This window comes from Durio zibethinus, chromosome 11 (assembly GCF_047325235.1).
Source record: "Durio zibethinus cultivar Kanyao isolate XHJ-2024 chromosome 11, ASM4732523v1, whole genome shotgun sequence".
NCBI lineage: Eukaryota > Viridiplantae > Streptophyta > Magnoliopsida > Malvales > Malvaceae > Durio > Durio zibethinus.
Genome location: NC_143172.1, coordinates 15,633,683 through 15,705,771, shown reverse-complemented (window position 1 = coordinate 15,705,771; position 72,089 = coordinate 15,633,683). Strand labels below are relative to the sequence as shown.

At 31.9% G+C, this 72,089-nt stretch overlaps 4 protein-coding genes and 1 pseudogene across 18 annotated transcripts in view; 2 read left to right on the top strand and 3 right to left on the bottom strand.

Annotated features, from left to right (window-relative positions):
- Positions 1–8,305: 8,305 nt before the first annotated feature.
- LOC111290198 (uncharacterized) lies at positions 8,306–11,952 on the top strand (annotated as a pseudogene).
- Positions 11,953–14,902: 2,950 nt separating this feature from the next.
- On the bottom strand, positions 14,903–40,865 carry LOC111289250 (CRM-domain containing factor CFM3, chloroplastic/mitochondrial-like). Of its 4 annotated transcripts, XM_022880122.2 has the most exons (10): positions 39,901–40,816; positions 38,779–39,244; positions 38,558–38,688; positions 32,671–33,015; positions 32,093–32,249; positions 31,723–32,015; positions 31,576–31,635; positions 15,909–15,998; positions 15,481–15,733; positions 14,903–15,272 (listed from the first exon to the last, which is right to left on the bottom strand). In XM_022880122.2, the coding sequence occupies exons 1-9, from the start codon at positions 40,675–40,677 to the stop codon at positions 15,545–15,547; spliced, it is 2,508 nt and encodes an 835-aa protein (XP_022735857.2). In that variant the 5' UTR covers positions 40,678–40,816; the 3' UTR covers positions 14,903–15,272; positions 15,481–15,544. The 4 variants fall into 4 exon arrangements, with proteins under 4 accessions (XP_022735857.2, XP_089624214.1, XP_089624215.1 ...); XM_089768088.1 differs by lacking the exons at positions 14,903–15,272; positions 15,481–15,733 and adding an exon at positions 17,550–17,587 and having other exon boundaries at positions 39,901–40,860; XM_089768089.1 differs by lacking the exons at positions 14,903–15,272; positions 15,481–15,733; positions 15,909–15,998 and adding an exon at positions 17,627–17,688 and having other exon boundaries at positions 39,901–40,860.
- A 739-nt stretch (positions 40,866–41,604) lies between these two features.
- Positions 41,605–52,772, bottom strand: LOC111289347 (synaptotagmin-5-like). Of its 6 annotated transcripts, none has more exons than XM_089768084.1 (14): positions 52,252–52,772; positions 51,224–51,298; positions 51,028–51,135; positions 49,608–49,640; positions 49,402–49,491; positions 47,795–47,920; positions 46,943–47,086; positions 46,144–46,560; positions 45,557–45,703; positions 44,712–44,930; positions 44,340–44,612; positions 43,744–43,878; positions 43,040–43,342; positions 41,605–42,441 (listed from the first exon to the last, which is right to left on the bottom strand). In XM_089768084.1, exons 1-14 carry the CDS (start codon positions 52,441–52,443, stop codon positions 42,220–42,222), a joined length of 2,484 nt encoding a protein of 827 aa, XP_089624210.1. In that variant the 5' UTR covers positions 52,444–52,772; the 3' UTR covers positions 41,605–42,219. The 6 variants fall into 6 exon arrangements, with proteins under 6 accessions (XP_089624210.1, XP_022736055.2, XP_022736056.2 ...); XM_022880320.2 differs by having other exon boundaries at positions 44,712–44,933; positions 45,569–45,703; XM_022880321.2 differs by having other exon boundaries at positions 45,569–45,703.
- Positions 52,773–65,413: 12,641 nt separating this feature from the next.
- LOC111291446 (VQ motif-containing protein 20) lies at positions 65,414–66,790 on the top strand. The gene has a single exon (XM_022883207.2). It carries the CDS (start codon positions 65,789–65,791, stop codon positions 66,455–66,457), a length of 669 nt encoding a protein of 222 aa, XP_022738942.2. The 5' UTR covers positions 65,414–65,788; the 3' UTR covers positions 66,458–66,790.
- A 1,573-nt stretch (positions 66,791–68,363) lies between these two features.
- LOC111289266 (uncharacterized) overlaps positions 68,364–72,089 on the bottom strand; it is an 8,898-nt gene continuing 5,172 nt past the window's right edge. For all 7 annotated transcript variants that reach the window (XM_022880161.2, XM_022880162.2, XM_022880163.2 and 4 more), the window contains exons 8-11: positions 71,614–72,089; positions 71,153–71,265; positions 69,049–69,292; positions 68,364–68,888 (exon numbers count right to left, since the gene is read on the bottom strand). The exon at positions 71,614–72,089 is cut by the window's right edge and continues 98 nt beyond it. In XM_022880161.2, coding sequence (XP_022735896.1) covers positions 68,661–68,888; positions 69,049–69,292; positions 71,153–71,265; positions 71,614–72,089 — 1,061 coding nt within the window. In that variant the 3' untranslated portion in view covers positions 68,364–68,660. The remainder of the gene's footprint in view (positions 68,889–69,048; positions 69,293–71,152; positions 71,266–71,613) is intronic.

Genomic DNA, 72,089 nt, shown 5'->3' with positions numbered 1-72,089 from the left:
GAGAGGTATTTTTAGTTTACAAAAATTATTTGGGTTATCTTGTAAGCAAGAGATAATGTATCCTCTTGATATTGTAAGGGTAGAGATTGTTATTTAAGCCTTAAGAAAAAGATAAAATTTTAGTCCAAGATAGGTTCGTATCTTGTAAGAGTTTTTTTTCAATTAGTGGATTGAAGCCTTAGTGTAGACAACCAAGAGAGAGGATGCAGGTGCTTTATAGAGAAAGATCGAATCTCTATAAATTTTTGTATTTGATTTTTTTATCCCTATCTCTTTATTTTGATTATAGTTTATATTTGCTTATAGTTCATCAATTTATTGTTATTTTCATCATGTTTTGATATTGGTTTTAATTTTCATTCAATTATATTAAAATCTAGTTTTAGGAAAGGATTTGGAGATATCCAATTCACTATTCTCTTGTATCATTATCTCAACTAAAAAGCTAATAATTGGTATAAGAGTTTTGATCATCTTTTTGTAGGTTTAACCACATTGAGTAAAGATCTTATAGCTCAATTTAGGTTTCAAAATGATGAAAAAGTCCTTAAAGCTCTTATGTTTGATAAATTTAAATTTTGTGAATGGCGAAGGAGGATGAAGATGTTCATAATGGCTCAAGATTTTAGAGTTTAGAATGTGATAAAGAAAGGGCTTGAAATTCCTTCAAATGATGCAAACTACATGAGATAAGTGATGGACGATGCCAAGGCTAAGTGCTTACTATATGGAGCTCTTGACTCCCACAATTTTAACTTGGTCTTAAATTGCTCTACTTTAAATAAGATATGGAGGAAGTTGGATGAGCTATATGAAAGATAAATTTTCAACCAATATGCATCATGTCTTATGGCTCTTAAAGAGCCTAAGGCAACCTTTAACTTAATTTATTCAAATTCATATATTTTTGATGAATTGTAAGATGCCTTTGATGAGTTAGTTATGGAATTTGAGTCAATGAAAATGAAATATAGCAAAATGATTTCAAAGTTGAATGTAGAGATAAGTTTTTGATGAATGCAAATATTATTTTAGAAAAAAAAATGAAAAAGGTGAAAATAGATTTACAAACCTCTCAAAATAGGTATGAAATTTTAGAAAAAAAATTTGATTTGAAAAAGAAATTTGATGTTTTGATGTTTTGATGAATGAAAAACAAGAGTTTTTAGATAAGAGTTTAAGTAAAATTATTAAATATAATTTTTGTAATTTTCATGGTCATACTATACATACTTGTCTTATAAAGAAAAAAGTTTTATTTAGAATTAGACAAGTGTGGGTTCCAAAAAGAACTAAGGACTTAGTCATTAACTCTTAAAGACCTTAAGCAATTTAGGTATAAAAAATCAAATGAAAAATGTCTCTTGTAGGTGTGCTAAATAAAGGAGTTACATTGTTATTTTGAAGATTAAATACTCTAGACACACAATGGAGATATTTAACTTCTAACCTTTTATTTCAAGTGAATATAAAATTGGTTGTCTATTCTTATTGGACATTGAGTGCTTAATGGATATTGGTATATGCTTTGTTGATATATCTTGAATATACCAATTGTATTTGATATATGTGAACTTAAGTTGAGTAAAAATTTTTTTTTCTTGAATGTTTGATTTTAATATGTTCCTCATGCTTGTTGATATTGTGTTTAATATTTATTTGCTTGAGATACATTTTTAAGAGAAATCATGAATGTTTTAATAAATTTGTGGGATTACATGTGAGTGTTCTTATATTGAGATTTCATGAATGATCTTGATATTTGGATATTATTTGTGAAATTATTTTTGGTGCTTAATGTGATTAATTGTGTGCTAAATTGTTTTTATATTCAGGCACAAACTTAGGGGAAGCACTCAAAGCTCAATGATTCTGAAATTTTATGTTTTACTTTAAAAATGATTTTTGCTAGAGTCAACCTTTAAAATATGAAATATTATTTTAGCAAGTTTTTAAATGAAAATGAATTTGAATATTTTGAATTCAATGATTTAAACTTATTCAAATAAAGATAACTTGATAACTTGCAATGGTTTAAAATTTTCATAATTGCTACATGCAAGTTTCAAAAGATTGTAGAGCTTAAAATATCAAATCTCATTTTTGAACATTTATGAGCATAAAAATAATTTGGACTTTTTCAAAGTGTGATATACAACTTTTCTAAATGGTTTGAAGAGCTTAAATGTGTTTATATATATTTGCCCATTTTAATAGCCTTTTTCAAAGAAATATAGGATTAAGAGTTAACTTTTTAATTTTCTTGTTTTTAATGTCAAATGACCACTTGAACAACTTTGTTTTGTCATTTGAAACTTGTTGGAAAAGTTCAAGATGGTTAAAAATGAGCTTGACTAGTTTTGAGATTTATTAAGGTATTTTTCAAGCAAAAATGAGTTTTAAAGTGTAAAAATCAAATCCTAGACGTATTAAGCTTTGAATGGATTATCCTATTGTATCTTGCATAAATATATTTGTTTGAACGATTTTAGCACAATAAAAATGATTTTTGTGATTTTTATGCATATTAATATGTAATTGTTGAACATGCTTATATAACTATGATGGTTGAAATTGCTCCACTTGTGGGTAATGCTTGGATCTTGTGAAATATTATTTAAACTTGATTATTTTTATTTTCAATTGTTTTAACTCTTGATTTGTGATTTTAGAAATTGGTGATCATCTTATGCTTAAATCATAAATATTGATATTTGATTGTTCATCTTTTGATTTCTTATGAAATAGTTTTGAAATATGTTTTAATTATTTATGCTTATAAATTCAAGATTTATTTCTTCTCTTGTGTTGGTGAATCAATGAACATCTTATGCTTAAGTGATATATATGATTCATTGTTCATATATGTTTTTTGTCAAGATATGTGCTCATATAATCATTAATTCAACTTGACCTTAATGTTTATGATTTGAAAATACTTAAATGTTTTATCTCTTGATTTTTAAAATTTTTTTAATATATTTGCTCTTGTGCTAAATTGATTCATTAATTTTGTGAAACATTTTGGAACTTGTGCTTAATTCACTTATCTTTTAGTTTGGGATTAAGTATTGATGAACTAATTGTATTTAATGATATATATTTTTAGTTCATCTATTGTTCTTATCAAGTGTGTGCTTATATGAATATGATTAAGCTTTACTTGACATGTTTTCAATATGACTTAAGTGAGTGATTTTCTTATGATACTTATTTTTCCCTTAAGTCATTGTCCATTATAGCTTATAATTTGTGTAGACATATTTATGCTTTTGAGCTAAAAATTTCTTGAATATGTTTTTGATGATAAATGTTTTCCTTGAGTTTTTAGTTTTCATATGGTCTAAAATTTATTTGACATATTCTTTAGAGATTTCTTGAAAATATGTGATTATTGAATATGTCCTCTTTGTGTTCATAAATGATCTAGAAAGATTGATATTTTGCACATTACTTAAGAACTTTTGCTTTAGTACCACCATTATGCTATATGATGTTTATTATGATGAATAATCTATAGCTTTAGTTAATATTGAATAATTTGCTAGCAAATTGGCAACTTGTGCTTAGTAAGCAAAATTTTTTTTTGCCTATAATGACTTAAAATATTGAATTCATCTTCTAGCAATTAGTATAATTTTTATCAATTGGTATTTTTGATGCTATTAATGAACATTTTTTTTATCAAGAACATTTTCTAAGTCTATGCTAGAAAAACTTGAAATGAGCATGAATGAGCCTACATTTTTGGAATTTCAAGTATAGCAAGCAAAGCATGTCATCCTCATTAATCAAGCCTAGTTTTTCTCAAATGAAATGGATTGAAAAATTTAAAGCCAAATGAGCATAACAACAAAGCTTGACATGGATAGAGGTAATGTATTGACTTTATATTATGATGTATAAGTTTGAATACATATATATGATTACTTTGATATGTGCAAAAATGAGATATTATGTTTGAATTTGTGAACACTTTGCACAAATTAATCACCAAGCTACTTGATAGAATTTGTCTTAACTTTGTTAAATGTTTAGATTGATTAATATTCATGCCTAGTTCTTGATTGCTTTGATTAATAGTTTTTATTTCATGAATATTTGTTTGAATCCTTGGACATGGATATAAGTTAAATATATTAATTTTTTGATCTTTCAATTGCCTTGACTCATGGATTATGAACATATAATTTTAAAATTATATATATATGTTCATTGATTGAGTCTATTGAGATAACATGTACCATATTATGTCTAAAGGTTTGCATTTTTTTTGGTATAATGCCATATGTGATTTGAAATATTTTATCATATGCTTGTATGATTTTGATTGAAATATATATTTAGATACTTGCATATGTTTAGATTAAGTTCATTGCTATGTATTGAAATAAATAGGAATATATTTGAATAATTATACTATTATTATTTCTTTGCTATAGCTTTTGTGTTTATCATGTTTAAAAAATGCTTGAATAATCTTTGTTATGATATGATGATAAATAAACTTTATTATTCATTAGTATTCATATTTTATTAAATACATATGAGCTTTTGGTTCTTGTTTGGAAATGATAGCTTATGAAAGATTACTATTATCATTTATGCATGTATTAGATGAATCTTTCATATACTTGAAGTATGTGTGTCCTATGAAAGTTGCTGAATAAAATTGCTAACAATTATCATCAAAATCTTGGGTAATAGATAATGGTGAGTTATGAAAACTAAAATAGATATGAGTAAAAGTTTCAATTTGTAAGAGTAAACAAATTAGTTTTTCAAATTTCAAAGTATTAAAGATTTTGACTTAAATGTAATATTGTCAAGGCTTGTTAGGTTAATTAGCCTTAATGTTTTTTCTCACAGCTTGTGTTTCGTAACATTGAAAATGTTATATTTTTCACATGAATATGATATTAGTTTATACTATAATCATTGTGTATATAATTGTTTAAAAAAAATGCATTGTTGACATTTATCATATATTATTATACTGAGATTTATAGTATGAAAATTGTGGACTTTGTCGAATCTCATGTATAAAGATCTACATTGGAAGATGTTTTTTGTGGCCAGTTGGTTTTTTTATTTTGAAATTTCTTCTAATTATGCTTGAAAGATTAAAATGTCATAATAAATTATTATTAATTGTTAAGAAAATTTACTTGGTAGTGTGGCATGCTAAGTGTTTATATTGATTGAAAGCATGATTATGGAACATGACTTAAACATTTTTTAAGGTACATAAAATGATAGTGGGCATTCTAAGCTTTAACTTTTAGTGATCCACAGAGGTATATTTAGATTAGTATCTCATTTTTAGTGATCACATGTATAAGTAGACACAAGAAAATCAATAGAAATATAATGATTATGAAACTTTTTATGTTGTTATGAATTGTCTCTAAGTTACTACAAGTAATTACCTGCGCAAATGTGTTGATTATATGTTTTTAATTTAGAGATAATTGTGAAATATTTTTATAAAGTAAAAGTATACATAAACCTAAGGAATATATCTACCCAAAGGGAATAAATTTTCGAAAGTCTTTATATTTTTTATTTTTTGAGGTTTGATTACACAAAGGTATAATGTTTTCTTTAAAAGAATATCCAAGATTAAATTTATGATATAACACCTTAGTTGTTTCGATAAGACTAGTAAAGATATTGAATTGATTAAAGTCTTATCTGATTGGCCATTGTACTCAACTTTAATATGTTGAGATAAATGTCATCATAAGTTAATGTTTGCCTTGAGTGATAATATCTTGGATGTATTGTACAACATAGTAAATGAATAAATTTTAGTCATTTTAATTTATCACATCTGGAGATATACATTTGTTGTATAATGTCTTATGATAATAAAAAAGGTTAAATTCCATACAAGAAAGTTTTAGACCTATTATGATATCTCAATTTATCTTAAGCAAAATTGAGAGTTGTTGAAATATAATTTCATTTGATAAATATTTATTCTGATTGTTTAACTTTCAATTAAGATATTGATTTGATTATCTTAGTTATCATTATCAAACCTAATAGTTATCAATTTTTAAAAGGTATATTGTTGTCATTTGTTGACAATGTGTTTAAAGAAAATTTAATATTTTCTTTTGAGGAACTCACACATGAGTGAGAGAACATTGTTTTACACTTATCAAATGCGTGAGAGTTTTGAGGAATGAAGTTTTATGCAGATAAGTAAACTATTTATTTTATTTTTATTAGTTCAATTCCTTCATTGATAATCATTCTCGAATTTTATTTTTTTTAGAGAGAATTTTATAATTTTCTCTTATTTCACTTCCTTTGTTTTGAACTATATATAAACTAATTTTGAGAGTAATTTGAAAGAATGATAATATAAAGATTTTGATTTTGATTTTGATTATTATTATCATTATTATTTTATTAAAACTAAATACTCAATTTAGGATTTCATCTTTACATGATTTTTAATTAAGGATCAAATTTTTTATTTGATCCAAATCCAGATAAAAAATTTTAGAGATTATTCAATTAAAAATTACTTTAACTAAAAGAAGTAAGTGAACTACACTTGTTGTTAAATAGCATGATACATTATGTTTTTTAGCTTACATGTCATCTTTGTTGAAATGGCAAGCCAAATATGTCAATTGTTGGTGATGTGGCATGGTTATTGTTAAATTATGCAATTTTGATTAGTGAAAAACAAAAATTTTGACTTTATTTCTTCCTCTTTTATTTTCTATCTTTAAATTCTTTTCACTCACTTTAACTTATCCTTTAAGTAGATAATCACCCTTACTCAATCTTCTTCAAATTGGACCTAAGGTCAATCTGGTGCAAAAAGGCTTCGTTTAGAATCTTGCTACCTAAAAGTCTCACCTTGTAATTTATTGATTGATTGACAGTCACGTATCATTGTTTATCCATGCCAAAGTCTCTAAGTTCAAGATACAAGGGAGCTTTTAACTTTATTGCCACTTACATGCTACCACTACCATTGACTACCATTAATAATGGCTCTTCTTCCTCTTTTCTCCTTTTCCTAGAACAAAAAGCCCTTAAAGGAAACTTAATTTCTCAAATGAAACCTTAAACTGAGTTTCCTTTTCTCATTCCATTTTTTTATTTTTGGTATCCTATTGTTGTTAGAATTCTTGATTTTATTTAAGAAAATATGATTGTTGATTGGATTATAAATTTTTTCTTGTGTGCAAGTTTCATATGAAAATGTTGGATTTTTGGGTAAGGTTCTTAAAAAGTATCAATTTTGCAATTTTTGAATCTAGAGCATAAAGGATTTTCTAAGACTTTCTGAAGTTTTTTTGGTTTGAATCAATTTCTTCAATTTTGAATATGGGTTTACGAGTTTTGGGAATTTTCATATTGATTTTTAGGATTTTTGTTGGTGGATTTTGATTTTGATAATGTTTTTTTTTTTTTTTTTATTTTGAATTTGGGTTTGAATTGATTTCTTCTATTTTGAATATGGGTTTCAATCAGTTTTGAATTGATTTTTTCTTCTAATTTTATTTTTGTATTAAAATAAATTTTTCATTTTTTTAAATAAGAGAAAATTTCATTGAAAATCCACCTAATCAATTTCTCTCACCATTTGTCATCGTTAACTTAGTTAACGGCTCATGTATAGTACACACACAATTTTGTCACAAAAAGTTCTTATTTGTTACAACCTAAAAACGTTTGGTTTTAATGTAACTCAAATAAAAGGTTTATTCCTAATTCGAACATCACCCTAAAAGTTTAGTCCTAAATTGAGCATTTAGTTTTCTTTTAACGAGGTGAAAATCAGTGAGAGTTATTCTTCATGTGTTTTAAAGTAGTAAGAACTCATAAATGCCTTAAAGTTATTGTTTTGGAGATATAATGTGTAAAGGTCAATGGGAGTTAATAGGCTATTAGTTTAGGCATGTTTTAAAATTTAAAGATTAGTAATACAATTAATTTCAAATTTATTAAAAATGATCTCATGTTAAAACATTGAGAATTTTATGTTGTATGATCATATGAATATGAAAATTTGTTCATAATATGTTTGTAATTTGTAAATGGTTTATTAAGGTAATATCATTGAAGTCTGAGAACAATGCCAGTTATCACATTCGGCATGAGGACAAATAATACATATTTTTGTTATGACTCCATTTATTTAAGTGTTCTTTGTTTATTATTCAAAGTTTGATTGAACATGTTTGTGATTCATTGGATTAGTGAGAGTCATTGTGATTTGATTACATGATGACATATTTTCTTTGTGTGAGGATTCTGATATTACCAAACTCATAACATGGATATCTACAGGTATAGAAGATAGAACTTTTTAAGGTATTGGGTTGACTATGGCAATGATGTATTGCAAATTTGCTTTTGAAACCATTATTGTTTTAGGTTTCTTTATTTTGTTAAATGCATCACATGTAATTGTTAATTACCTATAAGATATAGTTTGAGTTGAAAATGTTCTTGAAATATCATCAAGTTAAGTGGACACAATTGTTTTATATATATATATATATATATGTCATAGTTGTTATTTGTATATATGTTTATCATTGCATATGCACATTATATTAACATGTCATATTATAAAATTTTAAGGTTTGATATCTGTTTTAAGTACGACTTTAATATCATTTGGGTATGTCTCATAAATGATACCAACAAGGAACCTCGAAGATAAAGAGGAGACATACAGACACATTTGGATGCTATGGAGATTTTTCAGCAAGTTTAGAAAAATTGGTAAGAGGACTGACAATGAAAATAACACAATATAACCACATTTAGGTGTTATTTTCTTGCTATACAACCACACTGAGATCCATTATCAATGAAGTCTCTTGTACTTGTAACCATTGATTGGTTTTATGTCAATAAAAGGCAAAAAGGCTTTTATGATTCAGAATTAGATAGTTTTATTGGATAAGATTATTAAGATGTTGTATCCAAGGGTAATTGTTTTTTAAAACTGCGATTACATCAAAATAAAGTAAATCAGTCTTGAGTCTTTTTTTTTTTAAATTATATTTTCTTAAAATCAAACAATCCAAGTAATATTGTCCAAGTAAGAAAATGTTAAAATTTTCAAGTGGGCTACTATTAATTAATAATTTTATAATTTAACAAAACAGGTTGTTAAATTTAGTTCTAATACATAACAAATATGAAAGGCAAATAATTAATTATGATAACTTACGTGTGGGTTTTGCACATCTTATTGGATCAGTATGGTTTGACGGTTGTGTAGGCTTTTGATCTAATAAACTTTTAATAATATGTGGCTAAGGATTCTAGGGTTTTAATAATATTTGGCTAAGATCTCTCTTCACTTTTAAGTAACGGTATCTACTCATTGAGAGGTGCCTGTAAGAGAAGAGGAATCGTTATTGCTTTCGCTTATAAATTATGTCTGCACAAACAGGTAAATATAATCAAATTTGGTGTTTTAATATTCACATATGATTTTTTGGGTTTAAGGTTATATTTACACATTCATCTTCACAGCCCCTCTCCATCAACAAACCCATATGCCTACGGCCTCCAGCCAGTTGCAGCACTCATTGTAGACAACTGGAATTCCTCATATGCTTCTGCAGCCACAATGCTATCACAGGCAAGACTTTCTTCAGTGCCAACTTTCCATCATCAGTATGCCCCACAAATGGGTCCTAATGGGGGTTTCCAGCACCTTAGTGCCCCTCAGCATCTTTCACAGCCGATGTTCTACGTAAGTCCAAAGAAACAGTTTGGAAGTCAGTCTTGGGTGTCTCCATAGGGACACATTCTTCAATAATTCCTCTTACTATTGAATTGATCAGTTAGGTAATAAACTTCCTTCTGGTCTAGGACCTTCTTTTCCACAAGGTAAGCCACCACATCCAAATCAGCTGCCACCTCAATCAATGTATCAAAATCAGTGTGTGCATATCGTAGTTGTTTGATATGTATCGGTTTGGTCACTTGGTGAACCATTCTTATGGGACTGGTTATAAAAGTAAGTTCATTTTTATTCATGCTTAGTGGCATAACTAAGTGGATGGTTCTAACTCTACCTTGTGTGTAAACTAGATTCAATTACTTATTATCAGGCACAAGGCAAGCTGTCTATATAGATCTCCTTTCAGCTAGGTGAATGATTGACTAGTTTATGCTTTAAAGTTGAGATGAGGTAAAATAGTGGATTCTTTTTCTTGTATATCTGAAAATTTTTGACAAATATCTGCCTTGTCATTGGCACCTTTGCTAACCGATGGTTGAGCTAATTTATTTTGTGCCTCATTAAAAATGATGGAAATTTGATTTTGTTTTCCTTTTCCCTTATAATTCTCGTATGTGAAGATGGAAACACAATTGCAAGTTAGAAGTGCATGCAATTGTGATTGCAATAGCTCTTAGTGCAATTTTATGCAATTCAATGTAGAGAAAGGTGATTGCATGAGGTACCTTTATGCATTTTACACAAGTCAATAAGGAGAAAATATTTGTAGCTATCAATGAGCAGTTTATGCTGTCTTTAAATAAATTGAAAGGATAGACAATTGTTTAGGTACTATTCATTCAGCTAGCTATATAAGTTAGAGTTCTGGCTCAAGCTAGAAGAATGGTAATCCATTGAATGGAGTGAACAAAGATTATGAGCTGGTACCTGATTTTGAATTTAATAAAAGATAAAGTTTTAATGACTTTGAATTAAATTATCCTAATCATGAAATCGAGATGGCTCTCTGTTGTCAAGTTTACTCAGTAGTTGGTGTTGCAATTGTGTGAAGTAGTTAAATTATTTTCTTATGTTTTGTTCTGTTTTTTTTTTTTTTTTTTTTTTCCTTTCAAAAGCAAAAAGAAGTTAAAAAAAAGTGTTTTTAGATGAAAAAAAAAAGTATCTTTGAAGAAGTAAAGGTTAACAACTTTCATGATAATTATGCATGAGTTTACTTTTTATGGAGCTAATATATTTGAATTTGTGTTACATTTTAAAGTTACTTATTTTTAATCGACTGACTTATTTTTTTACTATTCACTTTTATTTTGTAGTGACTTTTGAGGAATCAAAGAACAAATAATAAAGAACTTAAAGAGAAAACGCAATAACCAAATGGAGTTTTAGACTTCTAAACTTGATTTTCTATTTTTAGTTGAAACAAAATTCCATCTCTCATGGAATAGTATCCCGTGGGAAATGTCTATTGCTTAATAGACTTTGCCAATTGACAACATTTTTGGTATGTGTTATGCTTAGTCTTTCAGGCAGGAGGTTTGCAATTAGGATCTGAGCTTGGCAACCAAGTTGGAGTTTCCATGCAGGCAGATAGAGGATCTTCTTGGATGTCTATCCTACCCGATGATTCAACCCTAACACAGCTTCTAGGACCCTTATAGTTGGTTTCCATTCATATGGTCCAGGAAATCAGCCCCTTCGTCCTGCATCAGTGATTATTCAAATTTTGAGTTTCATATAAGCAAGATTATTTATCAATAGCTCAAATTGTTCTATTAACAGTTTGATTTTCCATTGGCTCTTTATAGTTGACTCCTGAGATGGAGAAGGCACTACTTCAGCAGGTCATGAGCCTCACTCCAGAATAGATTAATTTCTTGCCTCCAGAGCTAAGGAATCAAGTGCTTTGGCTCCAGCAGATGCTGCGCCAATGAGAAGTCTCTACTTCAGCAGTGATGAGCTGCACTGCAGAACAGATTAATCTTTTTCCTCCATAACAATGGAATAGAAGCCTATGCTTGGTTCCCCTGGCATAGCATGCGAGGATGAAAGATACAAATTCCAGCTGATGAAAATTGATTTGCTGTTGTAATACAGCTACCAATTCAGCATTTGCTATAGAGACTTAGACAGATGCATTTCATCCTAATCTCCCTTTTTGAGCCTTGTTAGTTTATTTGTATTTTGGCAGCTTCTGAAAGTTAATTGTTAAGGGCGGATTTCCGGGATCTTGCAAACATAAATTTCTTTAATACATTCTCTTTTTCTTTTACTGTTTCTTTAGCTTTAGCAAATTAAAATTGAAAACAACAAACACATTTTGGATTTAAAAGGTTGAGCTCAACTCATTTGACAAGGAAGAAGTTTTGGATCAGTAGGCCTCGAGTGCCCTACTTAGCTTTTGGCCAGAATAAAACTTTTTAAAAAAAATGGGAAAATGCCATAGTTCGTGGCTCATCCAAGGATTAATCATCGTCCAGTTCCAATAAATAAAATTGTGAATGATAACTTGTTTAAAGCAATGTTAAACTGCTCAAAGTAGCTAAAATAAATCAGCGAGCAGAGTACACTATACTTTTCTCCTACCTTCTCTCTCGAGCAAATATTAAATAGACATGGTGCATTGAAGCCAACCTTACAAATACAGGGAAATTTTGACAAAATAAAAATATTGGTTAAATTATGACAATAGTTTCTATACTCTACCAAAATTTTAAATTTAATCATTCTACTATAATTGATACAAATGTAGTTTTTATATTATTTTTATTTAATAATTTTAATTTAATCAATAACTCCATCAAAATTAAAAATATTGATGTGCTCGTTGAATTGATGGCTCAATAACTCTTTTAAAATTAAAAATATTGATGTGCTCATTGAATTGATAGCATAAGTATTGACATTGCTAATATGATGTTGACTTTGATGACATATTAACTTAGATGGATGAAATCAATTGTCAGATTATGCATATGATCCATATACTCATATAAAATTTAAATTTTAGTTCTAATATAATCAACAAAAATCTCTTCCTCTTATATTTGATAATGTTGGTCCAATTAAAAAAATGATTTTTAAAAAATTTTAAAATATTAAAATATTAAAAATTTTAAAAATAAATCCTTATTTTATTAAAAATAAAAAATATTTTTAAAAAATAAAATGTTGCAAAATTTAAATTTAATTTTTTTAAAAAAATTGGAAAAATTCTAAAATTGAAATTTATTTTTAATAAAATTGAAATATGATTTTTCAAAAATTTCAAGAAATATTGGAAAAAGTTAAATTTAATATTTTAAAAAATCAAGAAAATTCTAAATAATTGGAAACTTTGATTTTTTTTTTTCAAAAAAATAATTTTTGAGTTTTAAAAAAAATAAAGAAATGTGATTTCTTTGAAAAAAATAAAATTTTGTAAGAATTAAATTCAATATTTTTAAAATTTTTTAAAAAATTCTAAAAAAAATAGATTTTATAATTTTTTGGGATTTTTAATTTTTTAGGATTTTTAATTTTTAGATTTTTTTTTTTAAAAGCTAATGACATGTTAACAAAATTAACGGAAAGTAATTGATTGTATTAGTAATTACTAATATTATTGAATTTAACTTATACAAATATGAGATTTGATGAATTATATTAGATAGATTAAAATTCAAATTTCATTTAAATATTATTTACATAATTTGATAATTAATTTCTTCTATCCAAGTTAATGTCAGCAAAAATAATGTTGTGTTTGTAAAGTCAATATTTAAGTTATTAAATTAATGGCTACAACAAAAATTTGACTGAATTAATTATTGAATTAAAATTATCAAATCAAAATCATAAGAGAATTATATTTGCATCAATTAGATAAGAGGGACTAAATATCAAATTTTGATAGAATATAAGATCTGTTAACATAATTTGACCAAAAACATCCAAGGAAGGTTAGATTTACACCCAAAATTACTTTCTACACAATTTTCTATTTACGCCCAAAATTCAAACCTTAAAGAGACAATTTTTTACTCCTTACATCCAAAACCATTTTTCTCCTTTTCCCTAAAAGCCTTTCACTTCATTTGGCTCCTTCTCCTTTCTCGGTTTATCATTCTTAAAGCCCTAACTTCAATCCAAATCTTAAAGACTTTAATTCAAACCCTAAAATGACAAGCTATAGATTAAATCAAACTACTAAATTTGAATTTAAAATAAGTTGCATTTTATTTTTGTTAAACTTTGAATAAATTAAAATTGATATATTAGATTATTTTGCATGAAATTGTGAATGACGAATATACAAATTCATAAATTAAATGGATTTATATACTTATCCATAAACTTAAATTTTTATATTTGAAAACTTTGAAAAACTTTTAATGCGGATATTTAAATCCGAAAATCCATAACAACGCAAGGAGTTGAAAATCCATATGCTTTTTTACTGCCTGCCCGTTAGTGCTCTACTGTGAATGTCCAAATGGTTAGAAGAGAAATCAAGGTCAAAACAACCCAAAATTGAAAGATATTTGAATTCAATGCTTTTGTTATTGTCGATACCATTTGATTCATTAAATACTTATTGCCAAGACAATAACAAAAGCATTGAATTCAAATAACAAGAAAAGTACTTCAAGAATGGAAAGCAATCACAAAATGCTTTGGTTTTGGGTTTTGGAAAGAAATCACAAAGCACTTGTCCAGAACAAGAAATGTAACTAACGGGTTTTCTCTTCCAACCAATTCCAGAGATGGGTTTTGGTTTTTCAACTTCAAGAAGAACAATCAGTTCCTGAGATTGGTTTTAATTTTGAGTACTAGAGAGTGAGCTCAAAGTGGTAAAGCCATGGAATTACAGGATATGCATTGAGTAATAGGAAATCTTATTAGATTACCAATTTTACATTCATATCCGATCATTTAATAAAATTTCAGGATATGAATATCCCGTATGTTTATTAGATTATATAATTCGTTAACTTGTAAAAATATTCAGATACGTATTTTCGTTTCCCAAAAATATAATATTCAAATCAGACTGGAAAGAGACGATGGTTAGTTAAGAAATTTACTACGAGAGTATTTTTATCATAAAAAAAATGGGTGCAATAAGCGTACACGAATATATGGACATGTGACACCCAAAAGTGTAAAATAGGCCTAGCCCAATCCACAGAAAAAACGATCATATTTCGTTGTATTAACCCCAAAATAAACAGTAATTACAATAAATCCAGTGGCTTTTATGATGGGAGATATTATATTCCTTGAGCAATGAAAATAAATTATCAAATATGGACTCAAGCGTGGCAAAAAAACTGCCCAGACAGAACTTGGAGCAGTGTTTCCAAGCATCAATCATGATGGGGTTAAATGAACAGATCGCTGCAGAAAATGAAGCTGACACCATGTCAGGCATAAGCCAGGTCATAGCAGCTGATGCATTATTGCCAGCCCTTCCTCCCCATTTAACAAGCAGAGCAACTTGGGAAGAAAAAATCATCCACGATATGCATTCCACACCAATCCATCCCAATGTTCCAACCTAATCCGATGAAAGGAAGATAAGGATGGATGTATATAAGAAAACATTAATGATTTTACAGCTTCTAGATAAGTAACACAAAAAAAGGGCATAACAAGAAAATTATTTGGACTGGAAAAAAATAAAAATCATCAGTAATATGGAGTTGCAAAATTCCTGAAGAAACAATGTAGCAGGATTAAAAGATTAAATGGAGGACTGTGATTACCTCAAAGGGCTATGGAGAACAAGAAAGACACCATCTAGTCAGTTCAAAATTTTCAGAAATTTGATCAGCGATGTTTGCGTAAGTCAGCCTTTTCAAAGTTTAATTGTAAAGAGTCTTCATCAACTTCCCTGTCACTGTTGTTATCCTCATCTTCATTGTTGTCGTCAAACTCACCATCATCTTCATAGTCATCAAACTCATCATCATATTTATCATCACCTATAGATGCCATATATGAAGCTTCATCCTCACTCTGCAAACGTGTACTTGATAAATTATTTCTTAGAAAGAATCATTTTTTTCCTCAACTGTAACAAAATAATTGCAAAGAACAACTGAAGCTTCTAACAAAAAACCATCTCCAACTCAAAAAAGTTATCTATGCAACAAATGTCTAAGACAAGAATAGTAGCAACATAGTATCTCACTTGGGTGAGTTCTGAGACGGGATCAAACTGCACACGCCTTCCTGAGCCCCCGTTATTATCATCCTCAACATCTTGATCTTGAGAGGCACCCTACAGAATCAACAATAATTTCTCCAGTTTACTTCAAGCATAATGAGATTGAAAATATGTACAACGATATACTTTGGAAGTATAAAATGCATAAAGAATCAAAATCTTCCAGAGTTACTTTCTCTTTCCCCCACTTGAATGGAAAGAAAAGAAATACTAACAAGTTCCTCCAGTCAATTTTAAAAAATAAAATAGGTCTCCCACGTTATAGCCTCATAGGTCTGACCACAGACCATTGCATACTCTCTCATTAACTAGGCGTTAATAAAGGGAAAGGTTATGGCACACCAGTAATCATAAATAATGCAGCACCATGTGTAGATTAGCAATCATATTATTACTTTAAAAGGTGCTAGCCAATGTTGGTTCAATTCTGTGATCTACCTAACAAAGTTGTCCTAAACACAAGATATTTAGCGCTTTTTTTTCTTCTCTAGTTAAAAAAGAATTGCAGAACCAATTTCCTTAAAATTCTGGAGATTGATTGCAAGTATATTTGAATGCCAATCATGCATATAGAATGGCTCGGTACTAACTGTGGGATCTTCACCGTTGAAAACCACAAGATTTGGATAAGTGTGCCACAAAATTAATTTTTTCTATAACAAAGGGGAGTTCATTTCCCCTTTAAAAGCTACATGCCAAGTCCTATTGTGTTCCGTTAGTGTTCTTTATTATAGAGGAAGAGAGGGAAATTAAGTAATGGAGAAAAAACTTATGTGGTTGAAGGTGTATGGTTAATTAAGGAGTCAAAGTATCCCTTTGCTATGTTCGAGCATCTTCAACCATAAGTTTGTTAATTGATCATAGAGGAGATTTCTTATAGAGGAAGAGGCTTGATTACTTGCTTATACAAGAAGTGATTCTGACAACAAATGCAAATGACTCACATGGTGTTTTGGTTGCACGGGAAGGATCGTCTTATGGAAGACAGAGGTTGGTTGCTTGTGTGCTGGGCCTGGGGGGGAGTCTTCTTGAGAAAGTCCAACACATTAAATACAAAAGCTCCTGGTCCTTAGGTTAATTGGGAATGATAAAGCCTTACCAAGGAAGGAATTAGATCATTGGAAGTAAATGAGTCAACACATGCCTATGGTTGTTTACTTTATAAATCTTACCATGTAGCATTGCTTGCCACCAATAGTTCCATTAACTTAGTTTTTTTTCTTCTTTTACATTATTCATGACTTTGTGCTTGCTATTCCCCCACCCCTTTTAACTTTCTCTTTTGCTTAGTTAGTCTATTGATGTTTCCACTCTTCAATCTTCATTGGTTTGAGTTAAAGCCTTCATTTTTTTCAACTCCTCTCTTTGACAATCAGTGTTTCGAGTGGTTAAACACTTATAAAGAAAAATTTAGCATCTTTTATTATTCTTTCCTGTAGAGTGAATAACGTCTTTGTCTTTGGCATATATTCTTGTACAGAAGCAATAAAGATATGCTGTTAATGGGGAAGTTTAATAAGTTATGTTGTTTCTTGCAAAGAATTACAAAATGTACCAAAAAAAAAAAAAAAGAATTAACAAATTGTAGAGTGAGCTATGGCTTACCATAAGTATGATTGTTATACACTTGATGCTCTCATGTTCTGTATGAAGAATGGATTTTGTTTGACCTTGTAAGGTATAATATTCTGGCTAGCTTTGATTTCTTGTTATGAAAGAACTAATTTCAAACCTAGAATAACTTCTTTTTTTTTTTTTAATTCAAAATTTTAATCGTCAAGAAGTAGTCTTATTATAGATACAAGTTAAGAATACCAAATAAATGCATCAAGGCTTTGACCCAAACCAATGAATAGTTAAAACAAAATCAACAAAGAAAATGCGAAAGTTTAAAAAGACTTGAAAATAGCAAGTATGAAAGCATGAAAAAAGAATGTAAAAGAAATTCACCAATAAGCAAATGCCCTCGTTGGTGGCAAGCAAAGCTATGAGAGGAATTATAAAGAGAACAACCAAAGGCAATTCTCGCATCATTTGCTTCAAATGAATTAATTACTTTCCCAATAAGCTAAAATCCTCTCAAGTAACCGAAGGGTCTCTCAAGCTTTTTTGCATTCATTGCTCAAGATACAAGAAGCAAGATTTCTTTCCAAGTAAGCCAACTCCTTACTCCATAAGCTATGTTGAGAGATTATGTATCAAATCATGATCAATTTCTTTATTTGTTAGGATTTATATTTCTGGTATTTGTTTCTATGTTTGGACGATTGTATCCTCATTTTGTGGGTTTTTTTGTACATATCAATTCCTCTATATATTTGGGGATTCCTTTTAGTAAAATAACACTAAGATGACATTGTTTTTATCTTTGTTTTCATGAGCAAGGTTTGCTCTTTTTTTTCTTTTTTTTTTTTTTCTAATGGCCAAAGTAGCCATAGCGGATGTCTCTCTCGAGAGTGTATCAAATGTGACTTCTAAACCAATAACTGCACTTATTCCAAAGTTCACAATTGCACAAAAAGATAACTACATCTCTGCTTTGGGTGCAAAATCATATTCTAAGAAATCTTGGATTGTAGATTCTGGGGCGTCTGCCATTCGACTGGATGCGATGAATTGTTTTCAACATATATAATTCATGTTTTGGAAACCTTAAAATTTGTATTGCTAATGGATAACTATCCTCTGTTGCTAGAAAAAGAAACATTAAAGTTTCTAATATGACATTATTTTCAGTTTTGCATGTTCCTAATTTAACATGTAATTTAGTGTCTATTAGTAAATTGACAAAGGACTTAAATTGTATGGCTAAGTTCTATCTTTCATATTGCAAGTTTCAAGATTTACTTTTGGGGAGGATAATTGGCAATGCTAAAGAGCATGAAGGCTTGTACTATCTTAAGGATCCTCAACAAGTGAATAAACAAGCTTTGGCTCCAAATGGTGAATCTGTTTCTATTTCTAATGAAATTATGTTATGGCATAATAGATTAGGATATCCTAGTTTTCCATATCTAAAAACTCTTTTTCCTTCTCTTTTTAAGAATAAAAATGTCCATTCCTTTTGTTGTGAAACTTGTCAACTTGCCAAACACACTCATGTTCCTTTTCCTACTCATCCATATAGATTTTCTAAACCTTTTTCTTTAGTTCATAGTGATATTTGAGGACCTTCACGGGAAAATAACATAACTAGAACTAGGTGGTTCTTGACTTTTATAGATGATCACACACAAGTTTGTTGGATTTACTTATTAAAAGACAAATCTAATGCTAAAGCAAATTTTCAGCAATTTCACAAAATGGTTCAAACACAATTTCAAGCTCAAATCCAAATTTTCTGCACAAACAATGGGAAGGAATACTTCAATTTAATTCTTGGTAATTATCTAAAAGAAAATGAAATTTTTCACCAAAGTTCTTGTGTTAACATCTCTCAACAAAATTGGGTTGCATAACGTAAAAATCATTATCAATTAGAAGTTGTTCGTCCTATCATGTTTAACAATAATGTTCCTAAGTGTTTTTAGGGAGATGCTATTTTAACTGCCTCATACTTGATCAATAGACTTCCTAGAAGAGTTTTCAATTTCAAAACACCATTGAATATGTTTCTTGAATCATATCCACAAACTAGGTTGTTTACTTTTTTACCCCCAAAAGTCTTTGGTTGCACATCTTTTGTTCACAACAAAAGTCCATCTCATGGGAAACTAGAACCTAGAGCTATAAAATGTATCTTTATTGGGTACTCTCCTACTCAAAAAAGGTATAAGTGCTATTGTCCATCCACGAGAAAAACATGTCTCATTAAATATTATATTCTTTGAAAATCAACCTTTCCACCCAAAACCAACTCTTCAAAGGGAGATATTAGGTGAACATAGGCTTTGAGATTTTTCCATTCTGCTATTCCTATTGTGTCATCAACAGAAGCAAAGTTGGAAACAAGGACAGATTCATCTATGCCTAATCCTCAACAAAAAACAGAACTCCGTATTTATTCACGACGTAAACCAAAACCTTAGGAGGTACAAACTTTTATGCCCTAGCCGCATTGCCAAGAATCTGATTCACAAGTAAATTCTGAATCAAAAAATGCTAAGCCTACAACACCATCACCAATGAATACCCATCCACAAGTAAATTTTGAATTAGAAAAGATTGTGCATGCCACACTATTACTAGTGGGCACTCCACCTAACAATCTAGACATACCTATAGCACTCAGGAAATGAGTAAGATCATGCACTCAACACCTGTTGTCCAATTATCTATCCTACAATCGTTTGTCTACTGCATTTCATGCCATGATAGAAAAGATTGAGGTAACTAAAATCTCACAAAATATTCATGAAACTCTAAAAATCCCAGAATGGGAAGCTGTTGTACTTGAAGAGATGAGAGCATTGAAATGAAGTGAGACTTGGGATGTTGTGGAGTTGCCTAGAGGAAAAACACTAGTTGGATTTAAGTGGGTGTTTACTATTAAGTATAATTCAGATGGCGGAATAGAGAAACACAATGCTTGCTTAGTTGCGAAGGGATTTACTCAAACTTTTGGAGTAGACTACACTTAAATCTTTGCTCTATTTGTTAAATTGAATACAATAAGGGTACTGCTTTCACTAGCTGTTAATCTTGACCAGCCATTACACCAAATGAATGTCAAGAATGCCTTTCTTAATGGGGAGCTGGATGAAGAAGTTTATATGAATTTGACTCCTAGCTTTGAAAGAGGAAACAATGATAGGAAGGTACGCAAACTGAAAAAGTCTCTCTATGGTTTAAAACAATCACCAAAGGCTTGGTTTGATCACTTTGCAAAGTCAATAAAAAGACATGGAGTTACCCAAGGACAAACTAATCATACTCCTTTTTTCAATCACTGACAAAATGGAAAAAAGATTATTTTGATCGTTTCTGTTGATGATATTATATTAACATGTGATGACACTAAAGAAACAGAAAGGCTAAAGAAGACTCGTGGAAAAGAATTTGAACTTAAGGATCTTGGACAACTAAAATACATTTTAGGGATGGAAGTTGCAAGGAGTTAGAAAGGCATGATTGTTTCCCAAAAGAAATATATGGTTGATCTCTTAAAGGAAATTGGTATGCTTGGCTATAAACCAGCTGATACACCGATAGATCCCAATGTGAAGCTTGGAAAGAAAGGAGGAATTTCAGTAGATAGGGGAAGATATAAACAAGTGGTTGGAAAGCTGATCCACTTGTCTCATATAAGACTTGATATTGCTTTTACGGTTAGTGTATTAAGTCAGTACATGCACTCTCCATTTGAGGAGTATTTTGAAGCTATGTATCGAATCTTAAGGTATTTGAAGGATATACCTAGTAAGGGTTTTATTGTTTGAGAATAATGAACAAAAAAATGTGAAAGCATTTACAGATGCAGATTGGGCAGTATCAATTGAAGACTAAAATCCGCCTTTGGGTATTGTATGAAGGTTTAGGGTAATCTTGGCACGTGGAGAAGTAAGAAACAATCTGTTGTTACTCGAAGTAGTGCAGAAGCAGAACTTAGAGCTCTTGCACAAGGAGCTTGCGAACTTATCTGGCTAAAGAGACTTTTGGGAAAATTGAACATGATAGCTGAATACTCTAAGAAACTGTATTGTGATAACAAGGCTGCCATAAGTATTGCTCATAATCCAATGCATTATGATCAAACAAAGCATATGGAAATTGATAGGCATTTTATAAAGAGAAGATTAATATGGGAGTAATCTGTATGACCTATGTTCCTACAAAGCAACAAGTAGTAGATATCCCAACAAAGGGACTACATAAACCAAGCTTTGAGAGTCTTATTGACAAGCTGAAAATGATAAATATCTATTCTCCAGCTTAAGGGGGAGTGTTGACAAATTATGTATCAAATCAAGGATCAATTTCCTGATTTGTTGGGATTTAAATTTTTGATTTTTTATTTGTTCCTCGAATGATTGTGTACTAATTTTGTGGGTTTCTTTGTACGTATTAATTCCTTTATATATTTAGGGATTCCTTTTAATAAAATAACACTAAGAGAACATTGTTTTTATCTCTATTTTCAAGTTGTCATCCTTCCAAAGGATCCTAAAAACCCTTTAAGTCATTAGCATTCAATGGTGAAATCACTTTTTGTATAAGCAAAGTTTATCCTCAAGCAATTAAGTCTTTTCCCATGTAAGAAAGTCTCACTCTACAATCAATTTGGAAACTTATAGATGAAGATGCTTGCACATGACAAAGAGACACTTAAATCCTTAGTAACCTATGTACTCTTGACAAATGAATGCTCTTATTACATTACTAATTTCCCTCCATAAAGATCACAAATTTGCAAAACATTGGAGTTCGACGCATGGTGCTTGAAGAGAGAACTAGTGTATCATAAAAAAAAAAAATCAAAAAACACTTGCCAAACTTAAACCAAACATTCACATCCAGGGGCACTCTCCTTTAATCCCATGACGTGTCTACATATACAAACCTGTAAAACCCTACAATTTTACTTACATCTTCCTCTCATACCTCACCCACCAAGTAGACTTGATTAGCAAACAATATCTTTAGCAAATTCAAAATTACCTAAAACAATCTTTCATCAAATCTTTTGCTTTCTATGATAAAAGGGAGTTCATTTCCCTTTTAAGAGCCACATGTCAATCCCTGTAGTGTTGTGTTCTTGTGTTTTTCATAAAATAAGAGAGGGAAATAAGTAGTGGAGAAAAAACTTATCTAGTTGAATGTATATGGATAATTAAGAAGTTTAAGTATCATGCTCAAGTATCTTTATCCATAAGTTTTTTTAATGATTGTAGAGAAGATTTTCTTATATATGAACAAGCTTGATTACTAGAAGATAAATTTTACTTATACAATAAGTGATTCCATCATTGAATGCAAATGATATACATGGTGTTTTGGTTGCTTGAGAAGGATCATAGCTTATAGAGGAAGAAGTTCGTTGCTTTGGAGGGAGAGTCTTCTTCGAGAAAGTTTTAACACGTTGAATGCAAAAAGCTCGAGCTGTCCTTCGGTTACTTAAGAAGGATCACATCTTATTTATGAAAGAATTAGCTCATTGGAAGTAAATGAGTCAACATTTGCTTTGGTTGTTCACTTTATAAATCCTCCTTAGTAACGTTGTTTGCCACCAATGCTGCTGCATTCACGTATTATTGAGTTTTTTTAACATTCTTTCCTCATGACTTTATGGTTGCTATTTCCCCACCTTTTTAACTTGTTCTCTTGCTTAGTTAGTCTACTGATATTGTTTTAACTCTTCAATTTTAATTGGTTAGAATCAAAACCTTGATTTTTTTTGCTATTCATGGCTCATCTTTTTCACAAGTGTTTCAAATGGTTAAACATTTGCAAAGAAAAATCAGTAACTTTATTATTCTTTCTTAAGAGAGAATTATGTCTATCTTTGGCATATGTTCTTATCTAAAAGTAGCAAGATGATGTGAATGGGGGAAGCTTTAATAAGTTTCATTCTTAATTCAAAAAAATAACAAAATTGTTGAGCAAGCTATTGCTTATTGGTAGGTATGATTATTGCAGATTTGATGTTCTCGTGTTCTGTAAGAAGAATGGATTTTGACCTTGTAATGTGTAAGATTTCGATTTGTTTTGATTTCTTGTCGTGATAGAAATAAATTCAAATATAAAATTAGCTTTTTTTTCTTTTTTTTTGTCTTAATTCAAATTCTTAACTATAGGAAAATAGGCTTTGGATGTGCTTTCCAAGAGTGCCAATGAGTCATTTCATCATTGGACCCATAAGTGTCCAATGCTGTCTTGAGGCTTCGATGCTTAAAAATCCCTTCCCACCAGTCATCTAAACAAAGCCTTAGAGATCAAAACTATGAATGGCAAATAAAGGCATCAAGGCTTTGACCCGAACCAAGGAAAGTTTAAAAGGTTCGGAAATAGTAAGCATAAAAGCATGAAAAAAGAACGTAAAAGAAACTAGCCAATGTGGCCGTTGATGGAAAGCAAAGCTACATGAGAATTATAAAAGTGAACAACCAAAGGCAACTCTTAAGTCATTTACTTCTGATAGATTAATTCCTTTCCCAATAAGATATAATACCCTTATGTAAGCAAAAGGTCCCTGAAGCATTTTTGCATTCAAAATCTTAAGGGCTTGCTTAAGAAGCAAGACTTCTCTCTAAGCTAGCTCCTTCCTCCATCGGCTATCATCCTTTCCAAGCAACCCGACCATCTTTCAAGTCATTAGCATTCAATGAAGAAATAACTTGTTGACTAAGAAAAGTTCATCTTTAAGCAATCAAGTCAGTTACAATCAATTTAGAAAATTTATCGATGAAGATGCTCGAGCATGACAAATGGTTACTTGACTCCTTAGTAACCTACACACCCTCATCCAGCAAATTCTTTTATTCCATTACCTATTTCCCTCTTTTTACTCTATAAATATCACAAATGTGAAAAACATTAGAGTTTGACATGTGGCTCTTAAAAAGGGAATAAACTCCTCACAAACTTAAAACCAATCCCAAAACACTCACCAAAACCAAACCATTCACCCATGGGCACTCTCCCTTAGTCCCATGAGGTGTGTAGACACCCAAACTTTTAAAACCCTACAACTCTATTTACATTTTCTTTCATATCTAATCGTATTGAGACTCCCTTTTATATAAAACCACACTAACTTGTCCACCAAGTAGACTTGATTATCAAGTAAAATCTTCAGTAGATTAAAATGTCTAAAAAATTCTTCCAAAAAATCTTTTGTGTGAAAATCTAATCTTCCTTATTACTTGATTAGTTGACTTTATCTAATTTAGTTAAGTCTCTTATTTTTAGAATAGGGAGTGATTTGGGTAATTACACAAATCCATTAGATATTTTCCTATTATATGTAGAGAGTAAATTTACTCCTTTGATTAACTGTTTTAATACATGAAAATCTTCGGCTTTAATGTTGAGAATATTTAGTCTCTAACCTATATATTTTCATACAATTCTAGCATTGTAATGAGAAAATATAGAAGAATAAAATAGTTTTATTCTAGAGATTTCTTCATGGTATCAACACACGATTTAAACCTTTGAAAATTTTCACTCGGAGTCCAGTATGGCCAACAAAAAGGAGAGTCTCGTGTTGGGGGTTACCTCTAACCCCAGAGCTAGTGTTTCCCAATCATTACAGCACATTACCACTTTTATTCGAATAGGTTCTTTAGCAAAAAAGGTAATTTTCTAAATGCCTTAAATGTAAAACTAGAGAAATCAAATTCATGGATTGTGGATTCAAAAGCTTCAAACTATATGATTGGGGATGCATCTGTATTTAGTAACTACAACCCATGTCATATAAACTTCACAATTCGAATTGCTGATGGTTCACTTTCAAAAGTAATTAGTATAGGTTATGTTATTATTTTTAAAGAGATAACACTTGATTCTGTTATGTTTGTCCCAAATCTAGGTTGCAATCTACTGTCTATATGAAAACTTACAAGAGACCTTAAGTGTGTTACTAAATTTCTTCCAAATATATGTAAATTTCAGGATTTGAACTCGGGGAAATTGATTGGCAATGCTAAGATATGTGCAAGACTCTATATCCTAAAAGCTAATGATTCTGAAAAACAATATCAAAAGACTTTTTGTGTGGCTTCATCCTTCAGTAATAATAAAGATAAATACTATCATGTAATGGCACAATCGGTTAGGTCATCCAAATTTTTTATACCTCAAAAGGTTGTTTTCTTCATTATTCAATCAAAATCCTAACAACTTTCAGTGTGAAATCTGCCAACTATCCAAGCATACTCATACCACATATCCTAATCAGTCTTACAAATCATCCCATCCATTTTCAATGATACACAATAACATTTAGGGCTGTTCCAAAGCAAATAACATTATTGGCTCCAGATGATTTGTCATATTTAATGATGATCACACCAGGGTTACTTGGGTATTCCTTATGAAGGAAAAATCAAAAGTGGGCCAGCTATTCCAAAACTTCAATAATATGATCCAAACTCAATTTAAAACCAAAATCCAAATGATGAGAACCAACAATGAGAGAGAATACTACAATTCAATTCTTAGATCATATCTAGTGAAGCATGGTATAATTTATCAAAACTCATGTGTCGACACTCCTCAACAGAATGGCGTTGCTGAAAAAAAGAATCGACATTTGTTGGAAGTTGCAAGATCCCTCATGATGACTGCCCATGTACCTAAGCATTTTTGTGGTGAGGCTATTCTTACCGCTACATATCTTATAAGTAGAATGTCTTCTCAAGTCCTGAAATTTCAAAACGCTTACCAATCCCTCTCGGTTCCTATCCTCACCTTTGAATCATCTTGTCTATTCCCATTAAAGTGTTTGAATGCACTGCATTTGTTCTTACCAGCCAACAAAACCAAAGCAAATTAGATCTCAAATCCATCAAATGCATATTTCTCATATACTCCTCAAATAAAAAATGATACAAGTGTTACTCACCAATAACAAAGAAATTGTACCATTCCATAAATGTTACCTTTTTTTAAAATCAATCTTACTTTCCTAAAATCACCATTCAGGGGGAGAATCCAATTACACAGGAATATCAACTTTGGGAAGATCCTATTACCGACCACCAAACACTTCTCAAATTCCCTTTCACATCCAAAACATCCAACTAGATCCTCCAACTCTTTTTCAAGTTCAAAACATCCAAGCCAATCCTCTAAGCCCGAAATCCACAGAAGGGAAAACAAACAAAGAATTGATTGTCTATTCAAGAAGACATATCACTCAAAAAGATCTAGGAAAATGTACACCTTCAAAGCAAAACCAAGAATCTAAACCGATTCTCGAAATACTTGAAACCAACACAAGTAACACTCTTACTAAATCTGATTCAATTAAATCTTTTGATTATCTTGATCAACCGATTGCTCTAAAGAAAGGTGCAAGATCATGTCCTCAACACCCAATTTGTAATGAGGTTTCTTATGAAGGTTTATCACCTAGTTATTGGGCCTTTGTTACCACACTAAACAATATGCAGATTCCCAATAATATTCATAAAGCACTCATGCCACCAAAATGGAATATGGCTATTCTGGAAGAAATCAAGGCCTTAGAAAAGAACAAAACATGGGAGATTTCAAAATTACCCAAAGGAAGAAATCTAGTTGGGTGCAAATGGATTTTTACGATCAAGCACAATGCAGATGGAAGTATTAATAGATTCAAAGCTCACCTTACTGCAAAAGGATTTACTCAATCTTAAGGTGTTGACTATGAGGAAACATTTGCCCCAGTTGCTAAACTTAATTCAATCCGAGCATTATTATTATTGGCAACAAATCTAGATTGGCCACTCCACCAACTAGATGTCAAAAATGCATTTCTTAATGGCAACCTAGAAGAAGAAGTTTACATGAAAATCCCTCTAGGATTCAAAAACCAAGACAATTTTGGCAAGGTATGTAAGCTTCAAAAGTCTTTATATGCTCTCAAACAATCCCCACGTGCATGGGTTGATAGACTAACAAAAGTGGTAAAGAAGTATGGTTTTTCACAATGCTAGACTGACCACACCATGTTTGTCACATTCCCCTGAAGTAAAAATAGTCATTCTTATTGTCTATGTGAATGACATTATTTTTACTGTAGACTATGTGGAAGAAATTAGCAACCTAAAGAACCTCCTAGCCAAAGAATTTGAAAAAAAAGATTTGGAATACCTCAAATATTTTCTTGGCATTGAGGTAGCTCGCTCAAGGAATGGCTTTTTTGTTTCATAGCGTAAACATGTCATAGACTTACTAAAGGAAACCGGAATGCTTGGATGCAAACCTGTTGACAACCCTATGGACACAACGAATAAGGTAGAAATGGAAGAAGGAAGTCCACCAACAAATAAGAGCAGATATCAAAGACTTGTTGGGAAACTCATCTACCTCTCTCATACAAGACTAGATATCGGTTTTTTAGTTAGCCTGATAAGCAAATTCATGAACAACCCAACCAAGAAACACTTGAGGGTTGTGTATCGAATGTTACAGTACCTAAAGAAGAGTCATGGCAAAGGGTTATTTTTTAAGAAAACATCATATCAAAATATTGAAATTTACATTGATATTGATTGGGTTGGATCCGTTACTGATCGAAGATCAACTACTAGTTATTGCACCTATGTGTGGGAAATTTTGGTTACTTGGCAAAGCAAGAAACAATCTGTGGTGGCTAAAAGTAGTGTGGAAACTGAGTTTAGAGCTATGTCTCATGACATAGTGAGGGAATTTGGCTGAAAAGATTGCTAGGGGAGTTAAAGGTCTCTACAAAAGAATCCATGAAGATATTTTGTGACAACAAAGCTACCATACGTATGGCAAAGAATCATGTTCATCATGATAAGATTAAACATGCGGAGATTGATCATCATTTCATCAAAGAAAAGATAAAGGAAGGAACTGTTAGATTAGTTTATACTCCCACATACCTCCAAACTACAAACATACTCACTAAGGTTCTCTCTCAAAACAACTTCGAGAATCTGAAGTCCAAGCTGGGCATGATTGACATCTACCACCCAGCTTGAAGGAGAGTGTGAAAATCTAAACTTCATTATTACTTGATTAGTTGACTTTATATATTTTAGTTAAGTCTCTTATTTTTAGAATAAGGAGTGATTTGGGTAATTACACCAAATCTATTAGATATTTTCTTATGTGTAGAAAGTAAATTACTCCTTTGATTAGCTGTTTTAATGCATGAAAATCTTTGATTTTAAGGCTGAGAATATTCAGTTGTTAGCCTATATATTTTCATGCAATTCTAGCATTGTAATAATAAAAATATAGAAAAATAAAATAATTTTATTCTAGAGATTTCTTCATTTTGCTTGCTATAATAAAGGGGAGTTAATTTCCCCTTTTAAGAGCCACATGCCCTAATAGTGTTACGTTATTTTGTTCCTTATAAAGGAAGAGAGGGAAATAAGTGATGGAGAAAAAATTTAGGTGTACGGTTAATCAAGGAGTCAAGTATCCCTTTTATATGCTTAAGCATTTTCATCCATAAGTTTTTTAATCGAGTGCAAAGGAAATTTTCTTATAGAGGAAGAGACTTGATTACTTCAAGATAAATTTTTCCCATAAAAGAAGTGATTCTGACATTAAATACAAATGATTTGCATGGCATTTTCATTGCTTGGGACGGATCATGAATTATGAAGGAAAAAAGTTGGTTGCTTAGGAGGGAAGGGAGAGAAGTCATGCCTTTGGTTACTTGGGAAGGATTATGCCTTATTGAGGAAGGAATTAGCTCATTGGAAGCAAATGAGTCAACATTTACCCTTGGTTGTTTACTTTACAAATCCACCCATGTAGCGTTGCTTGCCACCAATGGTTACATTTGCTTAGAGGTGATTTTATTTTACATTCTTTCTTCATTCCTTTTTGCTTATATTCCCCCATTTTTCTAACTTTTTCTTTTGCTTAGTTTACTTGCATTATTTTAACCTTCAATCTTCATTTGTTTGAGTCAAAGCTTTTTTTTTTTCTATTCACAACTCATCTTTTGACAAGCACAGTTTCAAAGGTTTCAACATTTACAAAGAAAAAATTAGTATCCTTTATTATTCTTTCCTTGTTAATATTTATTTTTATGTGAAGGTTAACTACAAGGCATATTCCCTTGCAGTATACAACTGCTTAAAAAGGAATGAAAGCTGCATTTTCAAACTGATTCATTGAATAATATTTAAAAATCATGTCTTCCACTATGAAGAATTATCTGATTAATCTTGCCTTTTTTTTAAAGATTGATTAAATATCTATGTTTTATCTTAAACATTGCACCCTTTGGAACTCAAGTTTTGTATGTTACTATGATCTTATTTTATTACAGTATTATGTTCAAATCCAGCAATGTATCGTGAGCCTTTAACTAGTTCAACGATATAGTTCGTACCCTTCTCTGATCTCCAGTAATGAAATTTAAATCTCATTCATTGGAGTTTTGACTATGATGGGCAGAACTCCTAAAACAAAAACTTTAATGACAGGTGTACAAGACAACTGAACTATGAGTAACCTCAGTGTTCAATTCAGTGGAACTAAAGTTTATATAGCCAGTTTGGTTTCAACTATTATAGAAATGTGTCATGCAAGGAAAAAGATCTAAAATCAAGATATAAATTTCTGGTGCCCAAGAATAATGGTTTCAAGTCCATAACACTTGCTAAGAATCACTTTTATGTTAGGTAGGCACATACATCTAGCATAAAGTTTAAGACTCAAGCAGGGATCTTGTTGAACACTAAGAGTCCATAAAGTCCATAAATTTCTGCAAATTTAACAACTTGATTTCTGCAAATTTCTACGATCCTGAGAGTTGAGAGGAAGCAAAACATTATCATAACCGTCAAGATTGTGTTCAGTAATGGTGTGGGTAGCTGCTTGGGTTGAGGAAGAAAGCAAAGACAGTGTGAGAGGAACATAGAAGAGATTAGGAGACATAAGAGGTGTGGGTGATGAGTGAGGGAGGTCTGCCGCTGATGGAATTTAAGAGAAAGAGAAATTGAGTTAGACTAAAGGAGAAACAAAGTGTAAATTTTGAGAATAAAGTGGCAGAGGTTCAGTTGGTTTTGGTTTAGCCGAACCAATAATAGATTTTTTATTTTTTATTTTTTTTTGCTTTTCTACCATAAAATTTAGGTGCGAATTTGAAGGCTTGGGGTACTACTCACATGTGGCTTCTAAAACCTAAACTTATATTTTGCTTCTCTTTTTTTCTTGTTTAGGTGAAAATTTGAGAGGAAAAAGCAAATGATCAACGAAAAAATGAATACTTTAAAATTTTTTTAATAATTTAGTTAAAAGTTTAAAAGGAAATGTGAGTTGTTACTTAGTGAATTTAATTTTTTTTGTATTTTTATGCTCGTAGCCATGTATAATTATTTAAAAATAATAAGTAATTTTTTATATAATTTCGATAATTGTGATATTATTAATTGTATTTTTTATGAGTTGATAAATATTAAATTACTAATTATTATACTATTTTGGTTTAATTAGTTATTTTAATTATTTTATTTGAATATTTGATCTAATGGTAAAGTATATTTATCCATGCTCAAAAAGTTAGGTTTTAATCATCTTCCATCAATAATCATGCGTTATAAAAAAATAATTAAAATGTTCATCATAATTTTTTTAATTAAATTAAATTATGATGTTAACTTCATAGATATTTTTTCCATGTTATGTATTTATAGTATTTATGTCAATGAACTTCATGGGTATATTAATGAAAAGTATTTTAATATTTATATTAATTCTAAATTATAACTACAAAATGTGAATAAAATATTTTGACTTATAAATAAAAGAATTAAAATATCATAAATTACTTTAAAAATTATAAAATAAGTATTTTTATAATTATAATTATAACTATTATATTTTATAACAAGTTGTACAAAATTAAAAAAATTCACAATCATAATGATCACAATAATCTCTTTTATATCCACAATCTCAATTAAAACGACGCGATCGAAAACGCAGCCATAACCACAATTTAAATCCATGGACTTAAGAATTGACTATAGAGAGGAAAAGGAACACTTACAATTTCCTTTTTCATTTGCTCTATGGTTTTCTCCAGTTCAGAAATATGCTGACTTAGAGCCTGCAAATAGTATGATGTAAGACAAAACAGTAATATGGAACCATTGTTATAAGTACAACAATAAAATCAGAATGTAAGAGATCAAACCTCATGGCGTTGCATTGCAACTGAGCGCTTCAATGCCTTTGATTTTGTTAGAAGGTTTTTTGGCCTTAGGCTAAGGGGCCGACGATAATTCTTTCCACGATAGTAAATAAGAACATATCCTTTGGGGACCCTTTCTATTGCCACCAGTATCCCACCACTCTCATACTCCAACAGCCTTGCTGTATCTTCAACAAATGCAAGGGTCTTTTGTTTGGTTATTAGCTTCACAAGTTCTCTGTGCTTCCAATGCAGATGCATATTCTCAATGACACCATCAAAAACACCACGAATACCTGGTATATCATTATAAAACCATCAGCATTTTAACCCTGAATTCAAATTTCAATCACAAAACGAAAAGATTACACACCAAGAGGTAAGTATGGTATCATTCTTAAACCAACTCTGCGAAACATAACTTGTTCCTCATCAGTGATTATTTCTCGGTCATAATCAGGAGCAGCAGGGATCATGGAGGCTTCTATTTTAGCTAATAACCTCTCTGCTCTAAACTTTTTGGCTTGGGCCTGTTTGTGCATTCAAGCATTCAATTAACATCAATAAACAAATAAGTAAAATAACTAAAACAAACTGTGAACTCAGAGAAGATACAACCATGGAAAAGTTTATAGCATATAGGAACAACCAAGATCCACTAAGCTGGAAACTAAATTTAAAAAAAAAAAAATTAATAGTAAACTGAGGACCAAAAATAGCAGCCGGTTTCAGATCTTCAAAAAGGTAAATAAAATCAAGCTTATTTGGCATACAAGAGAGAGCATAGTATTAGCCTTGCCAAGAAGCTAAACATGCTTATACAGTAAAAGAACGTTCCATGGTTAATTTTCCAATGGTTTAAAATAACAACAATAGTGAATAGTTTAAAAAATGCCAATTCTTTTGTGAAAATTTTCATCTCAACCATCAGGGTATACATATTATACTTACAACAGCCACTTTATGTTCGATGCGTTTTACAAGTCTAGCATGCTTAGCTTTGGAAGCTTCTTCAATCATCTTTTCACGTTCTTCAGCAGTTATATCTCTTCCCCAGCGGGCTTGAGCTTCATAAAACTCAGCCAAAGTACCTGCCAGTGCCAGTCCTTTATCTTGACCTGATTGAGCTGGCTCAACTGCTCTGATCCGCACTTTCTCCTCAACATCTTGAATCTGTTTTGTCAACTCCTGTCTTTCTGCTAGAGCAGCAGCAACACTTGTTGGAAGGAAATCTTTTCCGCGGTATATGACAATAAAATACTTGTTTCTGAGCAGCAAAACACCTCCAGTTAAGTTCTGCAAAATTGCTTGTATGAATGAGTGTAATATTCTTCTGTCTCCTTTTGAAAGTGCAACATATCTTAAACGATGAAGAATACAAAGAAATACTTGGAAAAATGTCATGCAGGAGAGTTATGACACAGTTGTGGTGGTAAATGCTACTTTTATAATCTTGGACCAAAGTTATAATGCTACTTTAAGCAGTGTGTGTCCCTCAACATTCAAGTTTAACTTTCCATCCATTAGTCTCATTTTCCATCAGAATGAGATTATTATGCATCTTTGTTACATTTCATCAAATTAACTAATAATTGCTACCTTGCATGTATGTGCATTGCTCATAAATTAATATAAGTTTCTAACATCTTCAAATTAAATGAGGTTTGGTTTACATGAACGAAACCATTAGTTTGTTCCATGAGTTGCTATTTTGACCGAGTTGATTGTGTTATATTCCTACTCAACTGACTGCATGTTGTAGACATTCAGGTGCTCCTGAAGCCTTCTTGGCCACAATAAAATAGAAATAACCTCAAGAGAAATAATCTAAATTCTCCTGTAAAGAGTATCATAGAATAATCAATTTGTTTGGCAGGCTCAGTTGAAAGAGATTTGACATAAAAATGGTTCAGTTTGAGAAGGACTAGTGAGAGGTAGAGGAAGATCATATGGTAGAAATCATAGCAACAGACCTTTTATATTGAGTCATACTAAGTATATAGCCTTTGATCAAGCATAAATAGAAAAAGAATTGTTGTAGTCAAACCTCCCAAAAAGTTTGGGATTTAATCTTAATTGAACTGGGTTGAGCATGGAAGGAACCAGTCAACTTTTCACCTATAGCAAGAATCAGGTAAAGCTGCGTGGCAGCCAAAAGATTGCCAACAATTGGTAGAAAAATAAAAGTAATAATCTGCTGTCATTATGGGGACTGAAACTGTGGGAAAACATTTATTTATAGTTGGTTGTAATCTTGTAATCTGTATATTTATATTTGTATCTCTAGAATTAAGTATTTGTATCCCTAGAATTAAGGACAAAAAATTAAGATAGACAATCCCTCAATTATAGGATCAGTTTCAAAAAGATTTAGTTTCCTAGTTTACCCACTAGTTAGTTGTATATAAACCTAAGGTGCTTGTATAATTCTTTATGAGCAGTTTTTTTTATATACATTCAGTTTTACTCTTAGTTTTCCACATAATTTTATTTCTTAGTTTTTTAACATAGTATCAAAGCTTTAGGCTCTTCTTGGGAAAAAAATTTTTTCAACCTTCATTGCTGAATTCTATTTCAAGCCTTTATAGCCAAATCTTGTTAAATCTTTCAGTCTTATTTTTTCCCTCTTTGGCCTTCATTGCCTAGAATCATCTCTGGTTAAACCTTTGTTATCAAGACTCGTTTTAGTTCTAATAAAGATAACCATACCAAAGATAACAAAATCTGCCACTATTACCCGATTTGAGGAAGTGACAATTGGTAAAACCACCGAAGTACTACAAAAGTCTTGGGAACAAAGAGAATTGGATAGAGAAGAGATTGAGAAACTAAGAAGCCAATTTAAAACCATCGAAAAGCCTACTAGGATATGTTCTTTGGCTAAGGTCTCTAGTTCAGGTAAAGCTTCTAGTTCTCATGGATTAAATGTCTCAATTAAGCCTATTACGAGTTCTTGGGTCATTGACTCAGGAGCCACAGGCCATATGACACATTCCTCATAGAAGTTTAGTATATATACCTTGTATCCTAGTAATAAGAAAATTATTATTGTAGATAGTTCACTTACTATAGTGGTAGGATAGGAGATGCTCAAATTCATCCCTCGTTTGTTCTTAAAAATGTTCTTCGTGTTCTTGGATTGTCTACTAATCTAATATCTATACAAAAACTTATCAGAGACATGAATTGCAAAGTGACTTTGTATCCCTCTTATTGTGAATTTCAGGACCAGAGTTCGGGGAAGAGTATTGGATTTGCTAAAGAGAAGGAAGGACATACTATCTTGAGACATCAAGCAACACAAATAATATCAAGAATAGTTTACCTTTGTCATTTCTTTCAAAAAAATCTCCCAATAAAGAAAAAATCTGGCTTTATCATTTTCGTCTTAGACATCCTTCTTTTGGAACTTTGAAAAACATGTTTCCTTCTTTGTTCAAAGGATTAAATGCCTAAAATTTTCATTGTGATGTTTGTGAACTTGCAACGCATAGATGTGTGTCTTTTCCAATTAGCAATAAAAGAAGTTCTACTCCTTTTTACTTGATTCATAGTGACATATGGAGTCCTTCTACAATTTCTAATATTTTTTATGCAAGGTGGTTTGTTTCTTTCATAAACGACTGTACCATGGTCTCTTGGATATTTTTACTTAAATTCAAATCAGATATGAATAGTGTGTTTTTAAGCTTCCAAAACATGATCCAAAATCAATTTGGAGTAAAAATCAAAAGATTTAGGTCTGATAATACAAAAGACTATTTCAACCAAAGTTTATCTACCTATTTTCAAAAGGAAAGGATTATCCATGAGTTATCTTGTGTTAATACTCCACAGCAGAATCGAGTGGCAAAAAGGAAAAACAGTCATTCACAGCAGAATGGAGGGGCAAAATGGAAAAACAGTCATTTACTAGCCATAACCCAAGCTTTACTTTTTCAAGCAAACATACCCAAATCCTATTGGAGGGAAGCTGTTCTCATTGCCACACATATTATAAATAGGTTATCTCTAAGGATTTTGGGATTTAAAACTCCTATGGAACTACTCTCACAATTCTATCCCAACTTTAATACCACAAAGAACCTCACACCTAGAATATTTGGTTGTACATCATTTGTTCATGTTCACAGTCACAATAGGAAGAAGTTGGATCTTAGAGCAATTAAGTGCATTTTTGTGGGATATTTATCAACTTAGAAAAGGTATAAGTGCTATCATCCTCCTACCAGAAAATTCTATGTGTCTGCATTTATCACTTTTGAATAAAGTAAACCATTTTTTATTCAACCTTACCTTCAGGGGGAGACTTCGTTCATGGAAGATAAGGATAACAACTTTCTTTTGCTTGATTTGTCCTCCTTTTCAACATTTTCACCCATTAATTCTTCTAAGTTGAAACTTGTTTCTTCTGAGTCCAAGTTAAACACTGAATTTAAGTCTGAACCCATTCCAAACACAGAAGATGTGACAAAGGATAATATTGTTCTTTATTCTATAAAGGAATTACAGGTGTACTCAAGAAGAAAAGTTCCAGATCCTAAACCAGTGCAAGTTCAAGAACCTAATCCTAACTCTGAAAATGAGATAACTACAATTTTTGACTCTGTTTCTCAAAATGAGCATGAATCTCCTAAAACTATAGCTAGTGATTATGATCTGCCTATTACTATTAGGAAAGAAACCAGAGAATATACTAAGCATCCACTATACCCAATCTCTAATTTTGTGTCATTTGAAAAATTCTCACCATCCCACAAAAATTTTTTTGTAAGCCTAAACACTATTTCTGTTCCAACTATATTATCCGAGGCATTATCTAATGAGAAATGGAGGCAAGCCATGAAAAGAGAAATGTAGGCCTCAGAGAAAAATAAGACATGGGAACTGGTAAAGTTGCCTAAAGGAAAAAATTCAATTGGGTTTTTATTGTAAAATACAAGACGGATGGTACTGTTGAAAGATATAAAGCCAAGTTGGTGGCTAAGGGCTACACTCAAACTTATGGAGTGGATTATCAGGAAACTTTTGCTCCAGTTGCCAAGATGAATACAATTAGGATTTTGTTATCATTGGTTGCAAATTATAACTAGCAGCTTCAACAATTTGATGTAAAGAATGTTTTTCTACATGGTCATTTGGAAAAAGAAATATATATGAAGGTTCCATTGGGACTTGGAGGTCATCTAAAAGCAAACAAAGTATGCAAGCTGAAAAGGGCTTTATATGCCCTTAAAAAGTCTCCTAGGGCTTGGTTCGGGAGATTTGCCAATGTAATGCTAGCAATGGGATATAAGCAGAGTCAAGGAGATCACATATTGTTTATCAAGCACTCTAATTCAATGAGAGTCACAGTTCTATTAGTATATGTTGATGATATAATTGCAACTGAAGATGATGAAAAAGAGAGAGAATATCTAAAACAGTGTTTGACTAGAGAATTTGAGATAAAAGAGCTAGGGAGATTGAAATACTTCCTAGGAATTGAAGTAGCTCACTCACAGTATAGTATTTTCATCTCACAACAAAAATATATGATGGGCCTTCTGAAGGAAACTGGTAGCTCGCATGTATAACCTGCAAATACCCCTATAGATCCTAATCATAAGCTTGGAAAAGCTAATGAAGATACTGTTATAGATAAAGAGATGTACCAAAGATTAGTTGGAAGACTCATTTATCTCTCACATACTAGACCTGATATAGCATATACTGTGTGTGATAAGTCAATTTATGCATAGTCCTGAAGAAGTACACTTACAGGCTGTCTATCGTGTATTGCACTATTTGAAGGCCAATCTTGGGAAAGGTATCTTATTCAAAAGAAATTCGGGACTGATTTTAGAGGCATATACAGATACTGATTATGTAGGTTCAGTAACTGATAGAAAATCCACCTCAACTATTGCACTTTCCTAGGTAGTAATCTTGTGACTTAGAAGAGTAAAAAACAGAATGTGGTGGCAAGATCAAGTGCCGAAGCAAAGTTTAGAGCAATGGCTCAAAAAATTTGTGAACTACTATGGTTAAAGATTATCCTAGAAGACTTGAAGATCAAGTGGGATGGACCAATGAAACTCTACTGTGATAACAAGTCTACAATAAGCATTACACACAATCTTGTGCAAAATGATAGAGCAAAGCACATTGAAGTAGACCGGAATTTCATAAAGGAGAAACTAGACAGTGGGTTGATTTGTACACCATATGTATCAACTAAGGGTCAACTTGCAAATGTGTTGACTAAAGGTCTCAATAGTGCTACATTTCAAAAAATTATTTCCAAGCTGGGAATGCAAAACACCTATTCACCAGCTTGAGGGGGAGTGTGGGAAAACACTTATTTACAGCGGTTGTAATCTTGTAATCTGTATATTTATATTTGTATCTCTAGAATTAAATATTTGTATCCCTAGAAGTAAGAACAAAAAATTAGGATAGACAATCCCTCAATTATAGGATCAGTTTTAGGAATATTTAGTTTCCTAGTTTACCCACTAGTTAGTTGTATATAAACCTAAGGTGCTTGTATAATTCTTTATGAGCACTTTTTCATTATACATTTTACTCTTAGTTTTCCACACAATTTTATTGCTTAGTTTTTCCACAGAAACTATCTTTATCCTTAGACATGGCATTATGCTAAACAATTTTTAAGCATAATTCTTAAGAGTAAAAATTTATGCTTGGGCAATGATTCATAGCTTTGCATCCTGCTAGGGTACTTAACATTTTGCTGTTTGTGCAATGGCTTAGATTAAGAAACAAACTTTAGGCAGAAGAATAAGAACACACTAAATTCATGTTACTAAAGCCTCTAAGTTGTAAAAGAACATACCTTAAGCTCCTCAGCCATAAGCTTGTTATTAGTATTCTGAATACCTCGTTTTATAGCAATCTTTGCAACAAGGCTTTGCTCCCAAAGTTTAATTATTGCAGCTGCCAATCCCTGGTGGTTTCTATTCCTCCCTATAAGAATATTTACATAGAAAAACTTTATTTAATGTCACAAACAGACAAAGTAAAGTAAGAAATCATGGAGAGAAATAGTGAACATACCCAGAGCAAAATGACAAGGAAGTAATTTAGCCATTTTCCGTAAATTTGTCATCTCTGCATTGGTAAGCCGTGGTCTCATTCCAGCAGGAAGAAACCTGAAAGGTGTTTTATAACCAGGAATCTTTTGAGGAAGTAAATCAGCATCAACTGGAAGTACTCCTGTACCCCACCACTCAACAAACTGAGGCCCTAGACCATCTAGTAGGCTGTTATACTCAGCTTCCTCTTCACTTATGCTTTCACTACATTCAGGCTTCACCACAACCAGATCACACCTTTCTCGGGTTGAAGTTGTGCCAGTTTCACTTCCCCTTACTGCATTGTTAGCAGAAGAAACATCTGGGATAAAAAGAGTTTCTCCTTCTCGATCAATAGAATGAGATCTAGAAGGACCTTCATAGTTACTTCCACGATAGACCACCATGACACTTCCAGATCTCCATATAACTAATCCTCCTGTACGGCACTGACCATCAATTCAAGCCATGAATATTATGTAGTAATAGGTAGTCAGAGCCATGACATCATATTAAAGCACAAATGCAAGGAATTATAAATTTTGGCTACAGATATCCTAGTCACACCAAAATCTACACAAAAACATGAACAATTTGATCCTCTACTTGGCATCAAAGACTAAATGGCATGTTACTTTTATGACAAGTTCCTTTATCATGTCCAATGAGCAATTCACACATCCATTTCATAAACTGTCGTGAAAAATAATTCAAAGACTAAACTTACTATCTCATGCTTTATGGAATGAAAACTAAGTCAATACTAATATATTAGATTGCTTTCATGATATTTCATCCCTTATCACCATTCACCAAGTAATACCAAAAGGCATAATGTATCAACCAATCTACTCAATAAAAAAACAAAATCTTATTATAACTATGTCACCTCCATTATAACATCATTCATTTTTTTTTCTTTTTTGAAAAGAAAATTTTAGCTATAAACTTAATTTGAAGATTACCAAAAATCCTTAAGTCATAGACTTGCATGAATAGGAACAAATTGGATACTATACAAACCAATAATATAATTTCAAATATGGGGCGAAAACAAAAACACAAAAACCATCTAACATCTCCAGTGACAAAAGCAAGAACCAACCTCAACAATCTCATGAGCAGTCCTCATATCCGCTGCGAGAAACTCATGAAACTTAAGCCTAACTAACTCCTCCTTCCGCCATTTATCATGAATCTTCTCCAAAACTGCATGTGTAATCCCCGCCTTGGGCACATTGATTCTTTCCCTTAAATACATCCCCATCCTCCTCAATCTTCTCAGTTCCTCATCCTCAATCGTCAGCTCCGCCAATGTCGGTGCCTTGAACCTCCTCTTCTTCAATCCTAAACCTCCCTCCTCCACCACCTCCACCTCCGCCTCCTCTCGCTCCCAAGGCAGCACAGCTTCGTCCTTTTCTCTCTCTATCAGCATCGTATCAGGCCGAACCCACTCTCTTTTCAATAAATCACCTAACCTCTCTTCTCCGGTCAGCGGTGTCGACTTATAATAGTCCATTTCATCTTCGTCTTCGTCTTCTTCATCTAATCCTAACCCTAAGTTTCGCAATCTAAGAACGATTCTTTCGATTGCGCTTTGGCCTTCAAAATATCGCGTTTCAACATCCGTCTTATTATTATTACCGTTCGATTGGATGACATTTTCGGAAGGAAAGGGCCAGGCTTGCAGTGAAGTAGAGGCGACGGAGGATTGGTGGTCCCACGGGTAAGAATAGCGGTCGGAGTAGGAGGTTGGGTTATTTCGGATGCGAAGAGAAGAGAAAGGTGAGGCTTTGGGGGCAGAGGCAGAGAAGAAAAGGTTGAGAGAAGAAGAGTAAGGGTAAGAGTAAGAGGAGAAAGGGAGTGAGGCCCTAAGTGGCATTTCCGTAAAATTCTAAGGCTTGGTTTTGTTATCCAGGAAGTTGTTATCCAATGTTTTGTTTTGGCTGCAGAGAGAGACGAGAGTGTGGGAGAAAGCCGTTTTCCGTTGCGGGGATGGATAAGAGTAAGGTTCTCCCGGTTTTTTTTTTAGGGTATTTTGGATATTTGGTATGGAGATGGGCACACTTTAGTACGTTGGGCTTTCATTGTTTTTTGTTTCTAATTGGGCTAAATATTGCTCTCTCTCTTTGTTTTAAATTAATTTATATAGTTGTACCGATATTTTTATTGTATACTTAATTTTCAAATACTTTCATATAAAAAAAAAAAAACCTTTCAAATACTATAAAGAAAAGTATTATCAAACACTGGAGTCCAAATTTTTCTTTATTTCCTTTAATAATGTCTAATTGATCTTATTTTATGGTATCATGGAAGCAAATGTAAAATTTCAAGTAAATCTCTAAAGTATTTTCTAATTAAAAATCTCTATAGTATTCAATATCAACTTATTTAATAGATGATGCTGTAACCTCTAACCTCTTTTATTTCACATATTTGGATGTAAGCATTATTCACTGTGATTAAAATTTCCCATTAGTTATGGATTATGTATTGCTTATTAGTGCATATTGCTTTTGCCTTAAAAAAAAAATGCCCTTTCTACTTTTTTGGTTTGAGGTATCAGGTATTAAATTATGATTATTGGAATTTATGACTTGCAGCCTAAATTAATCAAATTTATTTAAGACTTCAACCCGGCTACCATTTGCATATTTGAACCACTTGAAGAGGCATTAGCCATTTGCGATGGTTGCATAACCACAGAGTTCACCTACAAATTTCAGCTCAAACATGCATTCCACAAACGTACAACTTTGGTGAATTCAATATTTGCAGCATAGATGCTTGTTAGACTGCCAATATCGTAAGTAACAATACATACCTTAATTGAAACAATTATATAATAATATGCTTCAGTCCCAATGGTAAGTTGCTCAATGAAAAAGCAGCATCCATCACTGTTTTAGAAGGAAACTTATAGGTCGAAAATTACTTGAAACCTTGCGAGTGCATCTACAAGCTAGGAAATGTTTAAAAAAAAAAAAAAAAGGAGAGCACTAAGACAGTCTTAACATCTAAACACAAAGATCAAGATCCAATGTTCTTGCGATTGAGATTCTTCTTTCTTCATAAGCATCACAGAGGTGAAAAATCACCCACCATTACATCTTCTAATGACTTGGTTAGCTGTCCATCATGTAGCATGCTTGCTAAACAGGAAGATAGATCCACATTGCTTAGCAACAGATATTCAAAAGTAGGGCAAGTACTATGAAGCTTGATGCCTATTCTTCATTTGCTGCCAAAAAATAGATTATGCACCCATATACAACTACACAGAAGGGAGCTGGAATGTTCTATGATGATTATTAGGTAAGTGTGGTATACATGATCTTACCTATAAGGTTTTCTGTCTAAGCAAAACTTTATTGGTAGAAAAATAATCTTAACGTGTAAATTCAGAAAGTAAAGATTTGCCTCAACTTCGAGAAAGTCTTCTGGTTAGAGAAGGTGATGAGTTCATAATTTCCTCACCAAGCTCCTTTATCTTGTTGAGTAGAAGCATCTGCTCAGTTTCAAGCTGTACCATGTATTCTTCTTGCATATCTTGAAGAGTTTCTAGTTCACTCAATGGAGTTGAGATTCCTTCAAGGTTGCTATCCTCAATTAAAGATTGAAGTTTGATCATCATTTGCTTCATCTGTACAAACACATATCAAACAAAATATGTCAGAGTTTGACACTGTTCGATCTTATCACAAGCATAGTTCAGCAGTGATTAATGATGAACAAAAAAAAAATGCCTTAATAACTGAGGAATAAATTTCATCTCTCCTTTTTCATTCTTACATTCTATTTTTTTGGTACTTGAGATGTCTGGGATTTAATTGATCCCTGATCACTATAGTCCAACACTCTACAAACAGACCACACGACTGTTGGCCATTCTTACATTCTATATTAACAAGCAATATAGAAAAAAGAAAACTAGGAGAATCCAACATTGATAATCCAATTTGAACATATAAAAATTAGTTTATAGTTTATAGTGGTAATATTTCCAAGTCCAAACAGCTTAGTAAAACCCAGTGAAAATCGGCCTTTACATACTTTGTTGACAGAAATATAAACAACTTGAGGTTGAACTTGCCAGATCATAATTCATTTTATAAAAAAAAGTGCAGTTTCTAATACTTCCACCATATTTTATTAGTCATGTAATTTTTGAAAAGGAATTTAATCATAGTGCATAGAATAATAAAGGGCCATGTAAATAAACACCAACAACATGTTTTCACCTGGCTTGATATATGACGAGCTTTTGTTAAAGATGGTTCAGGGTCCAGACTAGGTCTCTTCTCTAGTTCTGGAACTTTTCTCGTAACTTGAACATGAATCTCTCCCCTTTTGACCCCTTGAAGCGGTATCCACTTGTCAGACATCTCATTTGGTGGCAGTCTCTGATATTCTACAACACAATCCCCTATGCTAGATGTTGGTAGCAAGGCATTGTGGTCTTTCACATGCAACTCTAAAGGACTACCATCATCAGGGAATTCCAAAGTTTGATGCCAGCGAGGATTCAATGTTTTGTACATAACCTGAAGGAAAATCCATGGAACAGGTAAAAACAATTGAAGCATGCAGGATACAACAGAAAAAATTGAAAGGTAATAGAAGAGTTCTATAATCTAAGTAATTCATTTGCAGAATATGGATAATATATAATATACAACAATAAACATGCCAATTGCTACTGAAAACACTTTTTATTTAATAGAAGTTTTAGAAGGGAAAAGATACAGCCTGTTTTGATGAAGGATGGAAGTGAGGAGGTGAGAAAGATCATGTAGTTATTATTAATCACAAAAAGGGAATACAATTCAAAAGAAACAAAGGAAAAAGTAAAATTAAAAATATAATAAACATGTATCATTCAAGTACTCTTTTTATCAGAGCAAAAGTGCAATGCAACTGTTTCAAAATCATGTTGTCTCAAAACCTTCGTTCGTCTCTTCAAGTTTCCATACTGCACCCTCACATATGGATCACTTGTCCCCCTTAGATCAGCGGCTACTAAGTCTCTTGCTTCAACAAGCACAAGTTCAATCCAACCATTGCCAGGATATGCAGAACCCTTGAAGAAAAAAGAAAAGAGGAACACATATTAGCATAGGCACACTTGATATAGAAGACAATCAACTAGTAAGAATAGAAATTGTAAGTTTGCTTCTCAATCGAGTTACACTACATCAGACATGCCAAACAGGTGAGTTTAAAGTGCTACCCAGCTCTCACTTATGCACAAAACCACGTTCATCAAACACATGTATGCATGTATTCATAGTTTTCTTTCTGTAAGTCAGACAATTAAACCTAAATCTCAAACATTATTTATAGTTTTTTGTTTTAATTATTTTTCCCCATAAGTTTCTTACGGCCAGAGCTATTCAAACTACCCTGTTTCCATGTTCCTTTCTGTAAGTTCTGCAAATTTTTATGCAATTAGAAAAGGAACATGTGAACTAGAAACGCTACTATTGTTTTTCTCTAGTAGAAAGATTACAAGAATTGGTCTTTCACTTAATAAGTAGTTACCCTTGATCCTTCACAGCCATCGATGCTAACTGCTTCTATCTGGATCCTTAGTTCTCCGGAATTCACTTTCTCAAGAGGGACCCACACATCCCTCACTGAACCTTCTATCAGTCCCTCAAGACTTATACGTGCACAACCAATGCCGTCATCTCCAAAGACCTCTTCAGTGTAGCATTTTATCTTCAGGTATTCACCACCTCCTATTTCATCAAACTCAAACTTCTGATTCCAAATTGGATTAAAAGAATGTGCTGTCTTTGTTTTCTGGAGAACCTGAAAAGAAGGTACATGGCAAAGATCAGGGATAACTAATTCTACTATGTCTATGTGTAATATCACACTTGCAACCTCAACAGCAACATTAAGAGCTACCTTTCCATACTGCAACTTAACATATGGGTTACACTTTCCAGATTTGTCTTTTGTAATAAGATCCTTCCCTTCCACAACAGTTACATTAATTTTCCTTCCAGTTCTTGAAAGGAAATTTGACGAACCATTCAGCGATGGTTGTGAACTGACAACGAAGTTGTTGAAGCTAAGAGAACCATCAGAAAATTGCCATTCTTTTACCACAAACCTCACTGCCAACTGCTAAATGTATATGGACAAGAGAACAGTAGTCAGCAAATATGCATTTCATTATTTTACTTCTCTACTAAAGAAATTCACATACACATACCTCAAACATCAACTATTTATAGTATTCATTCAAAATTGAAACCAAGAACAAACCCTTGGTTGGCAAGCCGCATCATTAGTGTGGAAAAGCAAACTAAATCCCAACTGAAACGGAAAACTAATTTATTCAACTATTACTATTTGGTAATGAAAAATAAAAACAAAAGATTTACCAAAGATTCAGGAGATATATTTCATATGCAACAATTTCGTCATCCTTGTTAAATTTATCAGTAGCAAATCTTAGTTGGTCAGCCAGAGGTATAGAGATTTATGGCTGATTTATTCACAAAGATGCCAATTATAGTAGGATTTGAGTCCTCAACCAGCAAGGTTTTCAAAGCAACAGGCAATCATTTCCTGGACCCAAAATGCATCCAAGATATCTCCATTAGACAATTAACTTATGACATAAGCAAACATCTCTTAAATAGAACATAACTCATCATCATAATATTTCTTCTTACGAATCCCATCCCTTTCTTTCATTTACAATAATTATGTCTATCGAGGAAAAGTAAGAAGCAGAAAAGTACATCACACTGTACCTCCCCTGCATTGACCCCTTCAAATGGAAGAACCATTTCGACTTCTTTGCCACAAAATTCAGAATGCCTGGCTATTACACCAGACTCTGGTCCTATTGCCCAAAAGGTGGTCGAATCATCTGTAACATACTTCATCTGCTCAAGGAACAGCGAAAAAGGAAATCAACTTGCCAGTGCCACAAAAGATTATGATCATAAAAAAGGTCTTGAAAATTAAAAGGTTGTCAGATGAATATATTAATGTTCTTCTGGCAAATTCATCAGTTGCTTTTCAAAAGTTGGAAGCTTGAAAACAGGAAAACCAGCCATAAGCATAATAGAAAATTACAGGTTACTTATCAAATCTAGACCTCCTATTAAAATTGAATTATGCGACTAAGCTACTTGTTAACATATCAAAGCAAAAGAAGTATCTGACATCTGTAACATTGAGAAAATTTTATTCCCGAGAGCTGTCCCAAGGTCCAATATATGTTGCATGCATTTCACTTGCACCATACAGAAACCACCTAAAGTCATAGATCAACCTTTGCCTTTGGAAGTTTTGGTAAAATTAGCATCAATTCTGACATTACCTTAATCTCACAACTTGCTAGATAGTCATACTTCACACTGCCAGGAGTACGCTCATACAGGTGGAATCGAACAGTTCCAGTATTATCATGTAAAACCATGTTAAATGTTGAATCCCATTGAGGGCTGGAGCCTGGCCTCACATCTGTTCTTCTGGTTAATGCTCCTAACTCAACTTCAACAAATGTCTGTAGATCTTGATCTTCACAGTACTCTTGTAAACCATCTACAGCAAAACTTGGTTGCCTTCTTGATAGGCTTCCTCTCAAGCTACTCCTAGAAAGTTTACTTGCAGAAATGACTGTCACATAAATAATACCACCAACAGCCTTCTTCCTTAAATCTACAGCTGGTAATGAGAAACATTGACGGCGAGGTTCAACCATTGTCTTAGCTAAGGTGTCACTCAAAAGTTTAACCTGCATCAAGAAAAATGAAAGTAAAAATTAGCCCACTACTGGAAAGTAAGAGCTAAATTATTGGAATGATCTGATGGTCTTGAAACAATATATTCGAAGGATTTATGACTCATAGTGAGCATAAGTCTGAGAAAAATGTTAGGACTAGCAATTTGAAATGGAAGCATTATTTGTACAGATGAGGAAGTGAAAATATTCAAAATAGAACTAACTGATTATTCTAAAACATATCAGAAGAAACTAATTTTTTCCTCTTTTAGGTTTATAACATCTAGTTTTGAAGCATCAATGTCGTTTTTTTTATTATAGAAATTGTAGCTCTCTAAGTTAATCCTCTCTTGCAAAAATAAAAAACAATGAGAGAGAAATCAAAGAAACATACCAACCAAGAAGAAACACCAGGCAGCTCTGTTGCAGGTAGTGATTGGCTTCCCCCACTGCCAAAGGCAACTGTTAACCTTACTTCAGGAGTAGATAAAAACGAGTATAAAATTGCTTTCCCATCCAGAATAGGCATCAAGAGAAGCTGCAGAAAGTAATTAAGTTAAGATATCAGTAGATCAAAATCTAGGCATGTGGAGGGTCAATACCATTTAAAACTCATGAATAGTAGATCTATTCAACTTTAAAATAAGGGTAGTGAATTGGATGACAGCTTTTTGATGTATGAAGCAACAGTAAAGGAAACTAAAAAAATGAGTAAAAGAACATACTATTTTTGAATGAATAAAATGATTTTTTTTTTGGCACTCTTATTACTTATGTGTGGTTTCCTTCATCTTTTATCATCAAAATTTAATTGCCATTACTTAAGATGCATATTTCAAAGCTCTAAAGACATAACAATGATTTGATTACAAACATGTAAAGCTTTAGTAGAATTGACCATACATAATAGAAGTCACCTCCCATTCTGTAACTTGGACAACGAATAAAAGGAAATCAAACAGTAAGTCCAATCACTTGTCATAAACAAGACAGTCAAAACAAACACGGAATAAGGAAAATCAGTTAAAAATGAACATAGTTAATTAATAAAGCAGAAGCCTTCATAAAAAATTTTAAAAAAAAAATCCTTAATTTTGCATATTAGAAGACTTTTAAAATTAGAACCACAAATCAATCCATCAAATAGATCAACTTTTAATATAAGATTTCATTGTCCTATAAAAGGGCCAAAAAATAAATAAATAAAAAAAAAGAAGGGATGCCAAGAGGAAGTTGTTCCACGTACATCACCCTTGATGTGAAGGCTATTTATAACAATCTTTGCAGTTCCAAAAAATGGTTTGGCCACCTTGGCAAGCAACATGATGCTGATGTCTGTTGTGTCCCAGTCAAAACCCAAGCGCATAACTCGCTGTCAAAAAGAAGAAGAGATTCTTTCTGAGGATTATATATATTTGACTGCTCAGACGGCAGAATATACACCATTAGAGAAAGACCAAACTACTACAAGAAAGCAATACTATCAAGTATAAAACAAGATCTAGTATCAAACTGAGTTGGTACAGATTACCAAATACTGCAGTAAAATATTTCCTTGTCCCACTCTAAAAGCATAGATAAACCAGGTGTAAATTGTTTCTTTTCTTTGGAAGACCATTTGACACCCTTTACAATTTTCTTTATGTTAGTCATGACCCATAGTTGAATTAGTAATCCTTATTACCTAGTTGGAGCAACTCCTATCAGTTATCTTCACAGAAGAACAGATTGGTGATTCCAGCAATCAAAAGGAAAGGGCTCACAGCCTCCTTCCATCAGTGAAGAACAATTATAGGTAACCTACGTCACTAGAACATAAGATAAACCTTTGGTACTCTATACCATCATATAGCTAGAATCATTTATATAGGTGGAAGTCAGAAAACAAAAATATTTGATTAACCTGAGGTAAGAAAAAAGCACCTTAAAGTTTTACTAGTGGTTGGTATAAAAGAAAACCACATTGTCATATTCTTAACCTCAAATTAACTATTTAGAAACAAATCCCACTTCTTTAACATCAACTGACTATCTATGATTAAATCTCTCTTTCTTATTCTTGCCTTGACATCTATCTAACGTAACCAAACTGCACAGCACATCTCGCCTTCATAATTCAAACAATACAAAGTCAGTTGGTCTTTTTCTCTCCCATTTACTCACATTTTTCTTTCTTTTTTCTCTCATTCACTCCACTTTAATTGTACTTTCAAAACATTTTTCTTGTTGTCTTTTAGATTATAAGCGGCACTGTTGTTCCCTGTAAAAGTAGCTTCATCTACCTACCTCAGACATCTCATTTTACTTGTATCTTTATACTTCTTTTTTGTTTCTCCAGTTTAGAGTTCCCTCCCCACTCAGTTTAATGTGATGGTATTATCTTTTCCTGTCCTTTCTTCTTAGGCTTGTTTTCTCTCACTTTCTTTCCCACCTCAAAAAATATTTTAGAAAACAAAAGTGAACAAAAAAAACAGAGTGATGGCTGATAATTCATCCAGCTGTTTCTCGTTTGATTCAGATAAAATACAAGTCTAAAACCAGATGACGCAAACAGCAAAGTGTTTCTTTAAAAACATCATTGACTGATTCTTTAATTCACAACATAACTACTGTAAATTAAGCACTGAAATACTAGAAACATGATTAACTTTACAGAGAATGGAAACAGTGATGACAAATATCAACCTGATAGAACAATTAATTGCTCAACATTAGCTATTGAAAAACAGAGCCAAGCCTCTGTATTTTCATATCAACCTCCCTTTATTTCTTCATAGTAATGAACAATAAAAGAAAATGAACTTGGACGACAAGTTATTATTAAATTTGTAAAGGTGAAACCAGAATCCAAACCTGATCACCAGAAGTTGACCAGCGAGTCCCATGAAGACCCAAGCAAGGTGGAGTTGGACCTAGTGAAAACTCCAACAATTCTAATTTTTCCTACATGAAGAATAGTCTCCTTGGTTAACAAGTGCATACAATTAACATCAATCAAAAGACTCAAACTGTTAGCTAGAACATTTTTCCAGAAAAAAGGAATGAAAATTATCACTTACAATAAGCCGTGATTTGCGATGTTTCAAGCGTTTCTGCATGGAAGAAAAATCACTTAGTAATTTAATGAAGAAATAAGATGTTAAAGAATGTCTGCACATATTTCTCTTTGGTTTAAGAAATAATTACGGCTATTGTTACCTCAGAGAAGCACAACTGACTATTTCTTCAAATATAATATGCATTAATTGGTTTTAGATTTAAGTTTGAGGTTTCTTGGGGCCTTACATTCCACCTGGACCTCTTTATGTATTACAAAGTGGTTTTTGGTTGGATTCTTAATATATACCATGTGATATGCTAGACACTAATGTTTGGTATAGATAGAAACATCATGATAGTTTTTCAATAATTCCACAAGGATTAGGGGACCTCACTTTATTAAAACAACATTCATTTCTACTACAGTAAGTTGGTGTAATAGACTCCATGAATGTTTCTTTGTTTACATCTACATGATTCATACCCAAAAAAAATGGTAACAAAAAGGAACGCAATTCATTTCAGCATTACTGTTTTAATAAAATCAATGGTGGCAATGAATACATCATTGTCCCACAAGAATGTTAATGGTCCTTTAAAGGCCCAAGAACCACCTCATATTATAATAGTTTTAGGTGAAAGGGCTACTATGACGATGGCTCTGGCATAGTCGCATGTAGCACCCTCTTATTAGAGCAAGATGGGATGGGACAGAAATTCTTGTCTTGCCTATTGTCATGCTCCCTTCCAACTGGAGAGAGGTAACAGAGGGTAGAAAGAACACTAGAAGAACATTCAATTTGTCTATTAATGGAACCACTGACAGCTGAGATTTGGATGCAAATTTAAGCATTTCCAAGTTCATATAAACATACATATTTTTTTTTATAGGTGAAGGTGTCTTCGGAGCAGGCCATCCAATGTCCAATATGTTAATCTAGAAGAAATTCTGGTTCAAAGATCTCAAAAGTTTTTAATAAGATATACATACTTAAAACAGGAACTGTGATGAGACTAAATTCATTAACAGATTGAAATCAAATTCACCAAAATTCAGTTAGAGTGTAGTCTGCTGAAGAAGTTTCTAAATTTTCACCACATGCTAATATAAGTGCCATTATCTTCTTCTGCTGCTTCTTGTTGTTTTTCTTTTTTTTTTTTTTTTTCTTAGGAGAAATAGGAAGGAAGGAGAAGGAGAAGAAGAAGGTGGGATTTGATCATAGGCCCTCACAACAATTGCCAAAAACTTTAGCAAGTAAATTAGTTAACAACATCCAGCCTTGTAACCTAGAGAAGACTGACAACAAGGATCATTACCATTTGAAAGAATCAATCAAAATTTTTTTCAATATACACAAAATTGACAAACAAAATATGGAGAAACAAATTCAAGGCAGAATCATACACTGAAAACCAATGAAAATAATACACAATTCTCACCTCAACAATGGATTGAAACCTTAATGAAAGCTTTGGATTCATGAAGTTGGACCATATCTCCATTAAAAGCTTGTTTAGCCACTCACAGTGCTCCAATGGTGTTATTGGCTGTTTAAAAGAGCCAAGTGATTGAACAGGATTAACCTGATATAACATGCATTTGTAAGCAGTAGAAAAATAAGGAAAGAGTAGGTACCGATGTACTTAGTATAACTCGCTTCCACTTTTTATTCAAATCTTCAACAACCATTCGATGATGATAATTACCATACTGCAATTAAAGAGAAATACCTTATGTCACCGTCAATATTGATTGCTATAACACACTCAGTTGATGGGGGGAGGGGAAGATTGTGAATTCCTACATATTAAGGTATTTCTTTTTTTTTTCAAATTTTTATATATTAGAAAATACTTTTCAAATGTAAAATCTAGTTATTAGTATCAAGTCAAGTCCAAAGTGACGAAAAGAAAAATGTAACAAGAATGTGCCACAATCACAATTAAAGAGCTTAGATTTTGACTTTAGAGTAACTCATTAGAGAAAACCAGGCAATTTATAGCATTACCTAGGAATCCAATTTTTGAAACAACAGATCTTCGCTGGAAAAAATATATATATATATATTGATGAAAAGAGAAAGATTGGCACCTATCCTGATGAAGAGGGCAAACAGCAATTGGACTTACATAGTTGTCCTAAATCTTTTAATGCTACCTTCATAGCTGAATGAATCTCCAAACACCTATTAGCTCCTGACCTATTAAGAGGATTAGGACTAAGCCTAGCTATCTCAATATCCAACTAAAAGAAGGACAGGCTTAAAGTAAGCAAAAATATTGGACATGGTAAAGAACAGCAGTGATAAGACCCGTGTGGTGTATCAAGTGCCAGAATAAATGAATTTCTCATTATGTAAGTAACTATATCTCTTGCAAAATATAATCTTGTCACACCATGTTCCTTCCAGCTAGAACCATTGACTGGCGATTTAAAAACAAATCAAAACAAATTGCAAATATGTAGACAGTGTAATTATTTTTAGAACGCTGAAAATAGAAATCCCAGCAGGCCATATGAAGGTGGGGAAGAGAAGTTTGACTAGGCGGGACTAGAGGAGGAAGGAAGACGAGAAAACTTAAAATCTAATAGCATCACCGTGTCAACTAATTCTATGCATATTTTATCAAAAAAAAAAAAATAGCAATGAGAGAAGAACTTGCCTGAATAGTTGCCCAAACGGCAAGAACAAGAGGAACCCAATTGGATAAAGAGAAAAACCATTTCTCTATAGCCCACAAGATCAAAATCAAAGGGATCAACAAAGGGAGATAAGGTTTCTCCACTATGATATTGTTGAAAAAGTCCACAACTTCATCAACATTTATCAAACCTCTCTTTTTTCTTCCACCCATTTCAGCTAACACCAACAAGATTAACAAGCTTCAATCTTTCCCCTCCGGCAAAAACTTTTACTTCCCTTTTAACTCAGAAAATCCATACTTTTCAACATTTTCCCACAACATGAACCAAACTTTGAAAATTTCCCCATAAAACCAATCAAAATTCTAAGGACCAAAAAGACAAAAAAATGGTTATGAGAAGAATATTCCCTTCATATGGAAAGTTTTACAAAGGAGGAAGCTAAAGAAACAAATCCAAGGAGACCTACTTTGGGTTTTCATTTTGCTGTGTAATAAAAGAGTTAAGAGGAAGAAGGAGACGAAAAGTCTGAAGTCAGTCTAAAAGGAAGAAAATTGTACTGAATAAAATATATAATAATTAATTATCGTTGAGAACAAGGAAAGGACCATTTCATTACCGTAAACATTATCTTTTTGTTAGTATTTAAAATCAATGGATGGTATTTGTTTGGTGGGACCTACCAAATGATTTTGATGAAAATAGTCCGTTAGATCATCTGAAAATGAATGTTTTAGGCTGTAGTAACATTTTTTTTTATGTTGAATGTTTTTTCGTTGACTCTAAATTGAAATAGAAAAAGTATTTTCTAATTTTCTTTTTTTAAAAAAACATACAAATAGAAAAGTTAGACGACGAGAAACGGTTAGACGATTTATTTGATCATCAACTACCTGGAAATCGAGTGGACTTCAAGAAAATGACTGGGTCACGTCTTTCTACAAATCCTACGAGAAATTAGCTGTTTGTCATTTTGATCATTTAATTATATTATTTTTTATGATTTGATATTTATAAAAAATTTATAATTTAATATTATAATTTGTTACGACATATATTTTTATTGATCGTCATTTTATTTTATATTATAATAATAATATAATACAGTTGAAGAAAACAAAATTAAAATATTAAATTATGAATTTTTTATTAATAATTTTTTTTATATATCAAGAAAGTAAAATTTTAATATAAACAAAAATAAAAGAAAACTTGATTCAAAATTAAACTTTTAATATCTTTTTAAATATTTTAATCATTAAATTAAAGATTTGGGGATGAATTTTTTTATAAATATTAAACCATAAAAAAAAAAAAAGGTAGTTAAGAGACTCATATATACGTTAACCCTTAATGTGCAGTGGATGAGTAATATTTAAAAACCTGTGTGCAGTAGAATCGCCCTGACGATTTTTTCTGAAAAAGATGATTTTAAAGTGACCTGATAATAAACGCATAAATTAAGAAGAAATGTTGTTGAATTAAGAAGTATCTGACCCCACACGGAGCAATAAAATGAAATTTTATTGGTTTTTTGTTGCATTGTCTGAATTTATTATAATCTAAAACTTTATATAGGTAATTTGTCTCAAAAGATTGGACTTCAACTTTTTATATTCTATTTGGCATCATTTCAAATTAAATTTCTTTATCACAAAATTTGTTGCAACAAAATGGAATTTATGTTTGTTATGTTTCATAAAAATTCTTTTTTTTTCTCATCCGCACCCTGCCAAAACAAAATTAAAAACAAAAATTATGTTCACATCAAGACAATTACTTCAATGATTAACTTAGTACAAATAGACTTGGTCTTTTTTTATAAATTAATATAAATAATTTTTTTCTTAAATTTTATATTTTATGAATTTCAATACTTTTTAATATTAATATCAATTGTATCAATTTTTTTAGAAATAACATAATTATTATAAATATAAAATTGATTCACCAATAAACTATATATTACTGAAATGCTAAACTCTTAATTTTAATAATTAAAATTTAATTTATTCCAGTTTTAATTATAAAAATATATAAAATTAATTCATTAACAAATAACTATTACATTATATTTTAATTAATTTAAAAATATAAATTAATCTCAATAATTTTAGGACTTCAAATTAATACATTAATAAATGGAAAGAAAAATATAGGATCCTTGACTGCCAAACTGATACTCGGTAGCTCATTTTCTTTTTTATTTGAAAAAATTAAATAAATAAAAAGAAATTCAAGAAAAGTTAGATAACACTAATTTACATTTCTTCAATTTTTTTGTAAATTTTATGAAATTTTTATCCATAAAAGATTACGAAAATAGAATATGAAAATAAATGTACTAAAACTAAAAAAATAAATGAAATATTTATCTAAAAAATGGAAATGAAAAATAAAGATGAATCTAAAGAAAAGGACTTGGTGGCCAAGCTAAAACTCCACGGCTTATTTTCTTTTTTTAATTTAAGAAGAATAAAATAAATAAAATGAAATGAAATTTTGTCATAATAAAATAATATAATTTTTTAATTATATTTTTCAACTCTAACAAATAATGAAGGAGAAAAATATATTTTTTTCCTTCACATTTTCATGTTTACTACTGAGCATATTAATGAGAACAAAAAATATATTTCCCATCTGCTCGCTTTTTTCTTACTCCATGTTCATTTTTTAAATTATTATCCATCGAACCAAAGCCTTGGAATAGAAGACTGGCATTCCAAAATTATATATACAAAATCTTAAACTTAGAATCATTATGAGTCGGTGTGACAACAGAATAACAAGTATCTTGAAAGCCAAATTGACAAAGTCATATCTTTCAAAAAAAAAAAGGGAAAATCAATTGTATTTTAAATTCATTACATTAATAAACTATTTAATTATTAATCAAATTAAGGTTTAAAACATCCTTTCAACAAGTTTCCAAAAAACATTCCGATGGACGGGAAGCACTCGCTATCTCATTTTCAACAATACTATATTGAGCGTAAAAGGAAACTAAAGTTAAATCCATTTTGTTATAAGATTTATTTTAATCAAAGAGTGTAATCCAAAAAGCGGGTTTTAAGTCTCTCTAGTCTATGGGAGAGTAGTAGTCTTGTCTTCGTATACAAGGTAGTTGGTCTCAGGATGGTCATGGTAATGGTCTATCTCTGAGAGAGTTTTTAGTTTGTTTAGTTTTTAGCTTTAGTTTTCTCTGTTATGGTAGCAGTTGGGCAGTTGTAGTTTTTCTGGATCTTAGATATTAGTTAACAGTCATAGTTTTCGATCGGCACTACCGATATGGAGGATGTCACAGATTCTTTATGGAGGAATCTAAAATTAACAGAGGAGGAAGAAGATCACGTGGTGTTAGAGGGAGGCAAAAGACAAACCGAAACAGTTTAGGACAGACCATGGCTAATTGGAAGACTACTCACGCAGAGGCCCTGTAACAAAGAAGCCATGAAGGGACCCTCAGACTACTATGGAGGTTGCCAAAACAAGCAAAAATTGTAGACCTAGAAGGCGATCTATTTAAGTTTGCTACAACAACGGATAAGGCAAGAGTGATGGAAGGTGCACCTTGGTCTTTTGACAAACATCAAATCCTTTTCAAGGAGTACGATGGGGAATTGAGACTGGATGATTATTAGTTTGACAGAGCAGTTTTTCTGGATCAGGGTGTATGGCCTGCCTCTTGGAATGAGAAACCATGAGTAGGCAACAAAAATTGGAATGAAGATTGGGGTTTTAAAGGAGATAGATGCAGCTCTAAAGAAGGTTGGATGGGCGAGATTTCTCAAACTCATAGTTAAAATAGATGTTACAAAACCCTTACGTGGGGCTGTTCTGATAGCCATGGGGGGAAATCAAAGTCCGTTCTGTGGAAGATTAAGCTACAAGAGACTCCTAAGTTTTTGTTATTTATGTGATCGGTTGGGTCATGTTGAGGATGAATGTGAGGATTGATCACATACGGAATAAGGAGAGGAAGGCGACAAACAATATGGGGCACGGTTTAGGGCTTCGCCTCTAAAGCATAGGGAGTCAATGTGGGAAAGAAGTGGCAGGGGACATAAGTCAAACTTGGATTTAAAATTCTCGAGGAAAAACATGGATCAAGTGAAAGGAAGAAATGCGACGGGCAGTGGTACTACGACGGCGTGGCGGTTAGAAGTGGATTGTATCACAGAAGAAAGGAAAGATACGGAACGAGAAAAGCGGGCTGAATCCCAGGAAGATGGCAAGGATTACACAGAAGGATTTACTCTTGGGCGAGAAAATGGGAATTTGAATACGGGGAGGAAGGGATTTAGATCACTCACGTAAGAGAGCAAAGAACGACATGAGAAGCTCACTTGGAAAAGGGGGTCGTGTAGTACCTGAGCAAAAGCAGCAAAAGGAGCAAAAATTGGATGATATCATATTGTATGTGGGATCAAATATTAATGGGGGAGGTGACATCGGATTGACAGTGAGCCCAAAGGGCGACAAAGGCCTGGCACAACAAAGACTTTTGAATGTAAAGAATATTTTTGAAACAATTTTCACTAAGCCGCATCCAATTTGTCAAGGGCTTATTCTTAAGATATCTCAGAAATTAATGTGAATGCCCGTGCATAAAAGGTGGAGGGGATACGTGAGAGTATTGTGGAAATAAGGGAAGGTTTCAAGGAGGAAAGAGTACAAGAAACCCATGCAACGTAAATAGTTGTTTCAACAAAGAGAAAAAAAAAGAGATGGAAACAATTGGCTCGTGCAACAAAAAACAACACGTGAAACACTGGTATGGAGGGAGGGAAAAGGAAATGGGTGCTAGATAGAGCACAAGATATGGATATTGGTAAGGCAGAAAAAAGAGGCAGACAAGACCAAGTTGTGACCTGGGCAGAATGCCCGGAACAAGTAGTGGAGACTAGTGATTAGTCCTGTCGAGTAGGGATTTAACGGTAATGGTCTCATTTTCAGTTGTGTTGCATTTATTACAGTTGCGGATATAACGATTGTTATCACGATCATTGTGTTCATCGCGGTTGTGAATTTTTTTCAATTTTAAACAATTTATTATAAAATATATTAATTATAATTATAATCATAAAAAAAAATTTTAATAATTTTTAAAGTAATTTTTTGACTTTTTTATTTATATGAGAAAAATAATATTCATAATTTTTTGTCATTATAAGGATTCTTCATACTCCAAACAGCTTTACATTTATTTAGTTATTAATAATGTATCTCTTTATTTATAAATATTTTACATTTATGAATTAAAAATGAACAAATTGTAAATAAAAAACTAAAAAGTATAAAAATACTGTTCAATTAAGTTTTGATATTAAGACCTATAACCATAAATCCAACAAGCCTAAAAACCAAATAAGTTGCAACTTTTGTGTCAAAATATAGCATGGGTTTGGTCCAAGTCCTATTTTGTTTTTCATATTTTTTGTTCTTAACCTTTAAACTATGTCGTTTAGTTCCTAGCAAATCCCTAATCTATTTTGCTTCTCTTTCTTCTTTCTTTTCTCACAAGCGACGCCTTTTTTTTCTTTCTAACTTGAAATGCCACCTCCAATTCCAACCATCACTTGCTGTTACCCCATTTGTTGCCCAACTCAAAACAACCTTTTCTCTTTTCCTTTCTCTTTCTTTTTCCCCTTGAGTGGTGCACCTTTTTCCTTTTTCAAACTTAAAACCCCACCTCTTTACTTACTCGTACTTAATCTTAATTTAGATTTTGAATTTGATTAAGGTTGTGTTTTTTGTTTTTTGGCTTTTCTCAAATGAAAACTGAGATTTTTTTTTTTTGGACAAAAAATAGAGTTGCAATAATAACGATTCGTTTTTGCTGTTATTTATTATTAGGCCATTTTTTATGGTTGTGACATGCTGTTACCATCATGAATGACATTAATATTTTTTCAATTACTATGACAAACATCAACGTTACCGCAAAATAGTGATCATTATTTTGCTACTTCATTATTTTTTAAATTTTCACTATCGAGAACCATGAGATGCATTATATGGAATTGTTATGGGCTTGGGAACCCATGTGCAATTTGGGCTTTTTAGAAATTACTAAGAAAGAAGATCTTATGGTGATTTTTATAAGTAAAACCATCTTTTAGGTTAATAAATTAGATAGAGTTCGAACGAAATGCAAGATGTATGAAATAGTTGATGTTGACCCGATTAGAAAGAGTGGAAGGCTTGTAATGATGTGAAGAGAATATATAAAAATGGAGTTGCTGAATTTTTTCAAATATTACGTGGATGTACTGATCACGAATAATGAAGATAAGAAATGAAGATTGATCGATTTTTATGGAGACACAAATATTAGGAAAAGAAAAGAACATGAAACACACTACGAAGACTAGCTAGAAACAACCAATGGGTATGACTTTACTTTGGAGATTTCAATGAGATTTTGTAGGATAGTGAAAAAAAATGGGGACACTAAACCAGAATGACAAATGGTGGATTTTAGAAATGTCTTAAAAAAAACCAGTTTGTTCGATTTGGGGTTTGAAAAAGCATAGTTTACATGGTGCAAGGGAAATAATGAAAAGAGTAGGATATGTAAAAGATTAGATTTTGCGTGGTGAATACGAACTGGGTAGAGAGATTTCTATCTTATTTGATGAAACACCTTTCAAGCTTTGTTTTGAATCATTGCCCCAATATAATCGAAACTAAAGATTAAAGGGGTAACTAAAGCCATGGTCAAAAAATTATGTGGTTACATTTTGAGGCCATATAGGTCAAGGAGACGAATGCAAACACAAAGTGAAAGAGTGTTGGAAAAAGGGTGGTGTTGATGACATACAAAAAAGGATGAAAAATGTGATGAAGAGGCTATTTAAGTAGGCTAAGAAAAAATACAAGATCATAGACGTGAAGATTGAAAGGCTCAACCAAAAACTTCAAATGCTATAAGGTCAGTTAGTCAATGATGAAAAAATTCAACAGGAGAGGGATATTAAAAAAACAACTCAATGGGCTTCTAAAGAAATAAAAGATATTCTAGCAACAAAAATCCAAAGTCAGTTGGCTTAAGGAAAAAAACCATAATACCCAGTTTTTCCATGCATAAGCATCATAATAGAAGAGAAACAATCATATTGTAGGGCTTGAAGATGAAGTTAAGAGGTGGTATGAAAGGGAGCAAGAAGTGATTATGAAAGTTGTGCACTATTTCATAGACATATTCTAGTCCCAGGAAAACCCAAACATGGAAAAAGTTTTACAACTAGTTAGTCTATGTATTACAATAAAGATGAATAAGCTGTTGACAATTGAGTTTATGGAGTAATAGATATACCAAGCCATTATACAAATTCATCCAATAAAGATGCCTAGTCCAGATAGATTGCTTACCTTATTTATCCATAAGTATTGACATATCATATATAAGAACGTTACGAGTTTTTATTTATCAGTGTTGAATGGTGATAATAGGTTATATGGAATAAATGATACAAATATTGTGCTTATCTTAAAAGTATATAGCCCAAGGTGAATGACTTAATTTAGATCAATTAGTTTTTACAATGTCTTTTATAAGGTTAGTGCTAAAACATTAGCTAACAAATTGAAAAAAGTTTTGCCCTTATGCATTAGTGAAAATTAGAATGCCTTCGTACCTAGTATATTGATTACTGATAATATTATTATTGCTTATAAATTGCTGCATACTTTAAGACATAAGAAAAAAAGGAAAACATGTTGCGTTGCCCTTAAACTAGACATGAGCAAAACATATGATAGGGTGGAATAAGGTTTTATAAAAGCTATGATGGATAAATTGGATTTCAACTCAAAATGGATTTTTTTATAATGGACTATGTGAGAACTATCAGGTACATTATTATTCTCAATGGAGAGATGACTAACACTATTGTCCGATAAAAAGGTTTGCAAAAGTGAGACTTTTTATTTCTTTACCTTTTCTTAATTTGTACTAAAGGCTTATTTGCATGCTTATAAAGGCATAGAGGGACAAATACATGATAAGGGTGTATACTAGTATAGCTAGGCCCAAGATCACTTACCTTTTTTTACTGATGATAATATGCTCTTCATTAAAACAAATTAGACCAAGAGTGAGATGGTGAAGCACTTGTTAAAGATTTATGAAAATGGATTTTGGCAAAATATAAATTATGACAAATCAGGACTACTTTTTAGTAAGAACACTCGCAGACACCGATAAGAGACTGTAATGAAAATGTTTAGTATATAGATAATAAACGATCTCAAAAAATTACCTAGGATTACCAATCATGGATTCAAATAACAGTACAATAGTGGTATCATAGTCGCTATTTAGCGAAATCAACACCTACCACCATCGCTATTCAACCAATATTGGGTGTAAAAAAAATTCACGTCTTTAGCGATTTATTGCGATCGTAAAAAAACACGATAGCGACTAATAACGATAATAGCGGGCCGCAATTAATGCTATTTTTATTTTTTTTAAGAAGAATGGAGGAATCGACCCGAGAGAGGAATTTATACTCAATAAATGGGTAAGAATGATAAACTTGCTGCTATGGATCTAGGTGGTAGTGTAATCACAGGTATCCATGCCAATCCTCGTGAAGTTCTAGCTAGGCAACTTTCTATTCCATTTCATAAGGTCTAAGATAATAGCCTTTTATATAAACCTAATGGGGTGCCTGTCAATAAGAAAATCAATTTCAGGATTGAATTGATCTTTAACAAGTTGCTTGGCAAAGTAATGGAAATGAGAAAAACATGAGTGGACTTGCAAACCATATTTCTCTAGGATTAGTTTTGGAAAAGATGTGGCAGTTGTATGCCTTAGCTAAAGTACATAGGAAAGGCAACTTTTGGAATGGCATCTTATTAATTTGGAATATACAAATGCAGGATATCTTTCTGACTTGTTAGCTGTCTATTGGGATCAGGATGATTCTTATGAAATTGGTGGAAACCATTTTTTTGGAGGAAATTAGAGATTGATAGAAGCATTATGTGATGGATTTTTTTTATCATCAAGCATTAAAATTTTAAAATTTCAATGAAGATTAACAAAGTAAAGCCCCAAACATAAAAAAAAAAATTATAGATTTACAATGACTCAGTAAAAAAACAGGCTCAATAAAAAATCAAGAAAAATTTATTGAAATCAAGTAACAATAAAACAATTAAACTTACCTTTTTCTTCCCTATTTAAGTGTCATCCAATTTGTGTTGTATAGAACTTAGACTGAGATTTTGCTTAAAACTTTAAAATTTCAAAAACCCATTTATAAGCATTATGTAGGCATGGGTTTGGAACTATGCTGGTTGGATCAAAGAAGAAATCAAATGGGTCATGACAATGATTGGGTGAAAAGTTGGATGATGGTGGAAGCTTGGAGGCTAGTTAGCTGCCATGGCTGGTGGATGAATTGCGAGAATGGTAGAAAGCAAGGGTTGAGAAAAAAATGAAAAAAGTTTGAGTGGAAAGATTTGAAGAATTTTACACTTTTAATTGAAAGAAATATTTGAGTGTAGTGGGGAGTTTGATGGGCATTAAGTTCGATCAATGTTTGATCAAACGAAAATTAGGTTTTTTTTTTTTTTTTATAAATTTAGGGACAAAATTTTAGGAAGAAATAATTGGTTAAAATTGAAAAGTTTTGAGAACTAAATTTGACTAAGAAATTTGAGATAAAGAGTTTAATGTAAATTTGAAAGGTATATTATGTTATAATTTAGATGAAAAAAATAAAATATTAAATGATTAATATATCAATTTGATTTTTTATTTATATTTATATTTGGATTTTATTAATGATTTTATTGTTTTAATATTTGTATGTTGTTAATTTTCTAAATGTGAATATTTTACTATAATATTAAAAAATTGTAAATAATTTTTTTATATAAATAAAATAAGATAAGGTGTCATTAATTACTTTAAAAATCATGAAATTTTTTTTATGAGTACAATTATAATTACTATAAGTTGTGCAAATTTAAAAAAAAATCATGACCACAATAACCATAATGACCGCAATAATATTTGTTATATTCGCAACCGCGATAAACATAATATGATCGAAAATATATCTATGACCATAATTTAAATCCCAATTACCAATGATTGTTGGGAAGGGTAAAAAGAGGGCCTTTAGGATGATTGTGGATAAAATGCAAAAAAAGGTACAAAATTAGTGCTAAAAGTGGATATCTGATAAAGTTAAAAAGGTGTTTATTAAAGCAATGTTGCAGTCCATATCATCACATGCAATGTCATGTTTTTTCTTACCAAAAAGTTTGAGCCACATGCTAAACATGATAATGAGTAGATATTGTTGGAGCCGAGGCAAAGATGGATGAGGAATCCACTAGCTTCCTTGGAGGAAACTTTGTAGTAGTAAGGATGAGGGTGGCATGGGCTTTGGAGAAATAGAAGCTTTCAACCAAGCTTTATTAGCTAAGCAAGGCTAGAGGTTACTAAGAAAAATGCCATCCTTAGTATAAAGAGTATTAAAAAGAAAGTATTTTCCCAGGTCTTCATTTTTTGAGGCTAATCAAGGTCATTGTCCATCATATTTATAGTGTAATATCTGTGTGAGGCGTGAAGTACTGAGGAAAGGCATAAGGTGGCGGGTGGGATCAAGAGAAAATATTAAAATTTGGGAAACTCGTGGATACCAAGAGACGAAAGATTCATCCCTATTCCAAAAGAATAGGCTGAACACCGAGGATCAATGGTTAGTGACATGTTTAAGAAGACAACAAACCAATGGGACGAGGAAAAGTTGGTAGCTATCTTTTCACAAAAGACAATGGAAGATATTATGGCAATCCCATGCAGTAAGGAAAGAAGGCAGGATGAAATAGTATGGCACTACAGTAGGGATGGTATATACAGTGTGAGAAGCAGCTATAAACTGCTAATTTCATTAGCTTCCCAAGAATACATAAAACATACAGGTGTCTTGAGTCTTTGGAGGATAATATGGAAGGCAAACTTACCAAACAAAATTCGGGTGTTTGCATGGTGATTGTGTCACAGTATTTTACCTGTGTACACCAAGCTGAATGAAAGAAAGATCATAGAAACAAGTACATGCCCAATATGTAAACAAGGTGAAGAAATGACATTACATGTGATTGTGTACTTCACCCAATCAGTGTATGTTTGGAAGGAAGCATAGCTCACATCCTACGTTGAGGGACAGGAACGAAATGATGCGAAACAATGGGTGGCCTCTGTTGGTGCAAAGGTGATTTTAAGAGAAATAAAAAGGATTCTGATGTTGGCATATGGCATACTCATAATGAGGAAGTCATTAATAATGTCCATAGGACATACTAGTTTGTTGCGCATTTAGCTCAGGAATATGTTGAGGAATACCAACAAGTGCAGGAGCTGCAAACGACCCTAGTCCAAAGTCAACGAGCTACTTGGAAAGCACCAGATGAAGACACTATCAAGTTGAATTTTGATGGTGCTTTGGACGTAAGGAATCATAAAAGAGGGATTGGGGTGGTGGTTAGGGACTGGAGAAAGGACGTATTAGGTACGGTGTGCAGACAGAATAAAGGTAGGCATGTAGACATAATTTAGGCTATGGTTGCTATAAAAGTGGTGAGTTTTGCTATGGATATGGATTTTCAAAAGATTAAAATCGAAAGGGACTCCTTATTGGTCATTAAACAAATTTATTGGGTAGAGGATTTGCCATCCGAAATGAGTGATTTGATTGATATTGATAAACATTGCATATAGTAATGAAATTCCAAAGTTTGTCAAAAAAAGTTAGTAATCCAATATCTTACCATAATCTATTTAAATTCATTACTAATGTAATTAAAATGTAAAATATGTATATGTAGGATGAGACAATATTGAACCATATTTGCATAGAAAATGTAATTAAAATTAAAATTAATATTTAATGCATTGTTAGTGTATAAACTTTATACATTATTAATTAATCAAATGAAGCCACTTAATTAATGAATAAATAACAACATTTAAAATAAATATACTAAAAATAATATTTTTTTAAAAATTTATTCGTTAAGAACATGAATCAAATATCTTATATATCTTATTTATCTTATTAATGAAATGATATTATTCAATTTACTTACAATATATAAATTGATATATTGATAATACATCAAATATAAATTTAATTAAAATTAGGATAAACAAATATATATGTGTAACCACTATCATAAAGACTCACATTCCCCCTCCAAAATAAGTAACAACCTTACTTGTACTATTCATATATAACAAACTCACTGTAATTGAATTTAAAAAAAAAAAAAAAAAACTTCAATGCAATTGAAGTTTTTTTTTTAAAATTTTATTTTTACAAAAAAAATCATAGTGCAAGAATAAAAAAAAATTACATGTGTTAAAATTTAAATATCAAATTTATTAAATATCATTTATAAAATTCGTATTCTAAATATGTTGATATCATATTTTAATGATTGTTTATGAACTATCTTGACTAAATTTCATATCCAAAAAATAACCAAATCTGAAAACTAACCAAATGAATTTATTTTAAGTGATTAAAAATAAATAATAGTGAAGAGTTTAAAGATGTAACAATTGAAATTGCCATTACAATTAGTAATTTAGGTTAAAAATTACAATTGAAGATAAATTTATTACGATCAAGATCTTAAATCCCAACTTCTTATCTTAATTGACATTGTGTTGGGACTTGAGAGTATATCAACTGCAAATTTTTACTACATTTCTTTTTAGAGTAGCCAATTGCAAGTATGAATTTGTATTGTTCATCAAAATTTTATCGGAAACTGATCTCATTATGCTTGCAATCAAGTGTAACTTCAATTGCAATATCAAACAGGTAAATAAATTTTAAAATAATATTGAGATTTGAGGTCAAATTGATCATGAACTGGATTTCAGTTCTACACAAACAACAAAAACAAAAATGATAATATATACCATTATCTATCTTCAAAAAAATAATCCAAGCTATTTTCTCTAGTAGAAAAACACCAAGCCAAAGTGAAAGCTTCAAGAAGGAGATTATTGTAGTCTTCACATAGAATCCAATAGATTGGAGAGGAGATACAGTCAACTTAAACATTCAGAAAAAGATGAGATTTACCGGAACATTCGATAACAAGTTTTTTATTTTTTATTTATTTTTTAAGGATGTTCAGATCTGAGTGTTTAGGAGTGACTGTTGGGCCAACTGCTTCCTTGCTTTGCTTGTTGATTTCCACGACATCTCACTATGTGGAAATACCATAATACCCCTCAATGTTACAAATTTAGTAAAAACACTCCTCTGTTCCACAAATTTGGTAAGTGACATCCACACCTGGTTTTTTTCCGTACTTTCCTATAAATATCTACATCCCTTCGATTTTTCTTCTCCGTAAATCAATTTAAAAAAAAAAAAAAAACCAAACCCACAAATTTATTTAGTAAAACAACAAATCCTATGAACAAACCCTAAAATCACTTTCTGTTTTTTTTTTTAATTAAATTGTTTTGTTATCGTTGCCTCTCAAAAGGAAGAAAAAAAAGAGATTATGAGCCCAGCACAATTTCATGATCACCACCGCCATGCAAAGAAAGAGAGCACGTCCAATATCGGTAATGGTGGCCTGTGCCCTCCGCCCTTGAAAGTCAGCAAAGACTCTCACTTGATCAAAAAATCATCGTCCTCATCATCATCATCGTCTGCAGCCTCCTCCCTGGGAGTCACCGGTTCTGCTAAGCCGCAACAGCAACGCCACCCTGTCATCATCTACACGCACTCTCCCAAAGTCATCCACACCCACCCCAAGGATTTCATGGCGTTGGTGCAAAAACTTACAGGACTTTCACGTAATGAAAATGATCATCATAATCATCACCACGCGCCTCATCAACCCAAGACGGAGAACGGTACCGCCTCGACCGAGGAAGACAGCAAGAGGATCAACAATGATGATAATGAATCATCATCGGTTATAACAGATGAAAACTGTGAAGGACAAGTGAATTCTTGTTTTGTGCCACCTCTGTTTGACCCACCACCAGCTCCATTTTTGACAAATATTCCAGTTTTTACCCCAAATTCGGCTGATTTTCTATGCGTGAATCATCATCAGCCTTTTTATAATTACACTGATTCTTTGTTTTTCACACCAAATATGAGGAGCTCTATTTCATCATCTTCAGGGTTAGAGGGGATGAATGAGTTTCGTGATTATTAATTTAAAAAGGAAAATCATTTGAGTCTTTTCTTCATTAATTATTTTTATTAATTTTTTTGGGGTAGTTTCAATTATTTGGTCTTATGATGCAAATAAGGGTTCTGATTTTGTTCATGGAACCATATATTTGTTTTTTTCTTTTTTTCGTCGTGAGGAATAAATTTTTACATGCATGGGATTTAATGTTTATTTTTTCTTGTCAATTTATGGATTACTTTGTTTGTATGGATGAGAGTAAATCTCTATTGCTATAATCTTTATAATTTTCATGTTTTCTTTTGTCAACAAGAAGAAAGCTTCCATTTCCAATATTTCTGATGGAAATTGAAAATATTGAAAATTAGAGATTGATTTGTTACTAAAATCAAAGGAAAAGAGATGTTGCAGTTAATATTTGCATTTCTCATTGCGAGGATAAAGGACATTAAGCATCAAAATTTGTCAAATAATTATCTGATAATATATTTTCTTTGCAGCTTTCATCCTAATCCTTTTTTTTTTTTTTTTATGATTTTAGATTACACAAGAGAAAGTCTTCTTCCATGTAATAAATTCGAATAAAAAATCTCCATTAACTAAGAAACATACAATTTGATTACATAAATGAAAGATAACTTTTTTTATCTTGTAAATCCCACTCAATTTATTTCAAAATTTGAACCAACACTTTCACCATCCAGTTTATCCAAAAATTCGAACTCAACATACTTCCAAGAATAAAATTTTAAAAATTTGAACTAAATATCTCCAAAATAATAAAAAAAAAAACTTAGTTTCTAATGATTGAAAAGGCCTAATTAATTTTAAGTTTGTAATTTTTTGGAATCTCAAAATAGAGTTTGAAGCTTACAATTGTTGTAACGTCCCATTAAGAACAAAGTGAAGGCACTTTTGATAGCGCTCCGAGTTCGTGTGTTAGTTTATGAAGATAAATTGAGAAAATCCTTTCCAAAGTAAAGGTGAGATATGTTTCCAGTTGATTCATCTTTCTTCTTCTTTTTTTTTTTTTTTTTTTAATTTCTCTGGGAAATTTTATATGCAGTCAAATTTTTTCTTTTTATCGTCATAATTTTTTTTATAAAATTACCTTCAAGGGAATGGTTTAATTATTCTTGCTAAAATAATTTTTTAATCTTATAATTTTTTTCAGACTTAATTTGAACGGCCGTTTGATTTTAAAATTGAAAGAATGCGTAACTTCGTCTACTTTAAAAATAAATCCATCTATATCTGTCCGTGTTTGAACATAGATGGATGCCTATTTCCTTTAGGTTTCAAACGCAATGTTTATTTTTTAAAGCAGTTAAACAACGTTGAAGCTCCCAACTTTCTTATGTTGAAGAGTCCAATGTTGTGTTGAAAAGTCCAACAAAAATTAATGAGTTTTTTTTTTTTTTTTTTTTTTTATAGAAAAAGAAGAATTAATAAGGTCTAGTGGGTTAGTCAAATACAAAACATTCCTCTCTTTTTGACAGCAAGCGTGTTTGCATATATTCATTCGCTTTCAAACACAGATGGACGTAATATCTGTCGAAAATTCGAAAGAAGATATATATACTTATCCGTCAGCTATCGAAACGAGAGAGAGAGAGTACTGTTTTGTGTTTTTGGTGTGTAACGACCGAAAGGGAAATGAATGTAATATTAATTTGATTCTGTTGAGCAATTTGAGAAAATGAATTTAAAATTTGATTATATTTAAGGGATTATAATTTATCCATTATCAATATATAAATTCTATACATTATAAATAAATTTTATATATTATTAATAAATATTAATTTTTAAAATAAATATACAAAATTAATATTTTTTAAAAAAATTACTCATTAATAAAATAACATTATTTAATTTATTTTATTAATGAAATACTATCATCTTATTCATTGAAATGTATAAAATACAATATATCAAATATAAATCTTATATTTAAAAAATGAATGTGAAGAGTAAATACAATGTTGCAAATAAAATTTCCCCTCTCCAACAAATTAAGTAAAGCAACATATTATTGGAAAAAGGAGAAAATCTTGCCAAGCCGCTCACCATCAAGATCAGAGCCACCAAGCCAAGAATATTAATTTCCAACACAAACACATTTCTTTCTTTCTTTTTCCATTTTTGAGATTTACATTTCTAGACTTGTGTGATACAAAATCATTACATACACAAACAATTATATACAGTAAAATAATAAACACCATCACCTTCTCTTCTTATCTTCCTTTTCTCTTTCAAGGACCACAGGAGCAGCTGGGATGCTGAACCACCATTCTCTCAATCTCCTCAACCATCTTTCCGTGCTTGCTTTCCTTGGAGGTGAAAACCTCGTAAAGGTCTCCAAAAAGATCAGGAGAACCATGTACTTACTAGGCAACAAAGCCACTATCAAAGCTGTAAACAGAAGAGCAACTGCAAATTTCTCGCTTGCCTGGCAGATTAACGTCACCGTCAGAAGACTATAAGATTAGTTTCATCAGTTTTATTTGATTATTTAAGTTGAAAATTTTGAGACAATGAGACAGATTGCTAAACAGTTTAAAGACAACAAACCGACAGATCCTACTATGGTGAAAAGTAGGGAGTACAACCTGCGGGAAAATGGACAGCAACAAGGCACGAAACTTGAGAAGAACTATGTTTCCATCTTGGATTAGCTGTTCAACTTGAGACACTGCATTCTGAACAGCCAAAAGCTGCTCCATTGTGTTCATAGGTGGAGGTGCTATTATCTTGATTTCATCCACAGGCCTGCCTTGGTTGCAAACTCGTGTAAGAACCATAAAGATTGCAAAAAACAGTAGCATCAATGCAAAGGCATAACCAAGCCATCCCCTGAAATGGACAACATGTGACTTGCAATGAGAATGATTCATGCAAGGAAACTCTAGCGTTGCTAAAATGTTTTCTATTTAGAGCAACCAATATGCCTTCTTTATACAAGAACACAATATATTTTTACTAAGCAAGGTGCTTCCCCGCGTAATGTAGCATGGTTTAACTTTTCTTAATTCAAAGTTTACTTTCCTTCCATGTAAACCCTTCCTTCAATCTATGTATTCATGTCCAAGACATTTTCTTTAGCTAGCTGAGTACTGAGCTGACAATATCAGTATCAAACATTTACACAACTTGACTTCCGGATATCTGCAGAACTACTCCAGCTTAACTCAGGATTATTTATCATGAGTTCAGATGGACAAAACCAGCCACTACAGGCATTTAGAAGAAGTGCACTCCATACAAAGGTGCATTCAAAATGAAGCATTCATCAGACCTGACAGTTGACAGCCCCAACCTCAAATTAGGTTTATCAAAGTGCTAGACTATGAACCTTCCCCTTGTGGTAGTCATAGAGCAAGGATTAACTTTTCCCACTTCAAAGTTTACTTTTCTTTCACACGAACCCTTCAATCATTGTAATCATGTCTAAGACATAATTCTCCAGCCTAGGAGAGTATCAAAGGTAACAAGTATGGAATCAAATTATTTACATGACTTCCAGATATCAACAGAACTACACCAGCTTAACTCATGATTATTTAAAAGAAACATGCAGATGGATGAAACCAATCATTAAGAGGCATTATGAAAAAAAAAAAAAAAAAACACTCCAGAAGAAGGTGATAGGAAATAAAACATTTCAGTCAACTTGAGAGTTGACAGCCCTATCCTCAAATTAGGTATACAGTAAAGCAACAAGGATATAAACCCCCCAAAAATATTTTAAAAACATTAATCATGTCACGTCCAAGAACAATGACCTGTGTCATCACAAAATGCCTTTAAAGTTAAAGGTGAAGTTGTATAAAACAACTGTAAGGGCTACGTTGTTATATGTAACTGAGTGTTAGGCTGTTACTAAACAATATAAGAAGAAAATGAGCGTTACGGAGATGAAGATGCTTAGATAGATGTGTGATAAGACCAAAAGAGACAAAATAAAAAATGAAGAGATTTGAGGAAAATTAGAGGTAATCTGAATTGAGGAAAAGATGAGAGACGGCCGTTTGGCATGATTTGGACATGTGAAGCGTAGGCTTATCTGTGCATCAGTTGGGAGAAATAAAATTCTAGATTTTGGAGAGACCAAAACTTCCAGAGGTAGACCAAGAAAGACGTGAAATAATAAAAAATGATGAGGGTTAAGTAAGTAGATGAAAAGGTTCAAAATTATGACCTAACATGATTCTTTTTAACTTTTCATACCGCCAACCCTAGAGTTATGGGATATAAGGCTTAGTTTGTCATTGTTGTTGTTGTTAAGTAACTGAGTTGACAGTATCTGAATCAAACAAAAGCTAAACATAATTTTGAATCCTGGGTTCTAATCTAGTCTAGACCTACTTCAGCTAGAATCAAGATTTTATATTAAAAAAAATAAAAACAGATCGGCCAACATTGATATATATTTTTTTTTGATAAAGCCAACAGTGATGATTTTAAGAACTCAACACAGGATACATCCCAAAAGGTGATGTTTGGAAATTAAACACAAGTATACCTTAATAAACCCTACACTTATTAGGGGTTTAGGAACTTTACAACCTAAACCTTACAAAATTATGTCATATCAATTGGAATAACTTGGTTTTGTTGCTAGCATTATACCACCAAAGAGTATTTCATTTGCTATCATGTACTTACCAAACAATTAAAAATAAAGAAAAAATTGTTTATTCAATTGTATCTTACCTGAAAATTATGAATGAGAAAAACAAACAGAACAGTAAAGACTTTAGAGGATCATCCCAATATACCAAAGAAAGAAGCCACTTCCCAACTTCCATCACAGGAAGAAGTAACTCCTGCAAGTAGAAAAATAAAAAAAGCAAAATGAGACTATAGTACAAGTCATGGAAGTTGGGAACACAATCAGGAGAAAGAACAGAACGGCAGCGTCAGAATTAAACATAATATGAGTTGGCAGACACTATAAAAAATACAGTTCAAATTAATCACTCTGCCAACCAACACTGAATGATACTATTTAATGGCATCGCTCACAGACACAAATGCGCACATGCAGCATTTACAATGTCCAACTGCACCTACTACATTTAACTCGGAATTCAAGATTTAATAAACAAGGACAGATAATCTAACTCACAATTTTTAACAAACTTATTTTTAGTTGAGCAATGAAAAGGAACCACCTTCATAACAGCTAAATTGGTGTCAATACCATCTACTTTAACCCCATTGACTGTTTCTTGTGCTAGAACCACCTTTTTATAGTTGTCTCTAGATTCCTTAACTGCTTTCTCCAACAAACTCATCTCACCCACAGCTACCTCACCCACAAGAAGTCCCGCCTCACTGGGATTACTTGAACCAAACACAAAACCTAAGTTTGAAACCATTGCCAAGGCTGAGATTGAATACATGCCACCTCCAGCCACAACCTTGTTACCCCTATCTAATTCCCTTGAACTTGACATATTTGCAAGAGTCTCCAGTATCAAATCTCCTCCAGGTAAATGATCACAAAGATTAAACATGAGAAGAGACTCGAAGTGAGCAGAGTTTGAGGAACTAATTTCCTGAACAGCTTGCACACGTAAAATTCCAAGAACAGCTTTTGAAAGTGCATCATCCTTTTCAACTCCAGTAATTTGGAACTTATTTATAA

Excerpts from the sequence above, each read along its gene's own strand:
- LOC111289250 (XM_022880122.2), bottom strand. The coding sequence starts at position 40,677 with ATGCCACTTAGGGCCTCACTCCCTTTCTCCTCTTACTCTTACCCTTAC. Across the intron at positions 38,689-38,778 it reads TCCTTGTCATTTTGCTCTGG|GGAGGAATAGAAACCACCAG; the intron begins GTATGTTCACTA and ends ATATTCTTATAG. Across the intron at positions 32,016-32,092 it reads GATACCATACTTACCTCTTG|GTATTCGTGGTGTTTTTGAT; the intron begins GTGTGTAATCTT and ends ATGATATACCAG.
- LOC111289347 (XM_089768084.1), bottom strand. The coding sequence starts at position 52,443 with ATGGGTGGAAGAAAAAAGAGAGGTTTGATAAATGTTGATGAAGTTGTG. Across the intron at positions 43,879-44,339 it reads ATGGCTGTGAAGGATCAAGG|GGTTCTGCATATCCTGGCAA; the intron begins GTAACTACTTAT and ends TTTTTCTTCAAG. Across the intron at positions 42,442-43,039 it reads CTCGTCATATATCAAGCCAG|ATGAAGCAAATGATGATCAA; the intron begins GTGAAAACATGT and ends GTGTTTGTACAG.
- LOC111291446 (XM_022883207.2), top strand. The coding sequence starts at position 65,789 with ATGAGCCCAGCACAATTTCATGATCACCACCGCCATGCAAAGAAAGAG.